Here is a 72,089-nt window from a genome sequence, read left to right as displayed (position 1 = left end):
ATCCAAATATGTGTTTGATATTTAGAACATACTAGATTTCTTCTCTCAATTTACAGCTATTGTCCTACAGCATGGGTTTGTCAGCATTGTTCTAACATGAGATGGGAAAATAGTTGTTTTATTTCATAAAGACACATGGAAATAAATACACACATGTGTTTCCATTCAATCAATATATACTGTCATAAAATTAATTTGACTTTTTAAAAATTTGAAAACTGTGACTAGATAGGGGCTAATAAATAAAAAGAGGCCCATGTCTAATATCATGTATTACATTGCTAGACTTTAACTTTTACTTTTCCTATTCATATTTTAATTAATTTGCTTAACATTTTATATAGCATTACTGTCAGGCTCTTTTCCTAGCACTTTACATTGACCAATTTGATTGTCAAAATAACCCTATAAATTAAGTGCTATTTTTATTCCTGTTTACAGAGGAGGAAACTGAAGCACACATATAAGTTATTTTTTTTTTTATAAATCACACGGCTGATAAATATTAGAAGCAAGAAAGGTTTAATTTCAGTTATCTTCTGCCTCCTGAGTCTGGTTTCCAAGTCTTTGCTATACAGCTAGACTTAGCTTCAAAACATAGATGGAGCAGCTTTATAACATCACAATAATTATACAATTTTAATCTGTAATGTCTAAAACATTTATCTTTTAAAATAAAAACAAATTAAATATAAATTTACAAACTAATGGAATTTAGATACATGTGATGGCCCTATCAAATGATCAAAATTCATAATTCGTGTGTAGGGATTCAGGATTATAGCAAATATTATACAGAGAGTCAGTGCAGAAGGGTAAGATTAGACCTACTGTCCTTATTTCTTTAGAAATTCTAAATGAAAGATAGGTTCTCATTCCTCAATGGTCAGTAATTCATGTCACTAAAAGTATTCAAATTGATATAAGTTAATGAAGTCTTCATGACCTTACAACACCATCAAAAGAAGAAAGCTTTTATCCTCCAAAATGACATGTATCCTTACACTGCAATTCAAATATTTCTCAGAAACCTCATATTTCTCCAATTTTTATTAGTTATTAAGTCTTATTTGTTACGAACATAATTATTTGAGTAATTCATTTTTATAGTTTTTAAAAAGTATGACTTGAAAATAGATTTTCTTTTCCCTCCTTAATTTAATCCTATACTCAAATATGTGTATTTGAAATGTAATACACATTTTTCTGCATCTGGAATTTTTCACATAATAATATATTCAAACATCTTGTTTTTTCAACATGTACAGATTTATTATTTTCTATGTAATTGTATCTTTATATATTCCATTGATAAAATATACCATAACTGTTACCATAAAAATAGGGGATTTCCCCCCAATATATTGATGATGCATATATGTGGGAATAATTTTCAAATGGCCTGGAAGGATATAGAAATAAAAATAAAAGCCTTCATTTTTTTCACTCACAAAGACATTCAGGGCTAAAAGTTTGTTTTTAGCTCTACTAGTGTTTATATTTATCATGTGTGTGTGTGTGTGTGTGTTATGTAAAATGTTTCTATTTATCTTGAGCCTATATATTAATTTGTTAATTTTTAAGAGTACTGTTAATGTACCATCGTGAATTAGCACATTGTATGTTAAGCATTATTCCTTACTTAGCTCTTATATATTATTAGAGATGTTTATGATTGCCTTTTATAAGGGTTATCTTCATGATTTAACTATTATATTAAAATGTTATTTATTGATTTATAAACTGTAACCAAGTCCTGTTTCCTGTATAAAACCTCGCTCCAGTAATTATCCATATTTTTCCTTCATCCTTAATTTTTTTGCTTTTTGCTGGATCATTTCCATGAACACACAATCTTACTGTTCTTTCTTCTTAAAAAAAGTTCTTATTCCTACTTTTCCCATCAGCTATATTTTACTTTTTTCCTTTATCGTACAGCAAAATTCCTTTGAAGAAGATGATTATACTTATTTTCTTCAATTTCTCTCTTACCATTTAATTTATCATATTCATTTCAAAACACTTCATCTATTTCTGAGTTTTTTTAATGAAAAAGAACCTGTGCTTATTAAGAGATCTATAATATCTTCATATTTTTTATGATTACTGTTTTGTTTGGAATTACTTGTTAGGTTTCATTTTTTTCTCAGTCCAAAAGGAGTCTCTACCTGTTAAAGAAGTGTTTAATCTATTAATATCAATTATAATTGCTGATTTATTAGAAATTTCTTGAAACATATCATTCTGTTTTGTATTTAACATTCTTCTTTTGTGCTTCCTTCATTAACCTTCCTTGACTTCTCTTAAACTAATTGGATTTCTCTGACTCCATTTCTCTTACTTTATTGGTTTGAATAATATATACATCTACACACATCTAGTTTTTTTTTTCTCTTAAATTTAAACAACCAGGAAAAATATGTGCATATTTTCAGTAAATTAAAAACTTGCTTTAATTTCCTTTTTAACTTTCTCTTTGTTAAAGTCTATATTATCAATAATTAAAATTTTAATTTCAGTTTGCTTTTTAATATATCAATTGCATTATTCTAATTACAATGTTTTAAAAATATAGTTATATGGATTACCAACATACTAATTTACATGCTTACCAGTTCTTGTAGTTCATTACTTTTTTCTGTGGTACTTTTTAATTTTCTTTCTGGAAAATATTCAGCCTCTGAAAGTTTATGTACTCTCAGATAAATCAAAAAATATATATTTTTTCTCTAATGAATGACAGACTGTTATTCCCTTATAGGTAATCTAATCTTTGAAGGTTGTCTATATTTTCTTTTTTTTCCTCTTCACTTTTGAGTATTTTTGTTTGGAGTTCTTTCATTTATTACTCCATAAAGATTTTCCTTTCTCATTTTCAATATGCAATATGTCTATATTCCGATATCTAATCATAAATACTTCCCTTTTTACAGGAATTGTCTTCATATTTGAAGTCAGATAAAGTATTCAGAATATTTCAATGAAGTATTTTGTCATTCAAATTTTAGGAAAATATTCAGAGAAGGTATTATGCAACTTTGGCTATGATCCAATCTTACATCATTGAACACACTCAACATACTGGATAAATTTCCCTAATAATCTAATCCACTGAACTGTTTCTCCTTGTACAAAAAGTGCTAGGAAATTCATTTCTTCTGAAAGAGTTAAAGGACCAGGAAACTTTTTTTTTTTTAGATATTTATTACCCTTTCTTGAAAGATAACTTCTCTGTCCTCATCCCCTAAGAAATAAGCTAAGGAAACTGAGTTAAATCACCACCCCGTCCCTAGTACCATCATCAATATCATTTCTCAGCTCCTTTTGTCTGGAAAAGATAATCCATTAATCACTCTTTCTCGTCTACCTGGTTCAACAAATGGAGGAAATTGACCTTGTTTCAATCACCTGAATCACCAATTCATCTTAAATCCCCTGGAAATACCTACAGCTGTTATAAGACTTTTCTTTGGTCTAAGATAAGCATGTTATTCAGTTCTTTAACTTGCTTCTCTTATTTCAGATGGCATCTCTGGATTTTCTTCATATTGAGGTCTCCCTCTTTGCATTAGAATGCATTGCTGAATATATTAGTGTCCCATATAATTACATATTTGAGAGATATGGATATATGTAGGAAATATAATACACATCCTAAAAGTCCCTAGCTCCGTTCTAACTCTCAGATTTGCTTAAGTTCTTCTCTTTAATTAGAAGTCACCCTCTCTCACAGAAAGCATGTAAGTTAACTGTACATTTTCAATTTTGAAATATTCTGATTTTTAAAATTTCCTACCTCACTTTTCCACTTCTCCCTTATCTCTTTGTATTGTAATTGTTTTTAATCAAGATATACTTTTCTTTCTTTCATCCTTCATAACACTTATATAGAAAACAAGTATACTAATTAACATCTCAACCGCTTCCCAGCTCTTAGTGCAGTGCATTGCTCATGTGTTTGTGGGGATGCTGGTGTAAACAAATTTATTGTGCTGCCAGCCATATACAAGTATAGCACATACAATTACAGTAGTATCATCTAGGTTTGGTATCATCTGGGTATAAAATAATTGAGTAATTATTTTAGTATCATCTAGGTTTAAAATAATTGAGTAATTATTTCAAAAAAAATTTAAATACAGTCTATGATGTTTGCACAATGACAGAATCACTTTATGCCTTTGTTAGAACATATCCCCATCATTAAGTGGAGCGGGACTGTTTTGGTAATGACAATAGCCACTGCCTGGGAGGCAAAAATTGTCTTCTGCCTTCTAGGTTCTTCTGCCTGGTCTAAGAATGAGATTGACATGAGACAGATTAACAGAAGAAAATAACCAAATATATAAATACAATTACATGTATAGGTATAATGATTTCATAAGAATATGGGTCCAAGGACAAATCTGGCAGTTAAGGTTTCTGTGCCATTTTGAGCTAAGGAAAAAGGATGGTAATGGTTTGGGATTTCAGAGAGGAGGAAGGCAATTCACATGAATATGGAAAAGCAAATGTTTGGTAAATAAATGTTTGCTGGTCCATGCAGAGATAATGGGATACAGAGTGTACTCTGGTCTCTAAGCCCTGCTAAGTCTCTCTTACCACACCATGCCCATATTCTTTGTAGATATCTCTGGTGACAGCTCTATTCTGAGAACAAGCCTTTTATCTAAATTCTTTTAGGCAGTTAAATGGTTACAAAGAAAACTTCTAGACTCCCGTTTCTAAAAAATAGTCGGCCTAAATCCTCATGCCAGGGAGACACATTTCAGGATGACAAATTTTGCTCTCCTACACAACCATATAATCCTCCACATCTCTGTTAAACTATCTTGTTTTTATTGAAAAAAAAAAGTAATAATTGTATGTTTTTATCTGAAAATATTATGGCAGTGTCTGAATTTTGCAAAGTTCCAAAAGGATTATTTATTGACATCTTTGTGGTGAGGGAAAGATTAAGTATTGAAAGGGTAATTGTTTTCATTTTCAAAAGGAAGTATTTAGGCAAATAGAAGTAGTAGCTTAGATGCTTAAAGTACAGTGCTCAGAAAGTAATTATTACAGTAACAACTTCATTAAAATAAAAATGAGCTCAGTTAATTGAATTACTTGTAATTGCTAATCAATTAGAACACTTCCAGAAAGGTTATGGCATTCTTGGGTTTCAGGTTAGATAACTCTCCAGGGAGAGAAAGCTTATTAACGGTTCCCTATTTAAAGATGAAATAAATCAAGACCTAGGATTGTAAAGATTTGTACAATTTCTTAGGATATTTTAAATAAAGTATTTAGGAAAGGAATACAGAATTTTCTATCCTCACAAAATGAGAGTATGAAACAAATTTCTGCAGAATTCAAGTTAGAATATAGTTCGTATCCAAATAATTCATGGCTACGTAGTATAATTCCTAATAAAAATATTTATTTATATTTTATACTGTGTTTTTTTAAAAATCAAAATCGCATCTCCTATTGATAAGCCAGGATTGGCTTACAGTTTAAGGTCTTTGCAACAAACTTAAGGATTGGCCTACAGTCTAAGGTCTTTGCAACAAACTTTATTTATGGGGACTGTACAGTTGAGAATTTAAAACGCCATTGTTAGCATTCGCCCAACACATATATACACACATATGTACACGTTTATCCTTTCCTCCATGATTTTGAAAAATAGTAGGTAAGTGAAAGGTCAGTACTTTGTCTGGAAGAAGAGAATCAGCAAACAGCCAAAAAGTTTGGTTGCTCAGTTTTCATGTCATACAAGACTGATTTGTTGACTCAGTGGATAGGCTGTAAGAAAAATCTTAAGCATTTTCTATCATTTCCAGGCTGCCTATGTACAATAGAGGAAGGGAGAGAGGGAGAGAAGTGAAAAACAAAAGAAACATTTTATGTAATGAAGGAAAGCTCCGTAAATTCTTCACAACAGAATTGCTAAGCCTTGGATATGGAGCATACTACAAGATCGTGACATTATATAATTTTGTTTATTCTGATTTTTAGAATTTTGAGTTTTCATCATTTGCATGTATTTATAGATATTTTAATGGAATGGTAGAAGATGTTATAGTAGAGGTTATTTGTCCTCAAGTATTATTTTAATCCACAAATTTCAATAATTCTATGTATTTCTGGACTATAAGAAAATGCGAAGTTGTAAGTTCTATGTATTCATGTTTAAGAGAGGAATAGAAAAGAAGAAAAAGAGGAAAAAAGGCAAAAATTTTAACAAAAATTTTGATTTCTTTGTTACTATATTCATTTTCTCTAATTTGTAAATATCATACCTCAGTTCAAGACTTATGAAGCTTGAACAAATTTTTTTCTATAAATGAAACAACTGCGACATCACAAGTAACCTGCATGATGCTATGGACTGAAAAATACCTAAGTCAAGACAACACTTTACAAAAACATCATCTCGTTAATCAACTAATATTATACAATCATGCTTTCATTGACTTGTTTAAATAACATTGTTTAAGTATCAGTTGTGTACTCTGAGAAATAGTATAACTTGGAAAGAGCCGAGTACTTCTCATACTAGAGACTAAAAACTAGACAAAAATAATGCCAACATATTTTGAAACATATCTGATAACACGTAGACTTAAAATTATTGCCAATCATCTTAAAGTTGTCTTAGAGGAAGAAATTTGAAGAGTATTAAAGTAGTTACATGCAATCCCTGACTTTCCTGAACCTTAAGAAATCTTAGTTGTGTGTATTTGTGTGTAATAAATACACTCCTGATAAATCTAATTTGTATGCTCTAAATAAATTTTATTATAAATAAAAGACAGATTAAATTCAAAAAAGGTTCGAGGGATGTATGATGAGGGTGAAGTTCACAAGAATGGCAATGATTTTTCTTTTTTAAATTTTTCAAGTTTTTTCACTATTTACATTCTCAACAACTACACTCAAAAAAATATGGATGTATTCAGCAGATACTTTATGAATGAGAGAAAAAAATATACTTAATTATGTTTGTACATCATGTCTTTTCTTAAAAAAGGATTTGTTAGTTTGTAGTGATTGATAAAATAGAGCATTATAAAATACATTTAAATACTTTATAAAATAGAGAAAATAAATTATAGCAATGTACGGCAGAATCAGGAGAACAGCTGCACACAATATCATGAAATTATCTACAATTCTAAAGTCGGGTCTTTGTTTAAGAAAATGCTGTATTATTTTCATATAAGTTAAATCCTCTTAGCAAAGCATTAATGGGGGAAAGTTGCCTCAAATCTATTACACAGCTGTACCCATCTTTAATTTTCTTAAAATAAACTTCACTGTTTAGAACAGTTTTAGAATTTACAGAAGATTTAAGAAGATTTGATAAGAACTTTTCATATAACACATACTCAATTTTTCCTATTGTTAATATGGTATATCCATTTCATTTAATGAATGAATTTTGATACATTATTAATAACTAAAGTCTATACTTCAAGTGTCCTTAGTTGTTACCTAATGTCCCTTCTCTGTTCCAAGATTCCATCTAGGTAGGATACCACATTATAATTAGTTTTTATATCTCCTTATGCTTCTCTTGGCTGTGACAATTTCTCAGATTTTCTATGCTGTTGAATAAGTCGTAAGAATTACCAGTCAGTTATTGTTTAAAACATCCCTCTATTAGAATCTGTCTAATGTTTTTTCTGATGATTAGACTATGGTAATATTTTGAGGGGAGAAAGTTCAGTAAAGTGCCATTTTCATTATATCACGTTAAGGGTACCTACCATCAATATTAATTATTACTATTAACATTGACCTTGATCGCCTTACTGAGGTTATATTTCTCAGGTTTCTCCACTGTTACATAAGTCTTGTTCCCCTTTTTCATACTATAGTCTTTGGAAGAAAGCCACTCTGGGCAGCCCACATTTGAGTGGAGAATTATGCTAAAACTCCTTGAGGAGGTAGTATGGATATAAATTACTTAGAATTCTTCAGCCCAGGAGATTTTTCTCTCCTTCCCCATCTTTAAAATTCAATTATTTATTTATGTCATAATGTACTCATGAATATTTATTTTGGCAAATACTTTTTCTGCTTTAGTTGATATGATTATATAGTTTTTATTCTTTATACTGTTCATGCAGTGGATTACATTATTTGATTTTCAAATGTTGACCTAGCATTGTGCATCCTCAATAAATCCCATTTGTTTGTGATGTATATTTTTTTATATAATGATAAATTCAGTTTGCTAACATGCCATCATTAATTTTTTGAAAACATTATCTATTTTATATACTATGCATGTATATTGATCAAAGGATAGACAGATTGATCTATATAAATTGTTATTAAAATAGTTCAAAATCCCGAATTTATACTTAAAGAAATTCATTAATCTTTAATCTAATATTAGAAAAAAGGAAAGTAAAAGTAAAGATATTGTAAATGTTCTAATAAAAAATTCTTCACTGCAAAACCTGTTGATCTCCAGATCATTCTAAGGATAAGGAAAACAATTATGGAACATATTAGGACTGGAATCCTTAGATAATTTTTAACTTTGTCTTAATATTAGAAATCATCACTTGATTAAATCATTAGGACTTTTAAATGTCATCTAAATTATCTTCATTTAAAAATTTTTGTTAGTAACATAATATTGTAATATCTTTTAACATTTTCAATCTGTTAGGTAAACATTTATATTAATTTTACTTTAAATGCATGCAGATAATGAACTTTTCTCTTCTTGAATTGTTTACCTAGGACATTTCTTAATTGGTCGATTTTTGTCTTCAGGTAGATTTATCAAGCAAGGCTCAAATGTGCTGTTATCCCTGAGCTGACACTGCCTATACCTTATGTTTGGAAAAGACTGAAGTCGAGTACAGTATTCTTAGGTCACACTTTCCATCATTCAGACCCTTTCAGTCATCACTACAGTGTTTTCAAGAATGTTATGGTGTTAGAGAAAAGTTTGAGGCTGTGCTGATGATTCCCCTTTTCACAAGCTTTTTTCATTTGGTGACTGAAATAATTATTTCCTCAAACTTGAATTTCTATGTTTCCCTATAATATAATATAAAGGATCATAGTCTATATAATTTTATTTCTGCCTTGTCTATTTTATTTGCTATTTTAAATTAATTTTCTTATTTTCTCAAATAACATTTTTGTCCTTGATCTTATTATTTAAGTTTGCAAGCTAAATTTACATCCCATCTTTCCCTTTACAATCTGTTTTAGAGTTATTGTTTTATTAAATTAAAAAAATTGTTAGTCTATTTTCAGTGTTCAAATCGTTTGTGCAAATTTTTCTTCTGTTTCAGCTTATATAAATTAGTCTCGTGCATAATATAATCCTTGCTTTTATTTACAGGTTTTAGTTTGCATTGTTACCACTTCCATTTCTTCTTTTCCCTTTTTTCCTCCTGTTTAAGCAACTTTGTCCAGATCTTTTCTTTGCTCTTTGATATATCCTGACCATACTCTCATCATATCTATATCGTTTGCTTTCCCTGCTTTGTTACTGTTTAATACCAAGTTATTATTTTTACTGTTGTTTTAACCACATTTCTATAGCCTGAGAGCATGACAGGTAAAGGAAAAAGCTTGAGTGAGACAGTCTGCAATCGTTATTAGAAAACCTAAGTTCTACCTTGGTTTCTGTAATGATGTTAAATGCCCACACTCTGTGTTCTCAATGCCTTCCATGGAACTTGGCACATTGTAGATGCTCAATAAGTGATTATTGAGTGAAAGAAAGAATAAATATCTTAGAATACCTGTCATGTAATTGGATAGTTATTACCCTTCTGCTACAGATTGTTTCCTCTATTCATTGTGCAATTCGAAATTCATACTCCAGTTAGAATTAGCAGACTCATACAATGCTACATAAAGCTGAAATTGGCACACTGTTACATTCACTTATATTTTATTAGCTCTGCACCTGGCAGAGCCTGATATTGGGGAAAAAAAATATCTGCCATTCTGGAGGAGGCACTAGAAATACCTGTAGAAAGAGGTATATACTTCTCTTTGAGTGAAGAGAAGAAATACTCAGGAACAAAAATACATCTTAAGCTGTTCCACCCCCATCCTGCAGGTGGCCTTTTCTAGAACTCATCAATCTTAATAAAAGTATAAGGATACAGCCTCAAATTGTTATTCTTCATATTTGAGGCTAGTTATTAAAAATTGTTTGGCCTCTTTTTGCCTATCCTATGCTCTCCCCCACCCCACAACTGATTTATATGCTTCAGTAATCTTGACTTTCAGTACTCTAGGTGGTTTTTCCAGTTTCTAGAATCATGTGTTACTTTAACAGGCATTTTAAAAAAGATTTTATTTTTAATGTTTATTTATTTTAATATTTAAAGAAAATGATACTGTGATACAGTTCAACTCTGCCAACATCTGTTCAGGCTCAAATTTTGGCTAAGATCTTTAAAGCACTAATATGTCCTTTGGTATTATTTTACACTATCATTTCTAAGCATCACAATCTTATGGGTAAGACAGTTTTATCTAATGCATATTTTTGTATATGTGATATATGGTACATTTTAGATAGTTACTATGGTGTTATGCTTCTGTTAATATTTTTTATTACTTATTAATATTATTCATATCAAAAGCTTGAGAATTTTATTTAATTAAGAATTTATACTCTTTTATAAAAAGTTCAGGAATGAAGACACCTCAATTTGCCAATGTTTTAAATTTTACATTAACTTCATCTTGTAAACTATTTTTTTGAAAGTCATTAAATCTTTTTTTTTTTTAATGTGCCATTCAACTTAAACACACTTGGTAATATGGTATTCACATACAGTATTTGCTATTTTCTACTAGGATTTCTAAGAAAACTACTAGGTCGTCAGTCATATTTTGGTTATCAGAGAACCATCTCAGAACTTGTGCATTATGAGAATCTGAAACCAAGGATTCCTATGACTGTGATTAATTTTAGTTTTAAATCCTAGTTCTAGAAGTCAGAGAGAGAGAGAGAGAAAGAGAGAGACATATATATGTACGCATATGCCCCTCAGAGACCTTTCCCTGGATAATCAGCAACCCCTGAGGCAGCAGAAGGCAGTAGCCCAGATTTGACTAACGGTCACAAGGTCCAGACTGTGAAAGGCTAAGGATAACATCTTGATCTACATTATGTTTCGGTTCCTGACCCTTAACGTAGAACCACTCCCTGGCTACTTTCCCATGAGACTGTACAGAAGAATGCCAGAAAAGTCCTCAGAACTGTCCTCAAGACCTGAAGAAAGGATTTGTTACTCTTATCTCACCTCGGACCAATCAGCTCCCAGCACGATCCTGAACTCCTAACCTATGATGTCTTGTGATTTTGCCCTTTATAATGTGTAACCTATAAGCCATCGGAGAGCTGAGTTTTTAGAACATAAGCTTCTCACCTTCCTATTGGCCAATTAGATAGTCAACTTTTTTTTTTTTTCTATACTGCAAACTCCTTCTCGTGCATTTCTTTGGTCCAGGGTGAACAGGCAGACTGAGTCAAGGAAAACAACATTGAAGTTTTGATAACAAATCCTCATCTTCACCAGCATTTGTTATTGTTAGGTAGCTGGTCAGACATGAGTGACAGGGGGAACAAAGAAATAGGGGCCCAGCCTAGAAACCACCCAAAAAACACCCTATCATTAATTAGAGAATCCCTACCACATCCCCAGAGACAAAGGACAAGAGGGTCATAGTCTTAGCTGGCCTAATCTGGCTATAGACATCTGCACAGAAGGTCATTATAATACTGTTTGTGCCTGGAAGTTCATGAATCTAATTATAACAGACTATATTCTGGGTAAGCACATGCGCACTAGGCAAAGAGTTACACAGCAGCCAGATGTCAATCAAAATGACTTCACTTGCCAATCACCTAGGAATGCCTTTGGAACTACCCATCATGGTCCAAATATAATGCAAACATTCCCACTTCTGGGTCCCCCTTTTTTGTGGCCTTTTCGTGGCCTGCACTTTTTTGTGGCCTTTTGGTGTTAGTTACAGCACTGGGACCATGTGCCTCCTTGGAGCATACTTTGTCTTTCTAAAATATACTTTTAATAAATCTTTTCTAGACCTCACTGACCTGTGATTCTTCACTGCATCACTTGAGGAAGAATTGAGGGAAAATGCTAACTACACTGTTGCGCCATCATTATCCCTCTCCTCCCCCGTGCCGTTGGGGTGACACTGAACTCCATTCAGCCCCAAAGGTGACATTATCTCTTGCTTTTTGATGACAGCCATTTTAACAGGTATGAGGTGATATCTCATTGTGCTTTCGATTTGCATTTGCCTAATAATTAGTGATTTTGAGTACCTTCTCATGTTCCATATCCAAAAATTTATTGCTAAGACCTATGTCAAGAAGCTTTTCCCTATGCTTTCAAGTCTTACATTTAAGTCTTTAATCCATTTTGAGTTAATTTTTGTGAGTGATATAAATAGGAGTCTAGTTTCATTCTTTTGTATGTGAATATCCAATTTTTCCAGCACCAATTATTAGACTCTGTCTTTTGTCCTTTGAGTATTCTTGGCTTTCTTTCAAATATTAGTTATTATTGTTTTTGTCCCTTTAACTATCTTTATCTCTTTTACATTACTGAATATGAATGTATCAACTTATTGTCTTTCCTTTCTAGTTTAATATATATCTTTTCACTGTAAGGCGCTTGGATTTTATAATAATTTAGAAAAATGTGGAGGTGTTTGTTAGGTAGAAATATGTTGGCATTAAAGCTAATTGCCCAAAGATTTACGAGAAGACACATTTAAAGGCACAATCATTATGATAATTGCTACAATGAATGCTGTGAACTTTCAGTTGTTAAGCAGTGCCCTAGAGAGGTATCATTTCTAACACATTATTTTTGATATGACATCTCTTAGGCATCTGCCAGTGAATGCCAAATTTATTATTGAGTATATATTTCTAGAGTTATTTATTATTTATTAAATCATCCATAATCAATGAAAAAAATATCATTCTAATGCACAGATCTGATAAAAAAACATAGAGACTTAGATTTTAATATCTATGGTGATAAAATGGCTTAAAATAAATTGAAGATTTTTAGTTGGTTAAAAAGCAATTTTAAGTAAAAAATAGGCTAACATTACTAAAAGTACAATTCCACAGCCACCTGGTTTTTCAAAATAAATATAAATGACAGAGCTTATATAGTTTTAATAATCAAAGACTTTAATGAAGGATAAATTATTTTTTACTGTTCATAAAGGATAAAAATAATTTAGGATAAATTATCTAAGTTATTAATTTTGGATAAAATATTTGTTTAATTTAGAAAGGTAAATTTTGTTTTTTTTAGGTGCTTATTGAGTATTACTAACTTTCTATGAAAAATCTTAATAGAAAATTGCGGTTTTGTTTATTAGCTCTCAGCAGCGCGTTCCTGAGCTCTGAGTAAGCTTGCCTTCTTCTGAGCTACCGGATCTTTCTTCTGGGCAAGAAACATTTTGGGATGGTTCCACCTCTTCTTTTTAACTTCTGTCTTAGGCTTCTTCTCATAGACTGGATTCTCTAGTATAGCAGCATGAGCTTTCTTATACATCTCCATCATGTCTGGAGTTACGTTGTTTTTTTATGTGTTGAGAGAATTGTTTCTTATAAGCATCTTCATCTTCTTCCATTAGATAACACATGTAATCTGCAACATTCTGACTCATGATGTGCTTCTGGTGTACTTCTGCATTGAATTCCTTGCTTTCTGAATCATAACCAGGGAATCGTTTGGTATTGTGAAGAATAGACACGCTTCCGTCCACAGCTCCCTTCAGGGCCTCAAAAACTTTATTTCTAGTAGTAATTCTTGCAAGCCCTGCATCCAAATAGCAGGTAAAGGCACCAGGTTGACCATCAGTGTTTCCCACATTGTATTTATCTCCTGTCACCTCCACTTGGCCTTCATAGATCTTGTCCATGCCAAACCTATTGAGAAGGCTATGGCCAGCAGCAGGCCAGTACAATATGCTGCAGCATAATTTATTAGGCCAACCTTCACACCATACTTTGGGAGTTCATGAGCGTAAGCTGCACAAACTATCATATCTCCTTCTATACAGGCATAAGCAATCTGACAAATATCTCTATTGGTTACACAAACTATCATCCTGTATTTGGGTGCATTTTACTTATTTTTATCCTGGATTATCAAACGTTTTGGGGCATAGTAATCAATTTTACCCTCTCGTCGTCATCTAAATTTCATTGGTATCTCTTGAAGTAGGCCTTATTCTTGACAACTTTAACAAACCCGATCCTGAGGAACAGAGACCTGCATCCGTGGCTCGCCACAGACCTGCTGGCCAAGCACAGCTCCAGGGTGGAAAAGTAAATTTTGTTTTTTACTCTTTAATTTGACAATCAATGAAAAATGATTTGCAATTTTATATATATATATATATATATATATATATATATATATATACACGCAATTATATATATATATACACACACACATATATATATATATATTTCACTGCAAAAAATGAATTGTAATAAAATACATCACTTAATTCAAAAGAAAAAAATCGACACTCTCCCAGTTATTTAAATTCAATATGTGTTTCTCTGATTATAGCTAATACTTGAACATCCACTCAGAGGGATTTGAGTCTCATGCTGGGCTACAAGTGGCATCCTTTCAAAGATCTATTTTTAGGTTGAAATTTTCAATTTGTATTGATCAAGATGGCCTTAATGTTTCCCTCAGCTTCACTAAATTTTAGACAAGCTTCTTCCTGACTATAAGCCCCTGATCTTCCTTTACTTAGAGCATCTACTTTGGAATACTTGTAATTGTAAATTCTTTCTCTGCCCTTTTGAGATGTAAATCTTTTTAAAAGCCTCTTGTAGGTATTAGAACCCAGGAAACATTATTTCCCCCGAGGAAGTGAGAACCATTTATTTGCAAGGCAATCATCAAACATGAGGATGCTCTTCTCTCTCAGTTTCTGTGGAAGAGTAGGAACCTAATTTCTTCAGGTGCCTTGCTCTGAGTTGTAAAACTACTTCCTGTCATAAAGATATGACAAGCTTATTTTTCTTTTGGATAAGCTAGTTAACAAACACAAAGGACCTATAAAATCTTCCAGTAAATTTTTACTAGCTCACTCTAGTCCTGAGAAACCCTACCACCCTCTACTGCATCAGAGTTGAGTTTAGACTTAGTTCTAGACTCGCTCTGCTATTGCAGTAGCCTTGAATAAAGTCTTCCTTGTCTGATTAACGTGTTCAGCATAATTTTTGCTTTCACAAAATCAATGTTCAAGTCATATTAGTAATTTATGAAGGAGATTTTAACTTAGCTTATTTTATTACACAGTGGGAAAACAAAGAAAAAGAAATAAAAATATCTGATCTTAAAGAAGATAACCTGTATCTGAGTTCAATTATTCTATTTGCAAATTATTAAGGATGTAGTTCATCTTTTTCCTGTGATCACCCAATAAACATTAGCAATACACTAAAGTGAAGAAGAAATAAATATATTTTACTAGGACTTCCTATAGATTGAATGTTTGGGTCCCCAAAAATTCATATACTAAAACCTAATCCCCAAGGTGATGATGGTATTTAAGGATGGGAACTTTGGGAGGTGGTTAGGTCATGAAGGTGAAATCCTCATGAGTGAGATTAGTGCCCTTATAAAAGAGACCACAGAGAGCTATCTCATTTCTTCTCCCATGCCTTCTCCATGGGGGCACAGCAAAAAGACGCCCTCCATGAGCCAGTAAGTGGGCTCTCTCCAGGTACTAAATCTCCTGACACCTTAATCTTGGATGCTCTAGCCTCTGGAACTGTGAGAAATAAATAAAAGTCTACCCAATTTTTGTTATAGCAACTCAAACCAACTAAGCCAGCACATTATACTTATCATTATCACATATCAAAATGTTTTTTTTTTCTAAAGGGTAGACTTGGTGATGAATAATTAATCAAGAATATGAATAAATTTGGTTTACGAATTACTCTCCAATATTTTGTAAATAGATATCTCTAAAAACTAAGATACTTTCTTAATGTAGTTTGATTTTAATTCTGGTAAACATTAGCATATCAAAAGATGAATCAATTTAAATGAGAAAGAACACAATAAGGTTTATGTAAAGAGTATATCTATTATTCTAAAGTGGTAAAGCAGAGTCATTAGATTTCATAGACATATCTTCAAATGGTAGCGTCTAATAGGGCAATGATAACACAACTGACAGCACACCTTCAGTCTACATATTCTTTCTAGCTGTGTGATATGCCTTTGAAATAAAATTAATGTTTCAAGACTTATAATCTCACTCACTAATTTATAGTTCTTTTGTAAAAGTATTCTCTGAATTATTTCATTTAGACTTCTGCCCAACTCAACTTGATTTTGTTTAGAAAAGCCAATAAAAGAAGATCAGAAGTTATCAAGAAGAAGGCCAACAGATTTTCTTCATAAAAATGACAATTATAAATATCAAAATATGTTTAATAGACAAGCAACATTTGGGGGGAAATACAACAAATATAGAAGGCAAAAGATTAATATATAAAGGTTTCCTAAAGTAAGTATAGAAAATTAATCAGAATAATGGACAGAGGAGAGATAAAAGTAAACTATAATTCGTCAATGAACAGAAAAAGATACTCAACAAAACAACCAAATTTTAATGAAAAAAAATTAAAATTGTTCATCTATTAAATTATTTAAAGATATAACATTAATAACAGTGCTATTGATATTAGAGTGATATTTTATCTAAAATGTTTATTTCTACAGAAATATTAAAAATATTTTGTATATATATGAATGTTCACTACAACATTGTTTAAAATAGCCACATGTTTTAAATATAATTATCCATTTACTAGGAAATGATTAATTAAATTATGACTTACATTAAAGAAAATTATGAATGCTTAAATATAATTATCAAGAGCAAAGATATCTAAAATTATGTTCTAGGAAAAGACAAAAATAGTAATTTGAAAAATTAAGTATAAGAAAAGATATTTCACCCTATGTGTGTTAAAAACAAATATATATGCTTATGTCTATACACAAAAAAAGCGCGCAAAAATATTCTGCATATTTATATTAAATTTTTCATGACTGCAATCTATGATTTGATGAATGATTGAAGAATTAAAGCAGAGCTTTCAATTTTTATTATGTATGCCACTTACTTTTTAACTATTCTTTTTAAAATGAGAATATATTGGTGTGTTGCTAGTTTGCTTATATTATTTTAGTTCTGAAACAGGTAACATATTAAAAAGTTGACATAAAAATTATTTACAAAATTATTTTAGACCAGCAATTTTATCTGGAATGAAAAGTTTCATAATGTTATATTTTTTAAAAATTTCAATGATGGGAAAATAAAAGTATTGAATTACTACTATTGGATATGTCATTTCTTTGTAAAATTATATTATGTTCTTATAATTTTCATGCTGTGATTATGTACATTTTTAAAAATTTATCTTGAATTGTTAACTTAAGGAGAAATGATCAAAAGTTAATAGAGTTTTTTACGAATTCTTATCAGTGGTAGTTGACTGGAGCCCTATGGTGATCACTTAGTCAAAAACATATAAACTCTTAGGTTATTTCTGATAATCATATTCTTATTTTTGACATTAACTTTCCAAGTTCTGCTTCCACAGGATATCACATTTGAGAGAGTATACTGTCAATTATCCTGCTCTAACCAAAAATTTTAAAGCCAGCCTAACTAATACAGGAGTTGGACATAAAACTTCATCTGTTTTTAGTGTTTGGCTCCTTTATTTAGTAGAAACAGTATCCTAGTCACCCATGTAACTTATTTCTGCTGATGCTTATTCTTGTGGTTTCAATTGCTATTATAATTCACTTATCTTTTTTGGTTTTGGTTTTATAAGTAGTTATGTTATTCACTATTGGAATTTTAGAGAACTTTAAGCCTTTGTGTGTTCATTCATACTTAAGTAGAAAGAAAGCAATTTTAGTGGAGGTAATGATCTATGGTTTTTACAAACGATATATTAAATCTGAGAAGTCCTTAATGAATAGTAGCCTTTTCTGTCTCCTGGTTTCTGAACAGACTAAATGTCAATAATAGCTAACACTTCTATAGTTTTTTATTTATTAAAACTATATAAAGTGACTAGAATTTTATTCTCACTTTACAGATTAGTAAAGTGAGGAACAAAGACATAAAATAAGTTATCCAGGATCATATGTCTAGTAAGTGGGGGGCGGGAGGTATGATTTGAATCCAAGCTATTAGGCATCAAAGTTTTTTTCTTTCTTTTTGATTTGTTTTCTTACTGTGTTATGTTTATTTCTACCTTTAGACTGCACGTCAGATGGGATATCAATCAATTTAAAAATGAAGAAAATTTTCACAGAGTCAGCATTCAAATTCAGGCATTCTGACTCAAGAAGCCAAACTCTGAACCCCTGTTCTATGCTATCTATGTCTATTTCTGTGTCTATATCTTTGTTAACTACCTATTAATTTATCTATAGTTATATAGTGTATATGCGGATATGTATTTGCTTAATTTGCAGAGCACGTAGAAACATACACAGTTATTTTATTTCGGGGAAAATACATAATTCATAAATTACATTTTCCCCAAAACTAGCTTATCAAGCCAAATGAAGGCCGACGTGGAGTTTATCTTGTTCTTGACGCATGGTCTGTGTATGGGGTCATTTACTTTGCTGTGAGCCAGAGACAATTTACTATGGCCACCTGAGAATGAAAACTAAGGGGAGTTTCTTGTTCCCCAAACAGAAGCAGAATCTTTATGAAATGCCATAGTTGTCTATATATCACTTCTAGAGAGGAGTCGAATGAGAGTTTTGCCTCTAAGAATCTCTAGAATTGAATCAAAAGTCTCTGGCCTCACTCACTGTTAAAGCATGGCAATTGGTAACTTGTGGGTTGGGATTTGTGTTTAAAAGAGAGCCTATATAAACACTAAACAAAGGTATTCAACTTCACTAAGCTTAAATCTCTAAAGCAAATTAGGGATAGGAATTAAATACTATAATATTTGCAATAAGCTTCTGGTAAATAATAAGTCCCCAGTAAAAACACAAATTTCCATAAAATAAAAATGATCATAATCACCACTCCCCTCACCCCTCAAAAAAAAAAAAACCAAAAAAAACAACAAAAAAAACTCTTTTGTGAGAGGAAGGCGATAGTACAAACAATATAGGTTAGGGGCAGAACAAGGGCTTAATCTGAGGGTAAACCTGGGAAAACATGCCCCTGGGGAATGCAAATTTAAAAAACAAGAGCCCAGGAATGGAAGAAAGAATTTAGAGACAGAAGCTGAAATTTTAAGAACCTTCATTTTCAAAGTCAGCATTTTTCTTTTTTGGAATGACTCTGGGGAATTTAAATAATAATTCTCTAAAATTATGTTAAAAATTTCTAAAAATATTCAAATTTACTTTATAAGAATATTTATATTGAAATCTGGGAATTAATTCTCATACAAAAAAGTTTATAATTGGAAACAGATTATTATGATCCCTTAGGAAGAATTTTATTAGAGCTGTAAAAGATAGCCATGATACAGACATGACATCATTATCTAAAATAATCTCTTGTTTCAATGCAATAAATAGAGGTAGAATGGTGTCCACACAGGGGTAACTGTGTGAATATTAATAAGTAGTTTAATGCCTTCTCTTTCATATGTTAAAGCAATCAAGCAAAGACATTTCCTAAAAGGCAATGAGAAATATCAGATATTAAAAAAAAAGCCGGTGGAGGCAGTGATCTATGTTTTTTGCAAACCATATATTAATCCTGAGAAGCCCTTAATAAATAGTAGCCTTTACTGGCTACTATATATGACGGAAGTTCTAATAAATTTATGAAGAGTGAATTACTACTAAGTCTGACAAAGTTGATACTGACCTAAGTGCATGAGAAGATTTACACATATATGCATGTTGTTGCATTGTTTTTAATAGCAAAACTGGAATCAATGTAAAATCGATAGACTTGTTGAATTATGATATTCTCATACAATAAAATATCTTTTACTAATTAGAAAGAATAAAATAGATGTTGGTATATAGATATGGTGAAAAAATCTAAAATAAAGTAATAAAAAGAGTAAATTACAGACTAGTGTTATGTATATATATCTATAAATATCTAAAACCGTATATTATATATGTGTGTATATATATATAAAACCTTTTGCATAAAAGATGTGTATATGTAAATATATGTTTAAATATACTTGTTTATGTTCAGAATATTTCTGGAAATGTATAAGAAAACAAAAACTGGCTACCCACAGAAACTGAAAGGTGAGGGTAAAAGATCAGAAGATTGTATTTTATGTATTTTTGTATTCTTAATTTTTTATTAAAGTATTTGACATACAATGTTATTTGAGTTTCATGTGTACAATATCATTACAGAACATTTATATACCTTACAAAGTAATCATCATAATAAATTTAGTAACCATCTGTCACTGTACAAAGTTATTACAATACTATTAACAATATCCCCTGTGCTGCCAATTATACCCCATGACTTTTTTATTTTATAACTAAAAGTTTGTATCTTTAACCTCTTTTAGTTTTTATCAAAATATTTCAAATTTTATTTTATTTTACATCTATGTATTAGCTGTTTAAAATGTTTGCCGTGCATGATATTTTTTCTCACAATATCTTTAGGTTATTTAAAAATTTTGTTGCAATTGTTTACTTCCTTACATTGAGAACGTCAGAGACACTGATCTTCCCCGCCACATACAATGGTACACCTCTCATTTCTGATGGAGAAAAGGAGAGCTGGTTATTTCTCCTTGATCCTCTTCAGTGTAGGCCAAATAAAGCACGAGAACAAAAAGGAAAGCAACGCTCAGCTGAAAAGCAAGCAGTTGAAATTTGAACCTTCTTGACTCTTCCTTCATGGTTTTATTTGCTGAAATCTCAAAGGACTACTCTGGTGAAGAATGATAACTACATAACCATAAACAATAATAGAAATGTAACTGGGAAAAGAGAGCAATTCTATTTAGTACTAGAGAAAAGGATTTAAAAAAGAGTAAACGTAAAGAAAAAGGAAATAATTATATAAACATGGCATCACATCTATTAGCAGCAGGACTTTGGACAGCAAATACCAGTGCCAAAGGTTATTAATGCTGATCTCATCATCTTGATCAGAAAGTTCATGTTTCTAGGAGGAACACAACCCATAGCTATAATTTCTAATTCCATGACTATGTATGAGTCAATACCAGACCCATACACATCATTTCTTCACTGCCTGAGAGCTCTGCTTTACTGTAGAAGGACATCATAGAAGAAATTGTGCCTTGTCTCTCCAATGAACGACTAAATCTCTCAAAGTGTTAAGAAGTAGGTTGCAAAAAAATTTATATGAAAAATATACAAAGCAAGATTACATATGTCTATGTATGCATGTGAATGTTAATACATGAATACACATGAAAATATCTGGAAGTTTAGACATTAAATTCACCATGGTTACCTTTTTAAGATGAGCGAGTGAGTTTGTGTATTTGACATAGACAGATATTAATTTATGTTTTTTGAGTTTTTAATGATAGGTTTTACTACTTCGTTAATAAGATAAAGTAATTTTCATTTATTTTAAAAAGTAAATAAAAATAGAGAAATAAGTTAATAGATATACTATAGGAAAAAAAGGATGATCTACTAAATTTAAGATTTTTATCTGATTTTTTAAATGTAAATTTAAGTTTTGAGAAGCTAGATAAAATGTTTATGTTTTTATTCCCCATACCAATTTAGACACTTTCATTATTCACTTAGGCCTGTGGAAGACATGAACATAGGTGAGTTTCTCTGCTCTGCAAACTCAAAGTCCACAGATTATTCTATAATCTATGCTGCAGGGAAAGAATTAGCAAGTAAATTATTGAGTTTATAGCAATTTATGTCTTCTAATTTAGTATCAATTAATAGTCAGTACTTTTCTGTCTGGTTACTGTTTGTCTTAGTTCTCAATTAGTTCAAAACTCAGGGAGGAAGAAAGGGGTTATTGAATAAGCTCCTTTCAATTATTTTATTTTTCATAAAGTATAAGCATGCAAGTTTGCCTCCATGGAAAATAAGTCACAGTTTATCCTATTTTATATGACAAATATAACTTCAGAAAAATCCCCAAGATAGAAATCTTTCACTAAAATGAAATAAATCTAGAAATTAAAAATAAAAGTTTAAAATTAAAACTTACCAATCCAAAAAGATTGAAAATAAATAATTTTCTTAAATAAGAAAAAAGTATTTTTGACAAGTAAATTTATGAGTTTGTCACAACTCAGCAGAATGTAGAGTATTTGAATCAGTGAATAAAAATATTTTTAAAGAGAAAACTCTCATTTCCACACTAATTTGTGCATCCCGAATATTTCAAATTAATATTAATATTCTTTCCAGACATTTCACATTATAATTCATCTTAAACTAGATGTCCTCAAGAAGAGAGAGAGGGGAAAGAGCATACCTTCAAATTACTACTTTTTAGGTCACTTTCCCAAAGTCGCTTGGAATTAGCAAGACAGTAGAATATCAAAAGATGATTAAAAATTAAACTGGCTAAGATTTATCAAAGCACGTATCTCACCAAATAGTATCCTAATCTCTTTCTCTGTTACTTATCTGTACTTCCTTAAACCTAGTTTATATTTGTTATACATATGTGAAAACATTCCTGCTTCACATTCAACTGTAGACTCCTAGGGGAAAGTTATCATTGAAAATGATCCTTTAAAGCTCTATGGCAAGCACAGGACTTGCTTTTTCCTTCCCCCACCCCACCCCATGATTTCTCTAACTTTGGATGATGTATCAGTCAGGTTTCCAACATGACCCTCAAATTGAGTAATTGGAGGAGAATTTAATAAATATACTATTTTACAAAGGTGTGGGTAGGAAGCCAAATAAGAAAAACACAGGTAGTAAAGAGTATCCTAGTCCTACCAACAGTTCAATGATAATATACTGAGGCCCAAGTGGTGGGCAGAGGGATTCGTAAAACCCACAAAGAGAGAGAACTTTCATGGGACACAGCCTGCCAGAGAAGACCCCACAGAAGAAAGCCAGGACTTACCTTATTCTCTGCCTGCTTTTGGTGCTCTTGCAGTATTGTTCATTCTCTAGTCTTAATGGAGCACAAAAGATCTCATATGTGAAATCCATAAAGGTTAGTTCCAAGGCATTAAGTAGGACAGAGAAGGGTGAACATGTATTTGGAGGGGCAACCAAAATAAACTCAGCTGAGATACCATGAAAGAATGATAATAAACATGGGAAATGGTACTAAGACTCAAAACTGACAGACCTAAATAATAATTCTTCATCTTTGAGAGAGCATATCAATGCCCCAGCAAAAAGAGAGGATAGTGAGGACATTGATGATATTGAATCAGAGGTAAACCTCAAGGTCTTGCACTGTATTCAACCCTCTTGGTAAGCCATCCTTAGAAATATCTTAGGCTCTTAATAAAATAGATTCATAACAGAGTTAGGCTATTGAAACATGCCTTTCTACTTACCCAGGAGGAAACTTTCAAGAAATACAATGTGAAAGCAAAAATATAACCTCTAACCAGGGAGAGGCAATTGTGCATTTTACATGCCTCAAGCTAACCTCCTCTCCTGAAGCTGTAAGAACCACTGTATCTGTCCGAATTGTCGAGGTGTGCTTCTTTTTTAAAGAAGTGTCATAGAGACTTGATCAGTTTCAATATGGGTATGATGTTTACAATATGCAGTGAATTTGAGGTAGTATTGTACAAATTGGCTTAAGGGAGTAAGAAATATTTTAATTGTTACATAATTATAGATGTTGTCACTCTAAATAAATTAAGCATTTTGCCAATAATAATATAATTTCCTGCTTCTTGGAGTGTATCTTAGAAGGGCATAAGCCAGGAAGAATGAAGCCCTGTTTCTGATCTAATCAGATGTGATCCAGTTGGGAATTGTTCTGCTCTTCTGGACAGAGTTGAAGATTTCATTCAAATTAGGGCATGGAGCTGGTGTGGTATGTATTTTGGACAAAAGTTAGGGGAGAACTGTGGGAAAAATGAGGACTAGTATCATGTACATTTTGCTTAATGAGATGATATTTGAGACCCAACTGGAAGTCTATTATCTTCTACAATAAACACTAGGAAATGAATATAATTAAAAATGGGATACCAAGATAGCCAAGTAATAGTTCGATAGAAGGTATTAATAGCCAAGTAATAGTTCGAGAGAAGGTATTAATATCTGAAATTAATATTAATAGATCAGAGCTACATCAAAGTGAGGAGACAAAGCCCAGACCATAAGTATATTCTCTCATGGTACCATCAAAGATAAAACAGGAACTCCCCCCAACGTGTACACTCAACCTCTTAAACGGCCTGGCATATTTGGATAAGCTCAGCTTTAATTACTTTAACTACTTAAAACCAAATGGAATAATTTGACAGTAAATGATATAAAAATGCCTTTATTCATTTTTACTTAATGAGATATTTTTTAGTGTTATTATGTACCAGGCACTTTTTTTTAGGTACTGGGGGCTACAAAATAAATGAGACAGGCAAAAATGTAACCTAATGGAGTTTATATTCAAGTGCACAGGACAAATAATGAGTAAACAAAAAACAGATGCATAATAAAATATAAGTAATGAGATATGAAGAAAAATAAGGTAGACTAAGAAGACAGACCATTGGACATGCTGTTTCAGATAGGGTGGCATGAAGATGATATTTGAACATAAATCTGAATAAAGTTTGAGAGCCAGCCATTTAAATTTGGAGGGGGGGAAAAATATTCCAGAAGAAAACATCAAGAGCTAAGATTTTGAAATAGATCAATAACTGGCATGTTTGATAAATAATAAGGAGTCCACTGTGTTCCAAGGATGAAATAAACAGGTACTAATGGAGAAACAATCAGGAGTCAAATTATGTAGGACTATTCAGGCGAAGGGTAAGAGTTTAAATTTTATTCTAAATGTGATGAAAAGCCATGGGGGGTTGGAATAGTATAATGAGATCACCTGAATCAAAAATGGTCACTCTGTATTCTCTATGAATAATAAACTTTAATAGAGGAAGATTTATTCAGAGAGACTAGTTAGGAAGTGATTATAATACTTTATGATCTTATGCCCTTAAAACGTGTGACCTGTCCTTTCAATACTCATTCCATGTATTACTTTTATGCTCATTCTCAAATAATCACATAGCTTTTTCACTAAGAGGTAAGAGGGCCAATTGAAACCTTGGGTCTGGAAAACATACATAACCTAAATGCAATTTGACACCTGCAGTAAGTCTCTAATGGTTTCTCTTATTACTTGCCAAAACATTCCCCAGTTACTATTTTGCATTTGCTTCATAAACTCAGCATCATCTTCTGTCATCTCTGGACCAGCTGTTCTGATTGTGAAACTTCAAATAGTTTCTCTAATCACCAACCTCCCATGACTGTGTTTTAAGTTCTGAAAACAACCTGGGATAAATTTAGAAATCAAGAACAAAGCACATATGAGACTCTAGATTAACAGCTTGTGGCTTTTAATGGCATCTGTCATCATGTCTTTGAAAAGCTATTTATCAGCACAATTCCCTACTGTACTATTTTGAAATGGTGGCCTTTTTATCTTCTTCACCCAAACATTTTATGTAAGCAAAATTACTAGGACAATAGGAGTATTATATTTGAAAAAGGACTGATTACCGTTTTCTTTATAAAAACTTAAAGGTATCTGACATCAGATATTCAGATAAAATTAAATGTAGGATATTCCCTAATATTTTAAAATACTAATTTCCAATATTATCAGGTCATATGACATCATTTTAGATATTTTTCTCAGCTTCACACAAGTGTGGACATGTGATTACAGCAGAACAGAGTGGTAGGTAAGAGTGGAAAGATCGATATGTATAGTTCTATACTATGTCCTCATTTGAAAATTTCAAAATTTCAAGTAAATATATTTAAGTTCCCTTTGGGGTCTGAATATGTATACATTTTGAACAATAAAATAAATCTTCCAGGTTTAGTTCCCCAACAAAATGATAGCATAATCACCAAGAAAAGGATAGATTAGATCTTTAACTTTACTAGTTCAATGCAATCCATTACCAAGATAGATTTTCACTCTTGAAACCCTAATAAATTAGTAACCCACAATACAAAGAAATTTAGCTTATAGTAATGTTTAGTAGTTGCATGACAGGATTTTTTACTATACTTTAAGAAAAATAAATCATTGTTTACACATGTTTTAAGAACACAGTTCTGGTAAGATTTGAAGATGAATTTTGGATTTTAGGTTTTATTCCTCCCACCTGCATTAATTCATAATATAAGTTTTCCTCTTCACTTCCTTTCAGCATCTTCCTAGTGCTCTTCCCTGAGGAGTGTCGAAGTTTGTTTTGTTTGGTAGCAATAGATTGTAAAACAAACTAATCTTCAACATGAGAATGTCTTTAATCTCAAAATCTTGCCTATCTAGAGACCGTCAGACTTTCCATAGGGCCCTGCCATCTCTGTCTCCACAAATCCAGCTCTACAATCTCTTTGCCTAAAAGGAACAAAGCAACTCTGAAATATAAAATGCTCAAATGTTCTATTACTTACTAAGTTTTCCCTTTATTATTCCATTTGCAGAAACTCCAAAGACCACATCAGTTGAAACTATGAATAAACTCCATACGTATTCACAGAATGATAATTTGAGACATTTTTATTTGCAGACATTTCCCATCTACAGAAAATTAATATTTAATATCACAGAGAAAGGTTTAGTATAAGAGTGTAACAATGCCAGTATATGACAATTTGGTGTTGTAGTGTTATCTGTCATTTTCACATCCCCTGTTTTCTGAGTGATGATGATCCCCTGTTTTCTGAGTGATTCATAAGGACAAAGCGAGGTACTCTATTTATCCCTTCAGGCAGCTAAACTGGCATCTTCCTGTAGTAAGATGACAGCCAGTAAGGGGTATGTGCCCTAGCAGAGAACTGAGTTCTACAAATTTAGAAATAAGAAGTTAGCTTAATTTTTTTCAAGGAAAGAACAAACCATATGTTAAACATAGTCACATAGATGTTCAGGTCAAAATTTACTTTCTAAAGCCTCACCATACACCAAATGAAAAATAGAGGACCATAAGAAGCAGCATAAATATTATATGTGTTTTTATCAGTTTCCAATGATAGACATTATCAATAAGTTATCTGAATAGTGACTTCAATGCTTCACTGTCTTATTTTTCTGGCTAGATATAGCATTGTATGCTCTGTAAAAAAGATGTCTTGTTTGATTATTTTTATAATTTGTTTTATTTTTAAAAATGTTTATTGAGGTGACATTGGTTAATAGAATTACATAGGTTTCAAGCGTACAATTCAATAATATGTCATATGTATACTATATTGTGTGTTCACCATCCAAAGTCAAATCTCTTTCTGTCACCATGTATTTGACCCCCTTTTAACCCTTAACTACCTCTCCCATCTTCCCTTCCCCTCTGGTAGTCATTAAACTGTCATCTGTATCTATGAGTTTTTGTTTTTATTTGTTTTGTTCATTTGTTGCTTTCAGTTTTATATCCTACATATGAGTGGGATATCCCACATATGATTTTATACAGTTCTTAACTTTCTGTCTGACTTATTTTGCTTAGCTTAATCTCAAGATCCATTCCTGTTGTTGCAAATGGCAGTATTTAATCTTTTCTTATGGCTGAGTAGTATTCCATTATATATATCTACCACATCTTCTTTATTCAGTTATCTATTGAAGGACTCATTGGTTGTTTCCAAGTCTTGGCCATTGTGAATAATGCTGAAATGAACATTGGGGTGCATAGATCTTTACAGATAAATATTTTCATATTTGGGGGATAGATACCCAGAAGAGGGATTGCTGGGTCATATGGTAATTCTATTCTTACTTTTCCGAGGACCCTTGATACTTTTTTCCATAGTGGCTCTACTAATTTACATTCTCACCAGCATTGTATGAGGGTTCCTTTCTCCTCACAATCTCTCCAATACTTGTTATTACTTATTATTGTCTTTTTGATTATAGCCATTCTAACAAGTATGAGGTGGTATCTCATTGTGGTTTTGATGTACATTTCCCTAATAGTCAATGAAGTTGAACATGTTTTCATATGGCTATTGGCCATTTGTATGTCTTCTCAAGAGAAGTATCTGTTCAGGTCCTCTGCTTTTTTTTAAATTGGATTGTTTGTTTTTCTGTTGTTGAGTTGTATGTGTTCTTTATATAAAAAAAAAATATATATGTATATATATACATATATATTTTTTTTAATCAGGGAGACTTTCTTGTAGTCTTCATTACACTTGGACACCATCATGTCTTAAAACAGAAATATGAGAAATATCCTTATTAAATTCATTCACAAATTGCAGAAGTATATATGTAATAACATAAAGAGCATGTGACCTCTATCAGTTTCCTTGATTCAAAATCACTAGGCTTTATGATGATTCCTATGTTAATCTCAGATTTCAGCTGTTAATATTATATCAGCTGTCTTTCTTGTACATTATTTTCATCTGTTATGGCAGAGTGCCAATTATTTTGTACTATAGCTTGTTAGAGTTTAGTAACCTTAAATATAGATGAAACTGAACAAGGAAACATCAGAAAAAACATTCATATGACTTATGACTAGGTTTTAAGGAAAACATATCTAGACATTTATAAAGCTAAACTTACATGCCTGGCTATCTTAGTTGAAGTATTGAGAACTGCTACACAGATTACGGAAGTCTCTGGAATTAGTTTATTAGGTCCTATGCTAAAGATAGCCAGGCATGTAAGCTAAACTTACATGTAAGTTTACATGTAGGTCCTATGCTAAAGATAGCCAGGCATGTAAGCTAAGATAGCCAGGCATGTAAGTTAAACTTACATGCCTGGCTATCTTATTTGAAGTGTTGAGAACTGCTGCACATATTATGGAAGTCTCTGGAATTAGTTTATTAGGTCTTGGAATAACTTAATAGATGTAGAATGCATGAACTATGTTATTGTTATTTGTTATACCTGTACTTCTCAGTGTGTTTGTTTTTAAGAGGCTATTTTGAAATTGTTTGTTGTGTACTTATATTCTATTGATATATTTGATTTGAATATTGTGATATTTCTTTTAATATTTAACCAAAATCAATAATTCAATTGTATCAAATAGATATTTTTATGTCTTAATTTGTATGTAGGTTATTGATGCATCTATATGACTTTTTTCAAGTTTTTATGTAAATAGGTTTTGTCTGCTAGCTGCTATGCTATTCAGAATTGTTTTTTAAATGTTCACCTTGTCTCAAGGATAAAATGAGTGAAACAAATATCTTAAATATTTATTAAATATTCATTTACTTCATCTAATTATCTGACAGGAGTTTCCTCTAGGATCGAACAATTTTGTATATAGCCTTTTCTGTCAGCATTAAAGAGAAACTCAATCCATTTAGCTTAGCAAATATTAATTTGAAAATCAATGAGAATTGTTCAAAAGCTCAAATGTAAGTGTTCATGACTAAATTATTAGTTTTCTAATTTATAAAATGTTTTGATTTTCTAAATTAAAAAATAATCATTAAAAAAAGTCAGAAAAAAGAAATCTCTGTAGAAAATGAGATGTTAGTTCAAGGATTCATTTTTGACATGTTCTTTACCCTTGAACAGCCTCAAATATGCACTATTTTATACCCCTAGGTTTACCTGTTTACTTGCCCAGCTTATCATCTTTCTATTACATTCTCAGGTGAGGCACTGCTCTCTGGAGTTTACCATAATTTATATTCTCACCAATGATTATCTCTGTAGATACTGCTATATGTAGACCCTCATTTCTTAAAAACACTGCCAAATTGCAGATTTATATTGGATTCAACCACAATATTAAACTCACATGTATTTATAAGTTATGTGACTATAACTTTAGAACCACATAGCAAATTTTGTGTTCTTACAAATACAATACTGATTTCTTTTTTTTGGGGAGGGGGGGGATAGTAAAAGTATATTTGATACTAGGATTATCTTTAAATAGCCAAATTAGAAAAGATTAGAATATCACATTGGATGCAAATTAGGATGCAGGGTCAGATCTGGATAATGTTTAGTTTCCAAATGTAGAAACACAATCTCAATTCTAATATGACTTTTCATTATATCATTTATCACTTAGACTCAAAGTGAATTATCAGACATTTAAAAAAGTCTTTCTGTAGGAGTAGCTTTTAAACTTATCTTTGTATTGATTTTTAATGAATTATCAACTTGGTTTTTGTATTTCAAGTTATAACAAGAATCTTTAGAAATACAATATTCCAGAAATTGATTAGGTACCCATCACTACTTATGGCCTAGTGATTCAGAATGGTCATCATTGGATAAATTAGGTTTCCAATTGCCAAAAACTAAAGATAAATTAGAACTCAAGAATCATTTTATTTTTAACATAATGTGATCTCAAAAAGTTAATAATTTTAATGAGAACATCATAATGATTCTTAAGAAGATTCCAATTAATTTACCATGTGAGCTGTAGGAGATTGAATTAAAGGACTAAAATAAAGCAAAATTTTTTTAGGATTAATGTAGCAAAAATTGTCATAGTGAAGGCAATTATGCTCATATTTTTACCAAAAAAGTAGTAAAAAATGACTTGTTAGTAAGCATGACTTTAAGACACATTTTCAAAAATCAGAAATGTAAAGACAGATCACTTTTAAAAATTAATGTTTATTCTCATAAATGTATTAGATAAAAGTGGTTTAAAATGAAACTATTTCTGAAATGAGTATTTTAAAAAGATTATTCCATGACTCTCTAAGACTCGTCCTATCCCTCAAAGGCAAACACATTTTATACTGAACTATTTTGCTTGGTAATTATCTCCACAGGTCCAAAGAATATAAATATATTGCTGTATCTTGTGTATAACCAGTTTAAACACTACCTGACCTCTTATTATAAGATTTTATTATTTTGGCTCACTTATATCCTTGATTTTCCTCTCAGTATAATTATGCCTCAATTTTTGCTTAAAAAAAATTTAGTATTTCCATGATGACTTTTCAAACATTGTTCACTGCTGAGCCAAGAAATGTACTCTGATTACATTTCCTTCCTCTGCAGTTATTATTTTTTTTACTGGAGTTAAAAATTGCCCCTCCTCCCGCTTTGATTTTTTTTTTTTAACTTACGAATAAGTCACCCCACACACTTCAGAAGCTCTGTAAATTTCCACATTATAAAATTTCCATATGGTTACAGATTCCATCTCATTTTCAAGCATATCTTATCTCCCTAAACATATTCTTGGTGGAGACATCTGATCTCTTACTCTAATATGGCCTGTGTACACTCTAGGCCTACTATATAACTAGCACATGGAAACATCATTTTTGCCACGATCTTGGGAATTTTTTTCATTTCTACTTGTGTTGGATCTCCTGTTCCCCGGATCACACTTCTTCTATATTGGTTTATTTCCTTGTTTTGACAGAAATTATCCTTAGATAGCTTCCTGAAAAAAGATATAAGAGAGTCAAATATTCTATATTTTGAAGTCTAAAAATACTTTTTTTCTTTGAAATAATCTGAATGGATAAAGAATTTACCACATCTGTTTTTCTCAGAATTTTTAAAACATAGATCAACATTTTTTTTTCTACTGCATTTGAGAATCGGATACTCTGAGTCATCATCATTGTATTTGACTTACCTGCTCTTTGAAATATTTTAATGTTTTGTTAATCATTTTTTAAAAAGTTTTTCAATTATAGTTGACATATGATATTATATTGGTTTAAGAATACAACACAGTGATTAAACACTTACATAACTTGGGAAGTGATCACCCAGTAAGTATAGTACCCATCTGACTCCATACATAGTTATTACAATATCCTTGACTATATTGCCTATGGTGTACTTTACATGCTTGTGACTGTTTTTATAACTGGCAATTTGTACATGTTAATCCCTTCCCCATTTTTACCCAACTCTTCTCCCATCTGGCAACCATCAAAATGTTCTCTGTCTCTGTATGTTTTATCTGTTTTTGTTTGTTCATTTGTTTGTTTTATTTGGTGAGATTATAAATTGGTACAACCAATTTATGGAAAAAAGTATGAAGATTCCTCAGAAATTAAAAATAGGACTACCATGTGACCCAGCAATCTTACTTCTGGGTATTTTGAAGAAACTCCAAACAGTAATTTGAAAAGACATATGTACCCCTATGATCATCGCAGCTTATTTACAACAGCCAAGCAGCCTAAGTGTTCATTGATAGATGACTAGATAAAGAAAATATGGTACATATGTACAATAGAATATTACTCAGCCATACAAAAAGAATGAAGCTACGGCCATGCCACTCTGAACATGCCTGATCCCATCTGATCTCGGAAGCTAAGCAGGTTTGGGCCTGGTTAGTACTTGGATGGGAGACCACGTAGGTGCTGTAGGCGTAAAATATATAAAAAAAAAATAAGGGATTGTAAGCGGACAAGGTCCTTGCAATCTGTGAGGTCAACCAAGGGTTGCCTTGCCTAAAAAATTTTTAAATATTAAAAATTTAAAAAAAAAAGAATGAAATATTCTCATTCGTGAAAACGTGGATGGACCTAGAGGGTATTATGCTAAGTGAGATAAGTCAGACTGAGAAAGATAAATACTATATGATTTTACTTATTTTGGAATCTAAAAAACAAAATAAGCAAAACAAATATTTTAGTGCTTTGTCTCCCATTCACCCCATTCGTGAGTGAAAGACTTACACTCTAGGGTTATAGGGATGTCTGAATATGACACCTGACACTGAGCAGAGGAGATTAACAGTATTTTATTAGTCATATTCATTTACAGTCCAGGGTAGAAGGGTGCTACAGGGCCACAAGAGGTGCACTTAGGAACAGAGTGAACAACAGGGCTGGGGGAGGCAGGCTCTGTAGTATCAAAAGGTTGAGGTGCCCTCCACTCCCTTGAGAGAATGTGATTGGCTTGTTTGAATTAATTCTGTGAGCTGACAAGGAACTGAAATGCCAGAAATACGCAGGAATTATTTCTGATCTCTTTGATAAAGAAGGATGTTTGGCTAGGAGAGCTCATCCGCAGGGTCAAAGTGGAGTGAGAAAGGACTCACAGGCAATTTGAGGAAGTCCCGATGTTATAGTTACTACATTACAAAGTTTCATGATAATATGTTTTAATAAAAGTCTATTTTTCATTCTCTGTGCCAGGTATTTTCTGAACCCAGGACACCCACGCACCTGTTTATGAGTTTTGTTTGTTTGTTAGCTCCCTTCTCCTCTTCCTCCTCCTCCTCGTCCTTTCTCTTCTTCTTTTAACTGCTTTCAAAAATTTATTCCCTTTAGTTTCACTTTTCTCCCTTTGTTGAGGTTCCGTTAGCCAGATTTTGGATTATTTCAATTTCTCTAGTAATTTTTTTATACATTACCTCCTATTGAACATCACCTTGTCTTCCTCTCTTTTCCTGGAGAGATAAGACTTGGCTTTCTTCCAATTATTTTACTATTTTTATGGATATTATATTTAAAATTTCCTAGACTGCTTTTCTTTGTCTTTGAATGATTTTAAGTATTGTTTAATAGTTTATCTTCTTCAATATCTCTAAAGATATTACTAATATTTTTTCCTTCTATCATTGTCACAATTTCCTTTTTTTCTATTTCCTTGTTTTGTCTATTTCGTTTGTCCTTAAACATTGGCAGGTCATTTATATTTATAAATGAGGTACTAAAAATTGATTGGAAACTCTATGTATATTGAATTTACTGTAAGGCAGGCAGGTCTCCTGCTTGGGTGGTATAAATCTGGATGCTGTTTTTTTGGATCTGCTTAGGCATAAGAATGAATAGTCAGAGAATGACCTAACGCACAAAATACACTTTCACCTTGTACACCTATAGGGAGTACAGACCTGAGGGACAAATACAGACTGACTTTTTTTAAACCAACTTTCCACCAAGCTCTCATTTTTGTATCACTACTCACACTCTCACAGTGTTGAATGCATCAGCTCCTAAAGCTTTCCAAAGCTTATGCTGAGTTTTCATTAGCATTTCTTCACCCCCACCCCAACTTGAAGGCAATTAGGTATGACTTCTTCTTCTTTGCTAAGTCATTTATTATTTATTCTTCTGCCTCATATATTCAAATACTGTGGTCCATGTTTGCAGATTTAGTTTACTTTCATTAAAGATGGATTTTGTGATTGTAGAGTCGTAATTTTTTTTTCTCTTTTGATTTTCCTATTATTAAAGGAAATATTTTTAAGGTTAAGATCTAGGGTTCTTAATTTCAAAATACCTTTTTGGAATCCTGAGGTTACCCCTTCTTTTAAACTCTCTGGGCATCACTATACCCATATTTTGATTTAAAAATGGAAAAAATAATAATAGAGTCATCATATATATGTTCTAGAGGTTAAATCTAAAAAGTAATAAAAATAACTGGCACAGTGATTAGCATATAGTAGAAACTAATGTCCTATTATTTTCATTTCAACATCAGCAATATCATCTGAATCATTTTCATCGTCATTTAAATATCTTTGTTCTTCAGTCTAATTTCTCTATTTTACTAACTTTTATTAAATGTAGGCTTTCTAATTGATAACATCCTTGAATTTCTCTTTTGTAGTCTATGCTATGAGTAATATTTACTTCAATTGTTTTAATCATTTCTATATTGTAGATTATTGATGAAACATCACCTCTAGAAATTTCTTCTTTCTAGAAATCCTGTCCCATGACTGTGACTTTATTTTACCTGAGCTTACTTCTTTCTTTCCTTTACAGCTGAAATTTAACATGTTCCCAAACACCAGTGCCTCTCCCCATTTTTAAACTAGTTTCTCTTCACATTTGTATGTCTATGACATGTTCTCCATTCTTTTAAGTCCTCAGATCAATTGGAATTAACTTCGATTTTTTTTCTTACGTTTTTTTCTTTGTAGTCATTACCTTTGCTCTGTCTTATTTCATGCCTTAATTTCTACTTGATTAGATAATTACAATAGTTTTCAAACTAGTTTAACCATTTCTGTATACTTTATTCTTTCAAGCATTCAGAAAACATTTCTTTGCTTTTCTTTTGGGCATCAACACTATACCTAATTCTGTAAATAAGTGCATTAGAGGTGTCATGAGAGGTGTATGTATAAAGTGAAGAACTCAAATTTAGGAGTCAGTCTTGCATGTAGGATTATTCTTTAATCCATATAAAAGCCTTTGAAAAATAAATGAATTGCAAAGTGCCTCGCACAATTACTAAATTAAACTTTCTTATTCACATCTTTATCCAAAAAATTTCAGTTTCTCCATCTCCTATCAAGTAAAATGTAGCACATACAGCTCGACAGTCAGGCTATTGCCAATATGACCCAATCATATTTTTCAGTCTTTATAGTCCAGTACCACTTAGGAGCTTAAACTTTTTCTAATGTACTTGGATTCCTCACAATTTCTTCATATATCACTCTCCCACTCCCCCTCCCTTTATTTTTTTGCACATTTTCTTTTATTTTCTCATCTTTGGTATCTCCCTGAAGTTTTTTCCTGAAATTTCTGCTTATTAAGTCCAATTCACTTTTTCCATGAAGAATTTTTCTAATATTTTTACTCAGTTTACCTCTTTTTCCTCTAACTTTCCCCACTGCATATTTTAATGTCCTCTATAGTATTTATGGTATTCTGACTTTTATTATGTCTATACTGGGTTATAACTCCTCGAGAGTATCCTCCAGTATTCCCTATTACTTACTGTCTGTGTATTTCATAACAAACTGTGCCATACTTAATAGTCATTTAAATATTTATTGATTTACATTTGACTTTTAGTGCCAATTTAATAATATTATCTTTTTTTCCAAAACAAAAACTTTGCTGGACGTTTTTATTTCCATAAATATTGCGACCAGCAATTATTCTAAGTTTAATGTCTAATTTCTTTCCAAAGTAAGAGTATTTCAAAATAACAATGAAGCCTATAGTGCAAGTATTACCGAGTCTCTTCAGAGGTAGGAATTATGATAAAACGTTTGCTACATAAATTTCAACTTAAGTTGAACTGCCAGGAGGCAGAAAAAGAACACAAGTTGTCTTCAAAGCTAAGAAGGGCCTCAAATTTTCACTGCTTCTTAGAATTCATATCTCTAAAAAAATATGCTCTGTTAAGCCACTAGTTTTATGCCATTAGCCATATTAAATCATTAATGCAATTCATGGTTTGTTGTATGTGTGCAGGTGTGTACAACTCATGCGCACACTGCATATATTTTTTAAATCTCACATAATACAATACAAAGTCTATGTTAATACAAAGTTTATTAACAAGCACTGTATTTTCACAATTTTTTGTAAATAATACAATTACATAGATCAGGAGGAATGTTTTAAAATGTCATAATCTCATCTATTAAATTTGAGAGTATTCATAGATTATTTATATTTATGCATAATTCTTGTCAAGTTCCTATGCTACATTAATTTCTATACTGCAATCCACTGCAAAATGTACATCTTAATTAACTTTCTTAATTATTATATTTATTATTTTTATATTATGTATTATTTATTAAATATTATTATTTGGTATTTCTTTATGCCTTGATCTGTTTCTAACAGAGATGTTATTTTTGTAAGTCATAACTACACCTATGTTAGTTTGAGTGTTTCTTGTGAAAGAAATATCTGAGTACATACAGGATGACTTGAATGAAAACTCAAGATCCTGCAAAAGAAAATCCATAGAATTTTCTTCCCTTCGGCACCTCTCCTGAGATAAGATTTATGCCATTCCATTTCCAACTTAGTTATTTTGGTCATAAGAATGGACGAATATTGTGTCTTTTTCAGTCTCCATTACAATTTCTGCGATGAGGATATGGTATAAAAATGTTAATGTTTTATGTGTTTCTGACAGTAGTAATGTACAATTCTGTGTTGACCTTTCCAATATGATACAGATCGATTAGCTGGGCACTTTATTTCTTCCTTTGTCTACTACTGTAATAGTCTATTAAGGGAAAGGGCAAGATGATCAATCAATCAGGCTTTCTAATGTGTTGGATAATAGTCCTCCAATTTTGCCTTCTTAAGATAGACATATGTTCATAGTTTAAATACATCCATAAATATATTCATGTCAGTATAGGCATTCTATTATTTTTGCACACATTATTACAATTTTTTTCCTTCTGAATTATAGTTTTCTTAATGTCTAATCTCATACTTTTTATTGCCAGTTACATATTTTGCAAAAAATAAAATAAAATAAAAGTGAAAATAAAGTTGTGGCTTTTAGCTTCTAGCTTCTAGAAATTAATTTGTTTTTATCAAATGGAATGATTTCTGTAGGCATATTGGACAGAGTAGCAAGGTCCCTAGGTGTTATTTCAAAATAATGAAAAGTCTTGAGGTTTCTGCACACACATGCAAGGCAAACTAAACTGAATATTTGAGTGCTTATTTTCAAATTATTTACTTATGATAATACAAATAAGAAAAAGAACAATTTAAGTCTCTCTCATTCAAAGAGTCAATTCATTACTGTATTGTTTAAACCAATTAGTTCTTCTTTGTCCATATAAAGATATCTCTGTTTTGAAAATCAGATATTTTACTCTAAAAACCACAAGCAGTATCAAAATCACTGCATTATGAGTGGGATAGAGGTCTAATAAGTAGTGTATTGGGTCTGGCTCACTCCTAAGGAAATCAATTAATAACAATACAGTGATTAACAGCACTGTAGGCCGGGTTCCCAGAGTCAGTAATTTCCATTTCACTACTGCAGGAATGTCATAAAAGAAATACAGTATGTTATCATAAAGTTAAAAAATAGTGTTTTACCACCTATTTGGCAGCCTTCAAAGCTTTGCAAATTATTTAGGGTCACTTCTTTTATAGTCCAGGTGACTATTATACTTTTGATTTTCAGTAGGAATGTATGTGAATATTTGGAATAAAATGTACAGTGTACACTTATTTCCAAAGTGAAACAAAATGTAATACAATCTTACTATTTTTAGAGGACTTAACATGCTTTGAGACACCATAAACAAACAAACAAAAGAATCTTAGATTACTTATCTTGGCTGGGAATCTTTAATATCATTGATTTTCCAACTCAAGGTGAATTACAATACTTTATTAGAGAAATGAGAAGTTGAATTACAAGCTAATACTTATTTGTGTTTATATGTAGATAAATGGTACAACTAAACACATAAGACCCATACCTGTAACCCTAAGTAATCTCTTCCTGAATTACCCCAAGAAGAAATCTAGGAGTCTTCTTGATTACTTTGTCTACTGCACCATCTATATCCAATGGATATTCAAGGCTGTACATCCTCTACTTACCATCTTAACTACTGCTGTCTCTTTTCAACAATTATTTGTCCAGTTTCCAATTTATGACAGGCACTAGTGTCTTGAATTTCATCCTAATTTTTGCAACTATTTATGTTACTCCATCCTAGTGTCTCCATCTTAGCCTCATCCATGATCTTCACTACACTACCATTAGATGATTTTAGTGTCTCCAGACACTAAAGAGCTTTACATATCTTGTAAGGTTTGGATTCATAAAAATTAATGTAATCATGAATTCCATAAAGAACTGGCCACTAACTCCCTTTCCAATAGAATTTTTTTTCTCATCTGGAGAATATTCAAAATTACTTAACAATACTCAGAAAAGCATGTTCTATACTAAATACATTGTTTGCATAAACTGATGTTTATGCCTGGACTTCTTTAACTTTACTTGCTAATTGGCTAATTTATTTCTACTCATTCTTCTTAACCTACCAATCTGGATTATGTAGCCTTACTATGTACCCCCATAACAACTAGTGCTTCCTTTTATCTTAGCGCTTATCACATTGCATTTCAATTTTATTTTAAATAAGCCTTTTCAGTTTGGGATCATTCTAGATTCATATGTAGTGGTAAGAAATAATATGGACAGATCCTTTGTGCCCTTTATCCGGTTTTTCCCTACGGTAACATCTTGCAAAGCAGAGTATCACAACCCTGATATTGACATAGATGTAATTCATTAATCTAATTCAGATCTACTCAAATTTACTTGCACTTTTTTATGTGTGTATTTAGTTCTATGCCATTTTAACACAAGTGTAGGTTTGTGTATCACTGCTATAGTCAAAATACAAAATAGTTCCATGACCACAAGGATTCCTCAGATTGATATTTACTATGTTTAATATCCCTTGTGTTTTACCCTGTCCTAATTGCATAATAAACTCGATGAGATTTGGCCTATTGATAAGTTTAATGTTGGATACTAAATATTCTGGGGATATGTGTGTGTGTGTGTGTGTGTGTGTGTGTGTAGCTTGCGCATGGGTGGATAGTTAGACAGATATATGTATAACACTTATGCACATATAGTTATTTAAATTGATATTTTGTTAAATTAACTTTGATGAAAGTTCTTATCAGTATCTTTAATTCACACATTCAAATATTTGGCTCTTGTTTAATAGTAAATGCTATATAATTCTATAACAATTGTTATGAAGGATGTGTGTGTATATGTGCGTAGGGGTGGGGGAACTCTAGAAATGTGACCCTAAATAACTTAGTAGAATTTGAGGTATCATAGATAAATCATGAAATGTATGATTTAGCACTTCGCATGATTACTGTGATTCACACATATTTGAATTCATGCTAATGCTCTGTGCTAAATTCACTTAGGTGCCAAGGTTTGGAATTTGGGTGCATCTACAATATTTTCCCCTTTTCTGTTTATCTGCTTGTTGTGATTGGTGATTACCAGCAGCTGCTGTACACATTTGCTGATAATAAGAAATGTTTAGAGTTCTGTATTCTGTTTCTCTTGCTTCAAAAACTCCATGATAATGAGCTTATCTGCATTTGGCTTTGACATGATAAGATTATCATATCCCTGTGAGTTTTGTCCTTCTATCATGGATATAAATCATTGTGATTGGGCACACAGAGATGTTGGCTACAGAACATATAAGAATAGGGTTCATTCTGGCTCAGTAATTAAATTCAGCCTCCAACTCCTGTAGAAAAAATTTAGAGTTGGTCATCAAACATACTTGTCTGCCTATCCCGTCACTGTTAATTGGTCCCTGGGGATGGAAGACTGTTTCTACAGTGCTTCCAGGAAGAAGGCTCAGCAATCAAACAGAACTCTGTAAATAGATACTCGAGATTCCTCACATTTGGATGTAGTATGATTGTGAAATTGCCAGAGGAATGTCAGAGATGGTCAGAGGACATTTTTCTCTTCCATTTGCAGAGTTCAGTCATGATATGGAATCCAGAAAGGTGTATCTGGAAGCAGCATCTAAAACCCCACATTCTCTGTTTTGGTTCATGTCCCTGTCATTATTTTTGTGCCAGAATAGATAATAGAAGAGAAACTAAGACAGAATGAGACAAATTCGTTGATTAAAAGGAAGTGGCGATCTTCATTTATCTTAAGAAATGTAGGTTCTTTGTAATAACTCCTCACATTTTTATCCTCTTCCTGAAGTTAATGATCAATCATTATATATACTATGTTGTTCACTATTCTTTAGCACACAAAAAATGAGGCAAATGTTAAAAGAAAGATTTCTAACAGTATTTGATTTAAGCTGTTTACTAATATAAGTTTACTCTTTGTATCAGAACATTTTTGGTTGTTTGTAAGTGCATATGCATGAATGTGTGTATAAATATATATTTGTTGGAGTTCATGGAATAGTTTTCAATAAAAATAGTTCTTGACTCAGTTTTTGGGTGCTTGATTCCATAAATCAATTATGAGAAACTCACACTGCCCTCTCTGCTTTTCTGAGATTCCTGTGACTACCTTTCCTGAATAAAAAATAAAAAATAGATTCCAGATTCTCAGGAAGAACCTATAGGTACTAAGATAATTCTGCTCTTAATCTCAGTTTCAGACATGAAAAGAGGAAATCGATGACTTGTTTGGATGTCATTAAAGTTCACTTAGCTGAGTTGTAATAGGTTGCACTAAACAAACAAGAAACCACTGACTTAAAAGAAAACAAAATGGAATTGGCTGATATGAAGGCCTAGTTCTAAGTTTTACATTCTTTTTCAAGCTAAATAATGCATCAACTCTTTTTTCAGGAAACTGAGCCTTAACAGAGATCTTCTTCATAGAAGATCTCTTTGGATATTTTAGTATTTTGGCTAACAAAAGAAAGAATTTTTGTGATGAATTTTTTTCTTATCTGTACAAAAAATATGATATGAAACAGAAATTTGCCTTGCCTTATCCAGTGGAAACCTCCAGGACTCCCTTAAAGCTCTAGACCAAAGGCTGCCAGGGACATTGACCTTGAATGTTCATGGCATGATACATACAGTTTGATAAATCAGAGCTCTTCCGGAACATCTTGGGAAATTTTAGTAACTTTAGAATCATGATCGGTATTAATAATTTTTCAATTGGGCGCAAAGATATTTTAATAATATACAGCACAATGGCTTATTAATAGGTTTTACATTTTTAAAATGTTTAAAATTTTATATGAAAAACCGATAACTGCTTCAGAAGAACACACTAAAGTCTAGCATACTTACATAATATGTGATGAATGTAAAAGAGAAAATTTCAGGTCCAGGTTAGGGTTTTATCATTTTGAATTATTATTTTAAGAGTTATGGAGAAATATTATAAAAAAACTTGATTTCAAATGTTTGAATACATAATTAATAGTAGTAGGGTACTTCAATCAAAAAGTAATACCTTAAAAGAATTCTCCATTAAAATAAAACATTTTTTTTGCGTTAACAATGGTATTACTAATACTTCTCAGTTTTACTTGTAAAAGTTTAAAATATCATGAGCTGTAAAACAAAAATAAATATACAATGGGTTAAATTTTTACCTTATCAAAGGAATTTAATTGATCAAGAAGTAAGCGAATCATATTAACAGGTTAGAATTTTTTTATCTGTAATATAACATGTTTCATAAACATAGAATGAGAATTTAGAGATTCTGTGTCATATATAGGATAAGCTAAGTAGCAGTAACAAATATATACAAATGTTAAAGACTGTAAACAATATATTTCTCTCTTATCTAATAGTCTAGGCTGGTATTCTATGTCAGTGAGAAGAGATGTGTGTATGTGTGGTGATTGTAGTGGCAGAGTAGGTGGTCCGGGGAGTCTTGTTCCAAGGATTTATTTAGAGTCTCAGACTTTTAGAAAGTCTTCCATCTTCAACACATGGTTTCTCCATTCTAGGCAACAAAAGGGAGCAAAGAGCATGTTGGAGTGCGCGTAGAAAATTGCAATTGTCTGTCCTAGAGGTAGCACATATCACTCTTTTCACATTACATTATTTTGATTATAACTTAGTTTTATTACTACATCCAACTGCAATAAAGACTGAGATGGTAGTCTTTGCAAGGTCCCCAGGTGAAAAACTAAAGAAAAGATTTTGTTGGATAGCAAGTAGCTTCTGCCATGCAAACCAATGTATATTACTAATTTCTGGACTTACGTTTGTCTTTATAGGATCCTAAATATTTTAAGACTCTAATTTAGTTTCCTCATAAACATGAGGAGGAGTTCTTTTTGTTGTTGTTTTATAGATTCCATTACTTTATTTATTTTTTTCCCCCTCTTTAATTCCCTACCCCCACTTCCACCCCTGACTTATGGATGTTGACATTTCTCCTTAAAAACTGGATTTCTGAAGGTGGGGCATCTCCTCCCACCTGCTCATGGGTGTGCACCCCCGGGGGCCTGGCACACCAGGGTTTAGTGTGGTTCCACCTGGGATGCGAACCCAGGACCTTCTGCGTGTAAAGCAGACGTACTAACCACTACACTATGAAGCCACCCCCAAGGAGTTCTTTCTTTTTAAAATACTGTATTATATGACTCAAACAGAGAGCAGCCTTTTAGCTCTGAGAAAGAGAGAGAGAGAATATGATTCTGTAACTTGGAACAAGGAAAAAGAAGAATTTGAAAACTAAGGTTTCTGATCCTGGGGTACCAGTTTGATTTCCTCTTCAGCTACCTTATTCCAGAAAAAAAAATCAAAACAGAGAGGGATTTTTGAGTGGGAGAAGCTGAAGTTTGTGGCAGCAGAAAGGTGTGGCCCAGTACTCAATCGCTTGTGCTGTAAGCAGCAGTCACAACTCAGACAGCTTTCCCTTTTTATAAAAAAGAGCGCTGCTATAAGAGGCTGAACAGTAGGAACAACAAAATTCTGCTGGGAGATTATGAGCCCACAACAGAATAGAAGCAGGCAAAAGGAGTTCTATTGCCTTATAGTCATTGTCATCCTCAGGCCTGCTTCTAAAACTTCTCTATACAAAAAAAAAAATTAATTAAACTTCTATATCCTTTGTAGAGACGTGAACAAAGCACAAAGATTTCTGAATAATCACTCTTAGATTCCCTTAGGCGCTTAACCATCTAGCCCTGGATTATCTTTGAAGAATCTTCATACACTTTGAAGGCTCTTCCTTCGGTATTGTTCTATTTTGCACTTCTTGAAAGAATTATACCACTTGTTTGAAACATTCCTCTCCTACCATCCCCTCCAATTTTTTTAGCTGATAATTGCATTCTTCAGATCTTGATACTCCCGATTGTACGAACATCCTAGAACTGAATTAGCTCTCCCAAATTGAGATTGCTCCCTTAGTAATCTGTACTTTACCTTTTATAGACACAGCATGTATATTGATCTGTTAAGTGCCTGACTTCTTCTATTAATCTGTAAACAGCCTGAGAACCAGGACTGGAGTATCTAGGCAGAACCCAGTTCTTTGCAGTAGTAGGTCCTAGTAAGTAAACAGTTATTGAATGAAAAATACTTTTGTTATATATCTTTTAATATATAGCACACATTAGTTAACCCAATCACATATCTGAAGCAATTTTTTTGTAACTAAGAGTCCCTAAACGAATTTCAGAAAATCCTCAGGGATCAGAATTGAAGACACTCTCATTCATTCTAAAATCAAGCATTTCCTAAACTGTTTGTTTCAGCTGACCAAGCACTCATAGATTATCTCATTAGTACAGTAGTCTCCCCTTATCTATAGGTGATATGTCCCAAAACCCCCAGTGGATGCTTGAAACTGTGGTTAGTACTGAACCTTATATATACTATGGGTTTTTTTTTTCCTTTAATATATACTCATGATAAAGTTTAATTTATAAATTAGGTACGATAAGAGATTAAGGCTGCTAAGTGACAAACGATGGGTAGCATGGACAGTGTGGATACGCTGGACAAAGGAATGATTCATGTCCAGCCAGGACAGAGTGGAATGGCACAAGATTTCATTATGCTACTTAGAATAGCATGCAATTTAAAACATGAATTGTTTATTTCTGAAATTTTCCATTTAATATTTTCAGACTGTGGTTGACCTTGGGTAACTGAAACTGTGGAAAGTGAAATCACAGTTAAGGGGTACTGCTGTATATGTTTTTACCATAAAAGATAAGGAGCATATGAATGGACAATGCAATTCCATCACTATAACTAATACGATAATTTAAAAGAAATATTCCACCTCTGAATCAGTAGATTCTTGTGTTCAACATTTGTTCACAAAACTACAAAGCAGCATTTCTAAATTTATAAAGAGGTGGTATAAAATAGTCATTAAGAATAGAGGTTCTAGAGCCAGATCATGGGGCTCCAAATCTCGGTTCTACTACCTGTGTGACTTTGGGAGAGTTATGCAGCCTTTCTGTGCTCTTAGTGCCTCATTGGTGATAAATGGGATAAAAATAATCTCTCTCCTACAGTCTATATCATATATATTATGTTCTTTCTCCAACTCTTCCTCCTCCTCTTTTTTATTTTTTCACTTTCTTTTTACTTGAGCAGCAAACATAAAAGCCATCGTTTATTTTAAGAAGCATCCACAGAGCATGATTTCTGGAATTATGAAGTAAACTGGCCAGTGAAATAAGAACTCGGCTGACGTGTTAATTAATTCAATGTTATTTTTGTTAAATACACTCTTGAGTAATGGTTGTCTGTTGCAACACTTAAACCAATACCATGACTGTGTTTTTTAAAAAGCTTCCCCATCTGTGGGGCATGTGAACAATAGAAACTAATATGTAGGACCTAGATATTTTGTCAAGGTTATATTCTTACTCTCGAATGGAGTAATGCTGAAAAGTACTAATTATATCTAATAATAACTTCAGTACCTCAATGAAATTAAGAAAACTATTCCCAAGCAAGATTTTGCCATGTGCAATTTAGGTTCTTCCTAATAAACGATCCATTCTACTTGAATCGAACCTGTAAATACTGCTTGTAAAATATAATATTTTTCAAACAAAGAATCTTCTAAAAATTAAAGGAAGAAAATAAGCAGCATACAAGCAAAGCCACTCTAGTAGTAAACAGAAAATGTTATGTGTGAGATGATATGTGCAACTATTAAGAGACTGTTGCAACCAGAATGAGCCAGCTTTAGACACCAATCATAGCAGAATAACTCTAATATACCTTTTTATATTGACTCATAGGCAGGTTACATAATTTGTCCTGATTGCCACAGTATTAACAGTATTGTCTACACGGTACTATTCTGTGGAAGCATTTAATACTATTTCGAATACCCATTCCATAAGATTCATAAGTATTGCTTAAAATCTGGCTATTGTAGTTATACCTTGAAAGTCAGTTGCAATATACCCTAAACTTAACATAAGTAGCCTAGATTGTTTTCGCTCATACTGTACAAAATGTCATTTTGACTATAATTTTTAGTCAGGATAACCAGTTATAATTATTCCATGGCATGTAATCATAGTGATCAATTTATCTGCTTATGAAAGAAATATGTGATCATCTACGAGAAAGACAGGGCGCGAGCCCCTGATTTTACACTCTAAATCTGGAAAATGTTTCTTCCTGAGAATCTAAAAAACAGAGAAATGCTTGACTTAAAATAGTGTATAAATAACATTGGAAAATATAATTACCAAGAAAAAAGTCTATAGCATATTTTCTTTCCAAATTAATCAACCCTTTGGAGATATAGACAGTATCGCTTGTATCTTAAAGTCCAAACCTAAGGTTTCCTTATCAAATATTGAAAACCAAAGCCATATTTTCAGATTCAAATCCATCGCTGAAAGAAAGTATAACTATCCACATTCCCTACTCTGTATTCCCCACGAGAGTGAAATGCTTCATAGACTCCATTTACTTAGCCAGACACAATCCAGTACTGTGTTCAAAGCACAAATCTGCCACTTACTGGTTGTAGCTTTGGGCAGATTACATTTTTACTTTATGCCTTTTCCTTAAATGCTTACATATAACAATGTTAATTATCTAGTACAGTGACTATCTCACAAAATTCTATGAGGATTAAATGAGCAAATATTTAAAAAGCATTTACCACATTCTTGATAAAAGCTTGTTGTTTAATTAAGAATTATTTAAACAAAAAAATAGAAATTCCTTTTTACTGGTATTCTTTCCACAAAATTCATACTCCAGAGTCCTAAGTAGTAGTCTCTTGAAGTAATAGATCTATATGTGCAATATTTTGACTAAGTTAAGGATGATGCCATATGAATAAACATAGGCAAAATAAAATGTGAGGTAAAAGATTTTTAAAAGAAAGCAGTTTTGTGATATATTTTAAATAATATAACTTTTAAGCAAAAATCAATTTACTTTTTTATTTTTAAGTACAACAACTTAAAACATTAGTAGTTCATTTTTTAGAAGATTAGATTAACTCATACAAATAGTTTAGATTCCAGGTAAACTATTTAATTAGTATTTAACTGAGTGATCTTAACTTTATTACATGATAACTAAGCAAACCTGAACACTCTCAAGAACTCATATACTGTATTAACAGAGCATGCAGCTGTCAAGTATTTTTGAAAAGGCAATCAAAATAAATGAGAAACTATTTTTTATGGATGACATAATCCAAATGCAGAAATGCATTAGAACATCTTCTGCATATTTCAGAGCTTAATGACCAATCTCATCTTCATTCAGCATTTTTCAAATTCTTGTGCTTAAAAGGATAGAAGTAATTCAAAAATCTTTCATACAAACACAATATATCTCTAAAAATTAGAAAAGCTATAGGAAATGCAAATGTAATATATTACCTGAGCAAAACACTGGCCCTTTACCTCTGATGTTTCTTTGAAACTTTACCTTTGAAAGGCACTGCCAGTTGCAAATCAGCAAAATGTGTGATATCTTTTCATAGTGGAAGTACACAAAATCCAGCAATTATTAAAGTTAAAGTTAAATGCAATAAAGATACATAATAAATGGAATGAGATATTTTCTTGTAGATAACATTATTGAAGTTCTTTTTTTGACCATTTCTATTGGGGATAAAGATTGTCTTCGGCCTTGGGATACAGAAGTGTTAACCCGCCAAATGGAAAATGATCAAAGTGATTTTTTTATCCAGAAATTAAAAGCCTCATCTAACATAGAAAGTTTTTATTGGTAAAAAAACTCAATCTTATATTGTTTTTCATACGTGACCTCCTTTGATAACAATGTTAACTTTGCACTTTATGTTAGATTTAAAAAAAAGTTGTGTTTCATAAGCAAATATTTCTTAATTCATTTCATAAAACTCTAAATTTTGAGTCATTTTTAGTGGCCAGAATTATCATTATTTTTTTTACTAACTGATATGTGTATGCCTGACTTTCAAATATTTACCTCAGTTACAAATGTGTTTCTTTTATGGACTACATTTGAGTCAGGTGCTTTTTTTGTGATTTTAAATACAGTTCTTGTAGGTTTCTTAATTTGTCAACCAAACATCTTTTTTAGATTAATTAGCACAAGATATTCACAACTAAGTGAAGAGATGAGATGTTTTAGCCCAGTCTCAGAATTTGTTTCCTTCTCTTTTGAGCAGACCCCACTCATCCCCAACACTTTTTTTGTGTCTTTGAGTAAAGTAATGAACTGGAAGGTTTCAAGTTGGCAACCTACTCCCTTCTGTTTAGTTTAGAATGGATTTCCAATCATTATTTTCCCTGTTCAATGATCTGTTCAATTCCAGGATTGTTTTTTGTTACAGAGCTGTTGTGATACTTAATTAATATTTGTTACATACTTGGAGATCCTTGGATAGTAGATGATATTCTGGTTCCAGGTACATTATTATTTCATTAAAATTAATGCCAAGTTGAAACATAATGTTGAAGGTGATGGCCTGAAAACTGTTTTCTATTCCCAAGTAGAAAAGATATATTTGTTTGGCAGCTTTCTGAGCACAGTACAAGCAGGTGGCCACTAGCAAACAGGTACATAGAAGAGAAATTTTTCATCCACATAATTTAGATTTAATTGAATTATTTGCAAAATATATGAAGTCTTGGGTTTTTTTGTTTCTTTTTTTTTGTTTTTTTTTTGGTGTTTTTTTGTTTTGCTAAGTACAGATTTAGTTGTCAGAGGACAAATAGAAATCTATAAGGGGAAAAAGCAAAGCTTTAAATTAGATTTACCCCCAGATGCTTACTTTAGTGTAGTGAAAGACTATGAGCTTGAAGTTAAAGATGGGCTAGAATCCAGGGTCCATCAGTGTTGAGATTCCATGTCTCACAGAATGGAACTGTCTCATTCACTGCTGTATTCCTGGTATATAAAACATACGGGCACATACCAGGGGCTCAATATCTATTGGTAAATGAATAAATGAGTGCATGACTTTGAGCAAGACATGGAATGTTAGTAACATTATCTTAAAAGTGTTGTAAATTTAGTAGTGATAGTTGGGCACAGGGAGCATGGAAGAGGGAATGTAGTTAGCATTAATATGATGGCTAAGTGGAGGGCTAGGGGAGGGAGGGAGCAATTGGGGGGATTGTTTTATGAAAATTATAGATGTCTAACTAATGTACTGTATACTTGAAACTAATTTAAATAAATAAATTTATTTTTAAAAATGTGTTGTGAAAATCAACTCAGTTAATGGATGTAAATGCTTTGCAAGAATAATGTCATAAATATTAATAACATATTCTATTGTTCTAAAACCTTTTGTATAACATCTCCATAAGATTAATAATAAACAAATCTTCTGACTTAGATAAGGATGCTTTATGTTTATGCTCTCTAGTGCCAATTTTCTCCTTTTAGTTTTAACTAAAGTCCAGAATCATCCATACCATATGTTTCTGACAAACCCAAACATGAAACAACATAGATTAATTTATAAAGTGTTGATTATAAAATTCTGAAACCCATTAATATTTATATTACAAAATGTAAAATATAACAAAGGATAAAGAATATATTTCAAAATAAACTTTAATCTCACTAACTGGAGATAATAATCACTGACATTTTCAACTGGTACACATACACACACATATAAATACATAAACACATGCATGTTATATTTTCATTTCATATTCTTAATCATTAAATATTCCTCAAAGCATTATTTTGAATGGTTGCTAAATATATTTTATATTAATATTTACTTTAAAAATTAATAACTAAATATATCTCTCCAATGTTTAATTAAAATTTGTAATAGTGTGATAAAATGTATATATATAAAATTTTACAGTCATAGCTTTTTGTTTCCTTTACAAATATCTGAAGTGGGGGATTGAGAGCCTATGCGCCTTGCAGGATACTGTAAGATCATTAGCATTAACTTGAAGTAAAATGGGGAGCTGTTGCAAGATTTTGAGGCGAGGAGTCACTTAGCTTTTTAAAAGATGACTACTCTGGCTTATCTCTTAAGCATAGACTATAAAGTAGGCAAAATAAAAGCAGAAAGACAAATTAGGAAACATTACAGAAATCAAAGAAATGATGTTGACTTTGGTCTAAGAGAGAAGCAGTGAAGGTAGTAAGACATGGTCAGGTTCAGGAAACATTTTAAAAATATTACTAAAGGGTAGTAATGTTGATAAGCTTCATTGAATTATAAGTTGTCGAATATATATATATGTCTGGATTCCAGGAGAAAAATCTAAACTAAAGAAATAAATGTTAGAATTGCTGCACAGAAATAGTACTTAAAGTGCTGGAAACAAATAAGATTTCAAAGGAAAACAGAAGGAGAAGAATACGCACTGAACTCCGGCCCACTTCAATATTGATAGGTGAGAAAGAAGGGGAGAAACCAGCAAAGGAAGCTAAAAAAGGGAAAAGTGAGGTATAAAGAAAATCAGGAAAAGTGGAAGAGTGTGAATGAAAGATAAGTGCATGATCAGCTGTGACAAATGCTATTATTGCTAGGTCAAGTGCGATGATGATTTAACAATATAGAAGTCATGAGTACAGTATCTGTGGGCAAAATCTAATCAGATTGAGTTTAACACAGAATTAGAGAAGAGATGAGGAAAGTTATTCAAGGATTGTTGCTTAAAACGGAGCAAATAATGCGTAAGTAGCAGACAGGAAAAGTGAGTTCAAGAGAAACTTTATATTTTATTTCATACTTACAATAGGATAAAAACAACCTAATGAGAATTATCTAGTCCAGAACAAGATATAGGTAAAACAAGTAAGAATTACTAGAGCAAAGATCTTGAATAGAAATGCACAAGTACAGAGCTTGGCATTACATAAGAGCAAGAACAATTTATCTCTGAGGCATGAAGTCAGATGCAAATGCCGAAGGTGTGTAAAGATGGCAACGGGAGTCGATGGAAATTGTCTTCTCACAGTCCCTGATCCTCATTTCACTTTGTTCATATTTTTAATTAATTAAACATTCTAGTTTTTGATGTAGTCAATATCACTAATCTTTTCCTATAGGCTTTGTAGTTTTTATATCTTTCATCAAAATGTCCTCTCTTATTTGATGTGATTAAAATGTGTCCCTGTATTTTATTCCGAAAGTTTTACTTTTTAAGTTTAATTATTTAATCTACCTGGATTGCATTTTTAAGGTAAAAATTATAAAAAGTAGGAGAAATGGTCATAGTCTAATTTGAATTTTAAAAATTTAAGATGTATTGAGGATAATTAATATACTTTGTCTCCTAATCATAAATTATAGTACTTTCATCTGTTGTGTTTTACTTTTTTAAAAATAAAGTCCTGCACCTATTTTCTTCGTTATTTTAGGTTCTTATTTGTCCATGTTAATACCGTATATGTTATATTTTTAAAAGTAACTTAAATGTCTGATTAAAGTACTGAACTTCTAAGAGTGTATCAGGAAATATCTATATTTTCATCCAACAACTGCCCTTAAATCAATTGTTTAATCTTCCCCACCTTCCTTTAATGAATCCTTAGACAGAAATCATCACTATCAGAATACTTTCAATTACAGAAACTAATTTTATTTCAGTAATTATAACTCGCTTTTAGGTATTAAAAAATGGTTCTAGTAAGGTCCAATTTAAAATTTAACTGTTACTTCTAGTTCATAGATTTTTCCCTTTCCTTAGCTCAGGGTTGACTTATGCCATATAAACCTGGATTAGAAGATTCTTTTACTGTTCCTTCCTTGTTCATTATTTTCCCAGCCTCTCTAGATTTCTCTTTCTTGTCCAATATAAATGCAATGTTAAAGCAATGATTGCACTGCACAAAGTTAAACAGGCAAAGAAGATTTGTTTAAGGCTATTGCAATAGGAGAGAGAGGCCAGAACTCAGTATTAACTCAACACTGCTGAAATAAAGTGTTGGAGAGTTTTTAATAGCCGGATTTGGGAGTGGGGAAGCCGGGGGCAGGGGAGCGGAGGAGTCTTAGGTCCCCCGTGTTTACTGATTGGATTGGCTTTACCCAAAGAAAAGTAAACTTTCTCTTATCTTCATAAACAGACGTAATTTTACGACTTGTAAAGATTCTCCCACCAGATACTAGGAGATAGGTGCTTTAGCTTCCTTGGTGTTTATATTTCAAAGGATGCCTCCCTGATCTTTGAGAAAGATATTTTGGATTGTACAACTGGCAAGAAGCTTTTAAAAAAGATTTACAAATCAATAAGGCAGAGATAAAAATTTACAAGTACATATTTTCTAAAGTAAATGCTCTAAGTAAAGAGAAGTCAGAGACTAGAGTCAGGAATAAGCCTCTCTGAAGTTTAGTCAAGGGGAGGTTCTGTCCTTTTGATCAGTGAGTACTTGCTGTTCTGTTTTGTGCCTTAAAATTTAGTGACAACAGGTTGATCCCCCCTGATTATATGTGCTCCTGTTAGGAAAACAATTAACTTAGGTATATTGGCATTTGTTGCATTCCAGAAAACTACTGGAATTGTCTTTTTATTATAATAATTTATTATAAAGTCTCTTAGGTTGATATGTAAACAATTCAATTACCTTGCCAGAAAATTGTGACAGCTTTGTTCCCTTCTCATTAATCTTTTTTTTCTTGATTTTTTACTTTCTGTGTTCAATAAGACCTCCCTTAAAATGTTCAATATATACAGTGATGGAAGGCATTCTCTTTTCTGTCTGACTCCGAAGAGAATGCTACTCCTATCTCACCTCTAAGTACTAAACCCAATATAAGGTTTTGAGAAGATTCTACTAAAAAAAAACAAAAATACCTTTACATTTTTATTTTATTGAGAATTTTTACATAGGGATTGAATTTTATAAAGGGTTTTTCTCCTATTATCATAGGTTTGGAAATATAATACAGTAGGTCCTTGAATAACATTTTGTTATAATATTGATGAGATGCCATAGGGATTTAATTCTTCATATCCACAAGTCTGTGGTAGAATTTGTTTCATTTAAAGTCACAGAACCTATTGATGACAGTAAGTGAAGACTTACTATACTTATAAATTTAACATAGCCAAAGTTAGTGACTTTTTGTGAATTTTTTTTGCTTTAGCTTTTTATGCATTTTTCATTCTAAGATGACATAGAAATTCATTGACACTTTTTTTTCTAGAGCTCTTTTAATAATTTAAATATTTAATGCCTTTGTAATTAAAGGCATTAGTATGTTCTATCACAGAGCTCTAGTAATTTTCCTGATTTGTGATGTCTTTAAAATCGCCTATAACAAGTGGTGTTAGTCTAGGGTTTATTTCTTGGCACAATTTTTTTTTTAATTTTTTTTTTTTTTTTATAACAATGGGTATGATGGACTCTGGAGCCAAAATACTAAGGTTCAGAATTTGGCTTCTCTACCTTTGGTTCTGTGTCCTTAGTTGATATTTAATCACTTAGAGTCTAATTTATCTATCTGTAAAATCAAGATAAGAATAATACTATGGCAGAAAAAATTCGAAAGATGTCCCCTCAAGATTCCCACCTCCTAATTATTCTATCAAATGCTAACCTTGGTGATACTGTGAAGGGACTTTGCAGATGGAATGAAGATTACTTATCAGCCGACATTAAGACAGAGAGAGTATCCTGAATTATCCAGGTGGGCTCAATGTAATTACATGAGCTCTTAAAAGCAAAAGGGGAAGGAAGAAGAGGAAAGCAGCCGGAGAGACTTAGCTAAAGGTAGAAGTGAAACGCAGTAGAAGAGAAAATCAGAGAACTTTGATGTGTAAGAAGGACTCACCTGACAATTGCTGGCTCTGAAGATGGGAAAGGGGTTCATACAAATGTCAAGGAACATGGGCAGCCTCTCGAAGCTAGAAATGATGCCTAGCTGAGAACCAGCAAGGAGATGGGGACCCATGTTCTACAACCACAAGGGAGTAAGTTCAGCTAATAATCTAAATGAGACTGAAGAGGGATTCTTCCCCAGAGCCACCAGGAAGAAAAACAGCTCTCAGGCCCCTTGATTTTAAAGTGACAAAAATCTTGTTGGATATTTGACCTACAGTAACTGAAGTAAATTTGTGTTGTTTTAAGCCACTAAATTTGAGGTAATTTGTCATGCCAGCATTAGAAAACCAATACAAGTTCATACATTAAAGAATTATTATGCTTATTAAATGAGTTCATTTGTGTAAAACACTAAGAATAGTACCAGCATGTATAAAGTCATAAATTCTAACTGTTGTTATTAAGCTACTCCCTATATTATCTTATTAACCTAAATTAGATCTTACTTATTATAATGTTACAGTACATATTAATCTGATATATAATGTACTCTCATATTATTGTCCTTTTTAAATATATTTATTCATTTATCCCTCTTTACTCTGTCAAATTTAAATTATGATTGGAAAGTTATTAGAAATACTCTAAAAGGTATATATTTGATTCTACTTTCAGATTTTATTGATAAAAAGCAAAGCTTTTATAACCAGATTATTATTATTGAATACTTTTATTATGTTTGTGCTCTTTCAAGAATTATTTTAGCTCTTTCTCTTATATCCATGATTATATTACTTTAGATCAGCTTTCCTTTCATTTTCAAGAATGCATGTTATCTTTTTGTTGCATTTCATTCTCTGTCCTCTATATCTGTTACTTATTGTTGTCATATTATTAATACCCCATATTTAATATACTAATGTTTCCTCATTCTAATTATTTGCATTTATTCTCTGGATTATAAGAGACATTCCTACAATTTACATCTACATCACTGATTCTATTTTATATAGATTTCACTAAAAATAGTTTATTTTAAGAACTTTAAAATTTTTCTTTACAATATTTTCATATCCTAATGAGATTCTCCCTCTCTTCTTCCCTCTCTTCTCCTCATCTCCTCTCTCTCTCTCCTCGCTTCATTTTTATCACATACTTTTTTATCTGATTTATTGTATCTCATTTTCTATTTTTATGATCCACATTTTAATTTTTAAGAGTGCGCAATTATTTTTTAATATTTATCTTTATTACTATATTACTTTTTATGCTGACTTTTTTTCACTGGTTTTATTGCAAAATTCAGATATTCTTTGTTTTCTAATCATTAAATGAAGAGTGCTCCAGCTTAGCTTAGGTTTGGATGTAAACAAAATGATAAATTATTTCTGTTTCCCTAATTTTTGACTCAGAAATTAATCTAGATTGTAAGATATGTGTCTCCCAACTCTTTGTTGTTTAAGGTTTAGTTATTTAACATGATTCTACTGAAATTAAAGGGTTTTCTTGTTTTCAATGATGGGAATTTATTACGTGAATATTTGAAACAGGCTGCAATTCTTTCCTTTTCAGAAATAATGCACCAGCCACTGTAAACCCTAACCTATTAACATTCACTAGATATCTAATCAGCCCTGACATGGAAATGAATGAGAACTAGAGCGTCCAAGGATTCAAATCTTGGAGAAAAAAAAATGGCTTCCACTATAAAGTACACATGTATGTTTCAAGTAAAGAAAAAAAACGGATATTTCCTCTTTCTGATCTTGGAAAGATTTTTTTTTTTCCTGTAACTGGGTAGAAATCTGCCAACAACTCCTTAACACATTTAATGTTTTTCTTTAGTATTCTATTATGCTGTTGGTAATAGCTGTTTTAGGGACCTGGAAAATCCTTGACCAGTGTTGTTAATTTTCATTTGTTTTATAACTGTATATCTTTCTGCATTTCCATGGATATTTTGATCAGAACTCAGTATCCCTAGCTAGCAGTCATTTTTTCAGATTGTAGTAGAATTTCTTTATTTTTGCTATATATTTTATCAAACTAATAGATAGCAGAAAATCATCTAAGATTTTGGCAACAGATTGACTGTTTGCTTTTCTGTGAGGCTGAAATTTTCAGTACTATTTTGCACTTTCACAGGCATTTGAAATATTTTTTGTGAAAACTGGGCAATGCAACAGCTGATGACATCTTAAATTCTGATTTTTACATTTTCATTTTTAATGATCATCACATTTTCATTTTTCATGATCATAAAGTAAGCCAACTAATCTTTCCATAGATATTCAAATTATTTGGTCACATAGAAAAGATATTTTTGAAATACCATTGTGTTTAGACACACTTTTAAGGGAGGAAGTCTTTTCAGGTTATGTGTCAGTAATATACCAACATAATCTGACAGATAATGATGTGAATGTCCACGGATTGTGTCTTATTTTGGTGATGTTTTCCCAGTTCAATGCAACCACATAATAGAATTCTGTGTGTATGAAGACTAGAAGATTACATGTTATTAAACTTATTTTGAACAGTTAACATCAAGAAATCCTAAATGTTTTGACCTGTTTTAAGTAAGTCACAAAGATATGTCCCACCCAACTTCTCAGTTCCTATTATTGTTTTTCTATCTTATTCTTTTGAAAATCATTGACTTTCATGCATCCTTTCATCTTTTTTAAAGCTCAAAGAGGGCCTTTAAAAGAAGCAGACTCGGAAAAAAAAATCTTCAAAGAGAAACTGAAGCACAATTTGAAACTCTGTCACAAACCCGGGAGCTGCTGAAAACACAGAAAATGTCCTCACACTTACAGAGAGCTGCCTGAATGGAGCATGACTTCTCCAGAAACTGCTTTAGAGAGTTATAAGCAACAATGCATTTACTTAATCACAGCTTCAAACCCTAGTCAAAGTGTCTCTCCTTAGTATAATACTACAGGAATTGGGCATCACATTGGCTATCTTTTGACTTTTTCCTCTAATTTATACACTTGCACTCCTGTCTGAACCCTGTTCCTTTCTAAAATCACAAACAAAGGAAGGGAAATAGGGAACATATCGGGGATTTTGATGAGAGAAACCATTCAGTACTATTCCCTCCTCTCTCTTCAACTCATGCTCAGTCCAAGCCATAACTACAGTGAATACATACAAAATGTTATTAATAATTTGGAAACTATGCAGTAGTCATATAAACAATTAGAGGACTATGTACATTTTTCTCATGCCAGTAATTCATGATTTTTTAATTTGCTGATAAGCAACAGATTACTGAATACATAGGTGTTTAAACAACAACCACTTTAATATGTCTCACTATTTTGGGAGTCATAAATATAAGCATGGCTCAGTGATGATTCTTCTGTTCTGTGCAGCATCAACTACTCAGTAACAATATTTTTCAGGCAGCCTGACTAATCTGGCACCTTGGGAAGGAAAGGCTTTAGGCTGAGCTCAGCTGGTTGCCTCTGCAATGTAATTTTAGGGCCTCTCCAAATGGTCTCCCCAGCTGGGTAGTCGAACATCATTCATGGTGATTCAGAGTTGCAAGAAGCCAAAATAAAAGTAGCTAGATGTTGTAGAGCTCAAGCAAAGAGTGTCACTTTTATTGGTCAAAGAAGTCTTGAGCCAGCACTGATTCAAGGGTAATAAAAATATACTCCAATTCTCAATGAAAGGAGAATTAAAAAATTTGTGACATTCTTTTATCCACCTCAGGACAACTTACATTTTCAGTGCCTAATAACAATTGATGTAATATTTAATGTCCTTCAGTTTAGTTCCATATATGCCAATTATTAATGCAATGCTGCACTTGGAAGACAGGAATTCACATTTTAATATAGTCACCATGTATATTCTATTGTGTGTATGTGCACAGCAAGCAGGTCCCTCCCTCACTCTGTCCCCTCTCCATATCATCTGTTACTGAGTGAATTTGAGGTAACTAGCCTGGATTCTGAAGCATTTTAAAGTGGTACATGGTAAGAACAGAAGATATTTCTCTGTAGAAAATAATGTGGCATAAGCACCTTATATGCAGCAGTGGGTTAAACAAGAGTTATTTTAGAGTTATAAGTATAAAACAAATTGCCAGTGGATGATGAATTGGTGGGCATAAGCTCTCCAAAACCTGCTTTGTCTTTAGCAGAAGACATTGATGGGAAAGACAGCAAAACAAGAGCTAGTGAAGTTAGAAGTGGTAGATCATTGTAAGGGAAGGAAAATAGCATCTTGTTTACTCGACTATAATAGAATAGAATTATACAAAGGAAAGAAGAAGGAAAAAAAGACAGACAAGGAGGGAGACAAGAAGGGGAAAGATGAATGATAGATGAGGAAGTATGAAAGAAAAGAACAGAAAAACACAAAGAAAATGAAAAATAAAGAAGAGACAGAAGACGGAAATACTTCTAGTCACTTACTTCTCAGAAATGATTTGTTTCTATCATGTATCCATCAACACAAAATAAGCTTTAATGCTATGATGGCTATCTCCAGGTATATTATTTTAAGCTGTAGTTAACTACCAGAAGGGAAGAATTGTTTTATTTGTTTATGTTGTGGCCTTTTTAGTACTTGACATAATGCTAGGAACTATACACATATTAAACCCAGATCATGTAAAAGAAAGGATAATTCAATCTAATTTGACCAGGTTGAAATATAATGAATGGATCACACATATTAACTTTATTGTTACATTAATTGTACCACTTGATATCACCTTTGTAGAGATCACCTAAGTAAAGAGATAAATCAGTATTACTATATTTAAATATTTGGAAATAGACATAGATCTTTTTTGCATTCTTGATAACTAATTGCAAACTTGATTGAGGATATGTCTAACCTAAGAAGGTAAGAATTAACATCGATCCAATGAACATCATGCATATTTAGAATTAGTCTTTTTTCTCACTGCAATTTCTCATATTCATCACGATGCTAATAAAACAAAGGAAGCCACCATTGCCCTATAAGATAACACTACCCATTTGTGTAGCAAAATTGTGGCTTGCTTCTAGGCCTCTGTTTTGGGACTCTAGGGTAAGAATGCCATCATAAGGAAGAGTGTTCTCAGAATCTCATCATTAGAAACAAACCTATACAAATCAATATTGGGGATCTAAACTATTCTCAATTGAACATAAAGAATACATTGTGAATGTAGATTAAAAAATGCACATCTCTAATTATGTACCATTTCTCCTTTATAACATATCATATAATGTAAATATATAGACACATTTCAGAACACATACATCAAAATTTTATGCAAACCTAAAAATGCAGCTTATCAATTATTATTGTAAAACTATATATCTAATAGACATGATGTTTTGAAAGTAGTTATCATGTTTACATGACTATGATTTTTTACTTGTTTTGTCAGTTTCTGAAATCAATTATAATAGTATATAAATATCTTAAATAACTCTCATTTGAAAGTATCAAATTATAATACCTTTATACAGACTTTATGAACTAAGGGGATGCCCCTTTTTTTTTCACTTCACTTTATCGTGCTTTGTAGATTTTGCATTTTTTACAAATTGAAGGTTTCTGGCAACTCTATATTGAGTAAGTCCATGGGTTCCATTTTCCAACAGCATTTGCTCACTTCATGTCTCTGTGTCACATTTTAGTCATTCTAGCAATACTGTATTTCAAACTTTTTTATTATTACTACATTGTTATGGTGATCTGTAATCAGTGGTCTGTGGTCTTTGATGTTACTTGTTGTAATTGTTGGGGACACCAGGAACCATGCCCATATAAGATGGTGAACTTAATGTTACATGTGTCCTGACCGCTCCATCAACTGTTCGTTCCCCCATCTTCCTCCCTCTTGTTGGGCCTCCCTATTCTCTGAGATACAACAATATTAAAATTAGGCCACTTAATAACCAATGGCCTCTAAGTGTTCAGGTGAGAGGAAGAGTTGCATACCTCTCCTTTTAAATCAAAAACCGGAAATGATTAAGTTTACTGAGGAAAGCATGTCAAAAGCTGAGACACAGGCTAAAAAGCTAGGCCTCTTGGGCTAAACAGTAGCCAAGTTGTGAATGCAAAGGGAAAGTTCTTGAAGAAAGATAAAAATGTTACTCCAGTGAACACACAAATGATATGAAAGCAAAACAGCCTTATTGCTGACATGAGAAAGTTTTAGTGGCCTGGATAGAAGGTCAAACCAGCCACAACTTTCTCTTAAGCCAAAGCCGAACTCAGAGCAAGGCCCTAACTCTCTTCAATTCTATGAAGGCTGAGAGAGGTGAGGAAATTGCAGAAGAGTTTGAAGCTAACAGAGGTTTGCTCATGAGATTTAAGGAAAGAGGCCATCTCAACATTAAGGCCAGACCCTCCACCAGCAAAAAGATTATGATTTGCTGAAGGCTCAGATGACGGTTAGCATTTTTTAGCAATAAAATATTTTTAAATTAAGGTATGTACATTGATTTTTTTAGACATAATACTATTTCACAGTATATATAGAGAGACTACAGTATAGTGCGAATATAACTTCTATATGCACTGGGAAACCAAAAAATTTGTGTGGCTCACTTTATTGCCAATTTCTCTTTATTACAGTGATCTGGAACTAAACTGCAATGTCTCCAAGATATACTTGTACTGTAGAATTTGACTAGAGCCTCTACTTTATGTGTGTGAGTATATGTGTATAGTATATATAGTAATTTGGAAATCCTGGAGCTTTATTTGTGCTATAATGTTATGTTCTTATCGGTGGTTTAAAATAGTGATCTAGAGCAATCTGCATCATATATTTCAGAGAAGAAGAAACAAGAGAGACTATTTTATATAGTCTCTATATAGTCTCTGTTTTTCTATTAAAGCTATTCCTGGAAGAAAGTGTCTCTACTTCACCTTTCATTTAGAAGCTTATGATTTTTTCCATTTTTTTTTCTGGTTTAGAGAAAAACAATCAAAAGAAAATAGCAACTCCTTTAACTTGTCACACATACAGTTTATGAATTAATCTCCTAAATCCCCTGCTACTTGTATACAAGAAATATACTTTATACAAGCAATTTTAGAAACTGTGTATTTTGGGCATGCTTACCACTACCAACCACCAGTTTCAAAAGAAATTTCACTATGTTCAAAGCTTTACTTAAACAGTTTCTATTGCAAAACATTCTTAATTAAATTAAGAATAATTAAAATTCATTCTTTCCTCTTCTCTTTAAACTTTGTAGCTAACTTACTTTCAAAATGTAAACACATATAGGAGAAAAAAAGCATACAGAGATGGCCTGATAAATATGTAAACTAAAATGCTTATAAAATAATTTCAAAATATTAAATGAAAGCTTAAAATAAATCCATGAATATACACATTGGACAGATAATATAGTACATATTATGTGTGAAATGTTATACTAGGAACTGGAGATTTTATAATAAACACATATGCTTTGTACATAGCTCATGAGATTTCTTAAGAGGAAACTTTAATCAAAGTATACTCTTTGGTGACATGAGATATTTAAAATATTTAAAATATTATTTAATTTAAAAAATGTTAAGAATTTTTGCTTTCAAATCAAGAATCAAAACAATTTGAAAAATAACACTACCCTCAATGTTAAAAAAGAGTTTAATTTATCAAATATCTCAGATAATCCACCAATTATTCTATATTATATTTGACGTATAAAAATTCAACTATTTAATTCAAGACGCATTCTTTCTTATTGTTTTCAGATATCTACAGCACAAAGTTCTTGCTTATAATAAATCAAAACTTGCTGGTTGTTACTCCTAGGTGCTTAGGTAAATGGGATTGGGGATGACAATTTTCCTAACTAAATCCTAGCAATTCTATGTCACTTAATTACATCATCATTTTTTTTTTTTGTCTTACTTGAATAGAATTTCCAGAAGAAAGAGTTTGTTTAGTTGACTGATGTTCACCAAGCATTTATAATAGATATTTCCAATAAAAGGCATTCCATAAATATTGGATGAATAAACAAATACCATATAATAGACATAAAGTAGACTGCAGCAGATGCTATTGAAGCACCAGGACATTTGCCTTGGGCCATCTGAGTTCACCTACAGCTACCATTAGTTTCCAACATGCTGACTGCATCTTAACTTGAGGCCCTGCGTCTGTTCCCCTTCTCTGCCTGAGGGCTTTCTCCAGCACCATGGGCGCTTACTCCTCACCATCAGATGCAATTCTGTAGTTGGTAGAGTTAACATTCTTGGGAGTGATGCTCTACCAATGCAGAAGGAGAGTTAATAGATAATAGTTAGAGTCTACCTGCCCTCTAGTAAGACATTCCTGGGGTTTGTTCCACAGTGCTCCTCAGCTGGCCACCACACCCCAGCAAGATTGAACCTAGCTGCCCTTAGGAGCAATTGACTCATTAATACATTCTTTATCGGCTTTCCTCTGCCCCACTTTCTTCAGTTCTTTATTTGTACTTCTCAAGACTGCACTTGGGAAAACCCAAACTATGGAAACATAAGTCATTGATGATGATATTTTCTCTGGGAAATGCTTTTATCAAGTTGAAGTTAATGAGCCAGTGCATAAGCATTAACTTTGCTTAATTTGATGTACATTTGAAAAAAATCAAGAGTCGTCAAAGTTAAACATTAAAATAACTTAGCCAATACTTAAATGAAAAGTACTAATAGATTTCAAATGCTTTCTGCAGAATGTGCATTCATCCTTATGCTTTATTTCAGCACCTAGCACCCTGCTACTCCTAAGTGTTCTTCTGGATTTAAATTGTAGAGAACCCATTTTATGCAAAACATAGATTATATTATATCATAATTAATAATTATGTTTTCCAGAGCTTAAATAATTATATTTCAAGACAAATAGTTAAAACATTAAAAATGAAATCTTTAATCTTATATAGTTTTTATCAACAAAGAATTTTCAGAGCTTGTATATAATAAACCTTTCAAATGTTATTTTGAACAGTATTTGTTTTCTAGTGAATTTTCAACTACATTTCATTTCTGAAAAAACTTCTTGAAAAGATAAAATTTTAAAATGAAGACAAAAAGATTTGGAATAATCCACTTTTAACTTTAAATGGGGAGATATCAAACTGACATATGTTTTTGTACATACATAATTTAGCAGTGGTACTCTTTGATGTTCAGTGTATTTATGTTGTGTGATTTTGCAAAATAATGTGAAATGAGATTCATCTTTTCAATGATCAAAAACATTATTAGCTAACCCATGTGATTAAAAAGTGATAAAAGAAGATTTTATATTTAATGACAGGATTTTATCTTAACATCTCTCTATATATGTGCATTTATAAGAAGTTAGTATTAAAATTACTATGCCATTTTGCTAAATTAAATGACCATAATGGGTGCATTGGTGTTAATGTGACAAGCCCCATAACACGGTGTTTGAAAAAATAGACAAATTTATTTCCCTTTTTATATAATAATTCTAAGTTAATAGTCAGTGTTTACAAAATGACTCTGTTCTACACGAACATTCAGAGACTCAGATATTTTCTAACATGTTGTAGCCACATCCCATAAAGCATTTTCATGTCTCAAAGCTGAATCACCATGAGTCTAACTCTTTCTAACTCTGTGGAAAGGATAAGGCCACTGTCTTGAGGACTAGACACTGAAATGGAAAACATCACTTTTGCTCACCTTCCATCAACAATCACAATGTCATATAGACACACCTCACTGCAAGGAAAGTGGAAAATATAGTCTATTCATGTTACCAGAAAAAAGGAAAGACACATTTTGGAGGACCATATGCTATTCCTTAAGCAAATGGTTAGGGCTTAGTCGCTAACAGGTATAAAAATATTTCATGTAATTTTAGAATTCTTGAGATTGGCATAAGTTTAAAGGACAGTAAGTAAAGTGTTCATCCCCATTGTGTTTCTTAATAAATATTGTTGACCAGCTCTTATAAACAAGGATTTTAGTTTCTAATAAAAGATAAATATATTTTGACACACTTTAATAATATAATATTAATGTAAAGTAATTAGTAAACTGTGACATTAAAGAAGTTTAGAAAATGTCTCATGTAGGCATGTCTAACTGCTTTAGCATACATTCATTTCAGAATTATTCAGAATCATTCTAACTCATAATATTACTAGATCTTTGCAAAAGCTGAAATATAGAATTGTGATTATTGCACACATGCTCCTGGTGATCAAATTAATGGCAATGTACATGTAGGCAAAGATAGTTTCATTTTTCAGTTAGCTTATGTGTACATTAACAGCATAACACACAAAAATCTCTAAACCATCTTCTATTACTACCCCTTAAAGAACTAAAAATATTAGTAATTTTATCTTCCAACATGTCATAAAATATTGGTAGAGAAATTGATTGGCCAGACAAACAGAAATGTTATAAATAACTGACCTTGGTATCGTTATATATTTTAATATTCATTACTATAATTGTAATTAATATTTAATAATAATTGTCTCAGCCTGTAGTTTTAAAAATGTCATTTCTGTGCATTGTTCTATTATGTAAGGATTAGAAACTATATAATTAAAATTGGTGATTTGTGTACAAGACTATAGTATTAATTTCACAAAACAGAAAGCCAAAATGAGTCAAGTTAATAATGGTTTCATCTAGTTTAGTGACATAATTTTGCAGTCATTATTTTTGAAATAAGAGTCTAAAGGCATGGATATAAAAAAATGCAAGGGTATTGATCTGGTTGACTCAGTGCGTAGATCATATTTTCATTCAGGATTTTTCCTTTCGTCTTCCCTTTTTTTTGTTTGCAATTTTATTATTTTATTTTATTATCTTATTATTAGTTTCAATTTTTATCCTCGCTTTTACCATGATTTAATGTGGAAGAAAAAGATCTACTTTCCCACTGACTTTCACCTTAGCCAGCTAATTTTTCTTGACTGGTGGAACACAGACAGAACAAACTTTACTAGTACTAAGCAGAGGTTTATCTGTCTTCTACCATGAGAACATGTCTCATATAACTCGAAAAGAAGTTCAAGGAAGCATCGTTCTGCTTAAATGATTCATCTTTCAGAAGAAATGAAAGAATTGAATAAGAGTAAATAGCCTGACACACATAAGTTTGGTCTCCCTCCGCTCATAGCCTGTCTCCTGAAAGAGTTATTTGTTCTTCTGTTGGTGCTGTTATATGCAAACAATAAACTAAACCTGAGTTCCTATAGTCAAGAAGATACTCATTTTAATAAAAATGGTAGAATGGTTTTATTTATATGTTACTTGGTAGAGTATTTTTAGATTGTTTTTTAGACAAAGTCATCACAAATAGAAAATAAAATAATACTCAAGAAAAGCTGAGAGACATATTATAGTGCAGAGATTTTTTTTTTTCTAAACTTAGTTAGGTGTGAGAAAATATTAGGTTGTTTTAAAAAAAATCATGCAATTAGTAATTTACTTAAATCGTCTAAAAAGTAATCTTTTTAAAAGACAGTTGTAGCTTGGCTTTTTGTTTCTCTGGAAAACAATTTCATCTTTACCATTCTTGGTTAAACTGAAAATCTTTGAAACTGTCATTTTTGGCTACGTGGAATATAGTGTATTATATGTTATTTATAAGAGATCTACTATACCACTTTGTAAGGAATCAGAGCACTGCCTCATGCAAACTTGGGTCATAATAGTACACATGAATCTGGAAAAAAAACAGTTTATCTCCAGCTCAAAACTTACCATCATTATAGAAAATTTTATTATACAACTATGGCATGGCAGGTATAATCAGATAATTAAATTTTCACTTTTACTGTCAGAAATGTATTATGTTATCAAAATATCTTAAAAACAACAAAGATGTTTTCTCTTTTCTATAATAATATAAATACTAATGAAATTATTGTATTTATAATCTATCTAAATATTTATCTTTTTAGAGTTTTGTATTTATATTGCTGTCCTATATTTAAGAGTACTACTTCACTTAATAGGTGTGTCTGGGATATCACTTTAGATTCATGAAAGGTAAAATTAGTTTGTTGGTTTCAATCAATGGTTGAGCCAATTTTAAAAAATAATTTCTGCTAAATTAATAACTGGTGTTTGAATTGTACATACTAATAACTGGTGTTTGAATTGTACATACTGTAATATTCTCATTAAAGGCACACATCAATAATTTACTTAGAGATTATGTTTTAGCAGACAGTATTTAAAAGAGTTTAGACTAATGAATTACAAAATCATTCACAAGTTCTATAAAAGATTCCTTCGATAATTTGCCTAATGTTCCAATTTTAAATTAGTAATCACAGGGTTTTGAAAGCTACCACAATCAATCATATGCCTCAATATCTTTCCAAGCAAAGTAAAATACTATGTATTAAATCACTCTTTCCCTGACACTTAAAAAGGTAAATTTATTTTTAAAATGAATGTGTTAGTAGCTAATATGCAGTATTTTTATCTAAATTTCAGACTACAAAAATAAATTGATAATAAAGAGATGAAAATATAATAATAGTTTCAACTAATTCTTATAAAATGATTTGTTAAATAACTTCTGTATTAGATCTGAATAACTTAATTTTCCTGAAGGTAATTTTGTTACTATGTAATCTTTATATTGGGTCAATTTTGCACTTTTCACTCTAATAGAATATTAGATTGAAATCTCAGTCCATTACTTATCAATTATGCAAAGTGAAATAAATTAATTTTTGTTTCTATTTTTTATTTAAATGTCTATAATATCTCATTCATTTAGTTATTGTGAGTAAATGACTTAACACAAAGCAAAGTATCTAATATATAATAGGTATTATATGTTTGTGTATTTCCATTTCACTGGTAAATTTCCATCTTATCCTTATATGATCACCAACATTGCTTTCAGAAATCTTATTTATTAGTAATAACAATTTTCTTTTTATACTTAACAGTGCTATGGAGATAGACAAAAATATTCTGATGCTACCTTATACAAAGGAGACCATATATATTTGTACACATATAAGTTATAATTTTCAACAAGTATATATGCAGCTGTATTCTTAGAGAAATATATATGGATATGTACGTGTTTATGCATGTGTATGTTTATGTATCAACATATTCATATTATTGTGAGAGAAAAGGATATGCTTTATAATGGATAATACAGATACTGTGGAGTACAAATGATAAAGAAGTAACGATAATAATGTATAGCTTTTGATTTATTTTTGAAGTGAATTCTCAAATGTAAGTAAATCAAAATTTTTAATTTGACCATAATTAAAACTCAGGTTCTTAACAAAAGCCCATTTATTGGGCTGCAGCAATAAAAATGAGCACCAACATTTACTAGACTCTGAATCTTTTCTCTGAGAGGAACTCTCTTGACCATTTTTTTGTCATGATCCCTCGCTCTACACTTTGGGAAACTTTTTATCCAGTATTCTCCTTGGCCATATCTGAAGTAAATATTTTGGAACATGCCATCTTTGGGATCATATTGTCTTTAAAGCTTATTGCTTATAGAAGACTAGAGGTCTAAAGGATCACAGATATCAAAGGTGTTTTTAATTCAGCCTTATGGTTTCTTTACTAATAAGATTCATTAACAAATGTACTATGTGTTGTATTTGCCATTGACCACGCCCAAAGTCTGTTCCCAGTCACAGGTCTCAAATTCGAGTTACTTTTCTGCTACTCTGCCCCCATGTGCTCCACTTCACCTCAGTCCTCGGCCTTGAGCTTTCTCTTCCTCTCTCTCCCTCTACTCTCTCATCGCTTTCTGCTTTCTTTCTTCCACATTGTTCAATTGAGATATTTTACTAAAACTGTGGTCCTCACAAACCATTGCATGGAGTTAGAACCAGTGACTTTTCAGCCCAGAAGCCCTTTCGTCACTTCATCTCTGATTGCAAACTGGCCTCTGTGTTTATGTGTTAAACTATCTTTTCAGCATGTTTTTTAAAACCGGCCCATAGAAGCCAACACACTCTAACTGGGTTTTGTATTCTACATCCTGCTTTTAAGGCTCTTCTCCTGGAGTGGCTGACCCAGCAAAAACACGTTTTTTCTTCATTATTGCCAGTGATGATTTAGTAAAATTTTCCCATTACATACATGGATTATCATTTTTTAAATTTCCAGTGTTGGTTTTCTCACTTCCTGCCATCCAAACGCTGTCACTGCCACATAGTTTTGTTTTTTGCTAAGGTAGACTCGCACTTCAAAAAGTTACATTCTATATTAGGTGAGGTACTAACTAGCTTGCTATATTAGTTAGGAACTATATTTAATAATTAGGGAAAAAAAGTATTCATCAAATAGTCTCCATCCTCATAGTTCAATGAAGTAAAAAAAGAATGTTCAAGAAACCAATTAGTTTACAGTAAATGTGTAGAAAATTCAAAATGTAAAAGGCAGCTTGAAAAGTAATGGGAATGAAATACAATGAAGATGACATCCCATTTAAAAAAAGAGAGAGAGAAAAAAATAAAAGGTGGATCATCTCTTTGAAAACACCCCCATTGTGTTTTTAAAATTGTGAGTTAGGGATTATGGTTACATAACTAAATGAGCTTCAAGAAATTGATTTTACTAATGAGAATAAGTAGGAGTGTTCTCAGGAAAGCAAATTCAAAAGGTAAATGAGTCCAGGAAATCACAATGCCACTTTCGAAAATAATTCCAGTTGTATTTTCTAAATGTTTATAGAGAAGAGGGAAAAGAAAAAAAAATAGGCCATCTAAACTCAAAGCTACATAATAATATGAAATTTAAATCCACGGACATGGAAATAGTAAAAGGACAATTAAGGCAAAGTTAGTTCAAAGATACGCTTCTCCTACAATATAAAATGGAGGAACATTCTTGAAGACATATTTTGCATTTATAAAGAAAAAAATAAAACATCAGTACTTTATTTGAAAGTAAATGAAATGGATTAAATATTAATGATAGCAAGTAAAGTGTATAACATTTTTTTATATTTTATTTACATTTTATCTATTTTTTCATTGGTTACAGTAATGCATGCAATATGGAAAAACAAACTTCTACCTTAACTCTGCCCTTAGCTTTTCATTATTCTCCCAGAAGCAACCACTTTTGTCAGTTCTTGGTAATGCTTTCAAAGATAGTCTGAAAGATATTTTAGATATATATAAGCATATATGTGTGTATATATATATATATATATATATATATACACACGTAGATATGCACATGTATACATCCAAAGGTAGCCCACTCTACAGTCAACATATAATATTCTGTATATTGACTTATTTAATTAATGATATATCTTGAAATTATATTTTGTATATTTAGATGTGGAGCTTCTATATTCTTTTTAAGAGCTATGTATGTAGGCTTATATGTACATACCTGTATATAGCTGTGTCATGTTAGATGTCAAATTGCTTGATAATACAAATCGAATAATACAATTGTAATGTCAGAGGGTATGTGAAGTCTTAATTCTGGTAAATATTTCTAATTGCATCATAATTGAACTTTATTTATTGTTTTTAGGCGAGACAACCCTTGGTTGACCTCACAGATTGCAAGGACCTTGTCAGCTTACAATAATCATTTTTTTTATTTTTTACACCTACAGTACCTGGTCTTCCTAAGTGGTCCCCATCCAAGTACTAACCAGGCTCAACCCTGCTTAGCTTCCGAGATCAGACTGGATCAGGCTTCCTCAGGGAAGCATGGCCGCAGGCATTATAATTGAACTTTAAATCATCAAAGTATGATAGTGCTTATCTCCTAACTCTCTGAGTGTGTTATCAAAATGCCAGAATAATTATTTATTCAAAATTAAGTAAATACTTTATTATAATATGATAATTATAAAAACAATATTTAAAAAAGAAAAGGAGACACCGATTAAGTAATAGGAGTTTAAATAATCTCAGTATTCTTTCTCTTAAGCAAATGTGCTCAACAATAATTTATAATATGCATATAACTTCTTCTAAACCAGAACTGTCATTAAAAACTCTAAATGTGGTAGGAATTCAAACAGTTAGTTGAAAGGAAAAAAAAAAAAACCTCTGTAACATTTACATAATCTCCTGGTACTGACATGTATATTGTTTTATATGAGTGTTATTTACTTAATAATCTATAAAAAGTCATCTGACTCTTTCATAGATTTTTTTTCCATGCCAAAGCCTATTAGAGTCTTTCCAATGAAATATTAAACCCTTAGGTTATAAAACTCACAAATGAGCCATTACTGTCTATTAGGTCAGTACAGGTGCTATGTATGGGCTATCTCTTGGTTAAAATGGCTTATAATATTTCGAAGATAAAAATATCAAGCCTGTATAGCAATGATTTACTATAAAAGATGCCATAAAAATGAAATGCATACATTTTGAAAAAAAAACACTTGTGAAATATTTGAAAAAATTAAATTTCTAAACATTTTTAAATATATTTCAAAAAATATTTTGCAGCTGTAAATTTTTTAGAGTTCTATATTTGTAGATTATTCAAATGCTATTCTAATTTTTTCCCAGTTATGCAGAAACAGGACTGGAGGAATTATCCTAATTTATACCTAAAGCTGGAGAAATAAGACCAGAGATAAAGATGGAAATTTAGCAATGTTATAAAGAGGAAAAAGCACAGAATTGAGAGTTCAGAGATCTGTATCGTAATCTGAGCTCTACCACTAGCTCTATTATCCTGGAAAAGAATTTTATTTATTGTGTCTTCAGTCTTATTATCTCCAAAACAATGAATTTAGAGTATAATTTCTAAGGATAATCTTTGGGCTAAATTAAGTTCTCAATTATAAGTGCCTTATTTTTTTATTGTAATTGAAATGCAATTTTTAATAAAATAAAATAAACATGTGAGTACTCAAAAAAAATACCTAAATCTACCAGCAGAGTCTCAAACTAAGAAAGATTTCTAAATAAACAGTATAGAAAAGACATAAAAACAAGGACACACTTCTAGGGAATTTCTTAATTCCCTAGTATAAGTTTGTTAATCAAATTTGAAGTTGATTTTGAGTTTGAGAAGTAGAACCATTACGTAATTCCTAATTGTTTTTGTAAAACAAACATTTTATTCTGAATTGGATCCTAGAACAACAGAAACAACAACAACAAAAAAAGACAGGTAAAAATTACAGAAATATTAATATTAGCATGAACTTAAGTTAATAATAATAGGTCTATATTGTTTCATTAATTGTGATAAATATTACTAATGTAAGATATTAATTAATAATAAAGGAAATAGCATGGGCATATGAAAAGTGTATTATATTTACAACTTTTTGTAACTAGATGTATTCTAAAAATATTTTTTCTAGATCAGAATTTTTCCTGTTAGCCTAGCTAGTTTATCAGTTTTATTGAAATTTTCAAAAAACTAACATTTGCATTTGTTTAAATATTTTTTAATTTGTTGAGACCTACTCTCTTATTGTTTCTTCTGCTTGCATTTTGCTTAAATTATTCTTGTTTCTCTGTTTCCTAAGGTGAAAACTCTGGTTACTGATTTTAGATCGACCTTTGTTTTCAATATATTCATTTAATGTTTTGTATTTCCTTTTAACAACTTCTCTTTCCCCATTGCACAGATTTTTATAAATTGTACTTTTACATACACTTACATTAAATATTTTAATTTCTATTATGATTTTTTTTACTCATATAGTACTGTATTGGTTAATTCCCAATATATATTTGTTATTTCTTATTTTTTAAACTTTACTATTTAAGACTTCAGTCTATCCAGTAATGCAAAAACCACCAAGCAATTTTTCCCAAACAAAAGCCAATCTGGGGAAGTTCTGTGGCTAAATAATCACTCTCCCCAAATTAATAGATATAGGAAAAAAAAAGTATACAAAATCAAATCTACTCATTTTAAACCATGGAAAGAAACACATTCAAGCTCCTTTAATGTCTTTTTATATATAAAGAATAATTTCATACATTTAGAAATTTTTCATAAAACACATTATCCCTCAGGAATGCTTTAGTGTCAGATACAAATTATAAACTCTCTTCAAAAGCAGCACTAGGATTAGAATAAAGAGCAGATTATACTATTATCTTTCTATTTTTGAGTTCTAGTTTAATTCAATTTTTGTATTGAGAACATAATTTGTATACTGTCTATTTTCAAACTTGTTAAAGTATGTCTTATGGGCCAGAATGTGGTACAAATTTGTGAATGTTCCATGTGAACTTGAGAATAATGTTACTATTGTATACTCTGCTGTTGTTGGATGGAGCATTATATAAATACTTAGAACAAATATATTTCATAATGCTATTTAGGTCACTATATTCTACTGATTTTCTTTCTACTTGACTTATCAATTACTGAATGAAATGTGATTAAGCCTCCAACTAAAATACTGGATTTATCAATTTTTCTTTTAGTGCCATCAGATTTTTCCTCATGTGTTTTGACACTCTATTGCTGGGTGTTGAATTT

At 31.6% G+C, this 72,089-nt stretch overlaps 2 pseudogenes; both read right to left on the bottom strand.

Annotated features, from left to right (window-relative positions):
- Positions 1 to 13,406: 13,406 nt before the first annotated feature.
- LOC120601063 (60S ribosomal protein L5-like) lies at positions 13,407 to 61,824 on the bottom strand (annotated as a pseudogene).
- Positions 61,825 to 69,225: 7,401 nt separating this feature from the next.
- LOC120601370 (uncharacterized) lies at positions 69,226 to 69,343 on the bottom strand (annotated as a pseudogene).
- Positions 69,344 to 72,089: the final 2,746 nt, after the last annotated feature.

This window comes from Pteropus medius, unplaced genomic scaffold (assembly GCF_902729225.1).
Source record: "Pteropus medius unplaced genomic scaffold, Ma_sr-lr_union100, whole genome shotgun sequence".
Lineage (NCBI taxonomy): Eukaryota > Metazoa > Chordata > Mammalia > Chiroptera > Pteropodidae > Pteropus > Pteropus medius.
This window is presented reverse-complemented; position numbering and strand designations above follow the sequence as displayed.